The sequence below is a fragment of the Desmodus rotundus genome, chromosome 5 (assembly GCF_022682495.2).
Source record: "Desmodus rotundus isolate HL8 chromosome 5, HLdesRot8A.1, whole genome shotgun sequence".
Classification (NCBI taxonomy): Eukaryota; Metazoa; Chordata; class Mammalia; order Chiroptera; family Phyllostomidae; genus Desmodus; species Desmodus rotundus.
Genome location: NC_071391.1, coordinates 118,765,435 through 118,833,207, shown reverse-complemented (window position 1 = coordinate 118,833,207; position 67,773 = coordinate 118,765,435).

The following is a 67,773-nucleotide window of genomic DNA, read 5'->3' as shown; positions in this document are numbered from 1 at the left end:
TCGAGCTCTGTGGGACCCAGGTCGCATCGCACACGGTCCCTTCTCGCAAAGTTCAGCCCAGACTTTAGAGAGTAGAAGCGTCTCGGTGCAAGTTTACCGCCTCGGGGCAGGGTGGGGCCGTTTGAGCCGAGAAAGACTCTTAGCCCCCCAGGCAGGTCTCAGGCCCAAGACCCCCCCGCGAGACCCGGTCCCTGGGCGTGGGTCCGGCCTGCCCGGGCCCCCCCCCCCGCCCCCCGCCCCCCCCCCCCCCCGCCTGGCCCGGAACCGTGGCCGGCCCCTCTTCCCGGCCCCAGGTCCCTAGTTCTTCCCCGGCACTCTGCCTCCGGCGGGGTGGGAGACGGGCTGGCAAGTGTGGTCCACGGGAAAAGGATCGGACCTCTGGGTGGCGGGGAGAGCTTCCAGTTCCACGGGACACGACCCCAGGGACCCTGTGAAGCAGGCCTGATATGTCCGGGGTGGGGCCCGTTGCCCCGAGGGAGGCTTCTGGTGGGGCTGCCTGCCCTGAGCCTGCCGGGTCCCGCGTCTTGGCCCGAAACCGGCCAGCCGCGGCTCTGACAAAAGCCATCTCCTGGGGGCCTCCCCCCTGTCCTTCGCAGTTGGGCGGTCGGGACGGAGGGGTCTGCGCCTTTCCAGCCACTTAGCCCAGTGACCCGCAGCCCGGCCCCAGAGTTCCAAGCTCCACGGAGGCAGGGGGCCTCTTATCACGGGAGGCAGGTGTCTCGCGGGGCTCAAGGGACGGCGTGGGCACTCTCCAGGCGAGAGAGGGTGCCCGTGCCCCGAGAGAGCCCCGGGGAGAGCCCGAGGCCTGGCCGCAGAGGCTGCCATTGCCTCCCCGGGCTCCTACCATGGGGCCTGGCCCTGCTCGCCCGAGGCCCAGGTTCACCGCAGGTGAATGCCTTTTGCGGACGCCGAGGACAGGAGGCCGCCGATTCCCTCACAGAGGTGGGGCTTCGAGCTCTGGGGGACTGAGGTCGCAGCGGTCACACTCCATTTTTGGGTGGTTCCGCACAGACTGGAGGGTTGAAGCGGCTGGGTCCAAGTCTGCCGCCTTGTGGCAGGGTGGGGGCGTTGCAGGCGAAGCAAGGCTCTTAGCCTCCCAGGCGGGGCACAGGGCCAGACTCCCCACGGGAGAACCGGTCCGTGGACGAGGGTCCCGCCCGCCCGCCCGCCCGCCCGGACCCGCTCCACCTGGCGCGGAGCCGTGGCCGGCTCCTCTTCCCGGCCCCAGGTCCCTAGTTCTTCCCTGGCACTCTGCCTCGGCGGGGGTGGGAGAGCTGCTGGGAAGTGTGGTCCACGGGAAAACGCGCGGTCCTCTGGGTGGCAGTGAGGGCTTCCCTTAACTCTGACACCGGCCCAGGGACCCTGTGAACCTGGCCTGATATCTCAAGGGGTGGGGGGGCACGTTGCCCGGAGGGATGCTCTTGGGGTGGGGCCTGCTTGCGCCTGCGCGGCCCCGCCTCCTGGCCCGAAACCACCCAGCCGCGGCTCGGACAAAAGCCATCTCCTGGGGGCCTCCCCCCTGTTCTTCCATCCGTAAAGGGGGACCCCTTTACGGATGGAAGAACAGGGGGATCTTCGCAGTGGTGGGGACGGGACGGAGGGGTCTGCGGGTTTGCCGCCACGTAGGCCAGTTGCTCGCACCCCGGCCCCATGTGTCCCGGCTCCATGGAGGAGTTGGGCCGCTTATGGCGGGATGCAGGCGTCCTGCGGGGGTCAAGGGACGGCGTGGGCACTCCCCGGGCGAGAGAGGGCGCCTGGGACCCGAGAGAGCACCCGGGAAAATGCCCAGCCCTGGCCCCCATGGCTCCAGTGGCCTCCCCAGGCTCCTGCCGCGGGGCCTGGTCCCGCTCACCTGGGCCCAGGTTCTCCGCAGGTGAATGCCTTTTGCGGACACCAAGGACCACAGGCCGCGGATCCCTTCACGGGGAGGGGGGGGGTTCGAGCTCTGTGGGACCCAGGTCGCATCGCACACGGTCCCTTCTCGCAAAGTTCAGCCCAGACTTTAGAGAGTAGAAGCGTCTCGGTGCAAGTTTACCGCCTCGGGGCAGGGTGGGGCCGTTTGAGCCGAGAAAGACTCTTAGCCCCCCAGGCAGGTCTCAGGCCCAAGACCCCCCCGCGAGACCCGGTCCCTGGGCGTGGGTCCGGCCTGCCCGGGCCCCCCCCCCGCCCCCCGCCCCCCCCCCCCCGCCTGGCCCGGAACCGTGGCCGGCCCCTCTTCCCGGCCCCAGGTCCCTAGTTCTTCCCCGGCACTCTGCCTCCGGCGGGGTGGGAGACGGGCTGGCAAGTGTGGTCCACGGGAAAAGGATCGGACCTCTGGGTGGCGGGGAGAGCTTCCAGTTCCACGGGACACGACCCCAGGGACCCTGTGAAGCAGGCCTGATATGTCCGGGGTGGGGCCCGTTGCCCCGAGGGAGGCTTCTGGTGGGGCTGCCTGCCCTGAGCCTGCCGGGTCCCGCGTCTTGGCCCGAAACCGGCCAGCCGCGGCTCTGACAAAAGCCATCTCCTGGGGGCCTCCCCCCTGTCCTTCGCAGTTGGGCGGTCGGGACGGAGGGGTCTGCGCCTTTCCAGCCACTTAGCCCAGTGACCCGCAGCCCGGCCCCAGAGTTCCAAGCTCCACGGAGGCAGGGGGCCTCTTATCACGGGAGGCAGGTGTCTCGCGGGGCTCAAGGGACGGCGTGGGCACTCTCCAGGCGAGAGAGGGTGCCCGTGCCCCGAGAGAGCCCCGGGGAGAGCCCGAGGCCTGGCCGCAGAGGCTGCCATTGCCTCCCCGGGCTCCTACCATGGGGCCTGGCCCTGCTCGCCCGAGGCCCAGGTTCACCGCAGGTGAATGCCTTTTGCGGACGCCGAGGACAGGAGGCCGCCGATTCCCTCACAGAGGTGGGGCTTCGAGCTCTGGGGGACTGAGGTCGCAGCGGTCACACTCCATTTTTGGGTGGTTCCGCACAGACTGGAGGGTTGAAGCGGCTGGGTCCAAGTCTGCCGCCTTGTGGCAGGGTGGGGGCGTTGCAGGCGAAGCAAGGCTCTTAGCCTCCCAGGCGGGGCACAGGGCCAGACTCCCCACGGGAGAACCGGTCCGTGGACGAGGGTCCCGCCCGCCCGCCCGCCCGCCCGGACCCGCTCCACCTGGCGCGGAGCCGTGGCCGGCTCCTCTTCCTGGCCCCAGGTCCCTAGTTCTTCCCTGGCACTCTGCCTCGGCGGGGGTGGGAGAGCTGCTGGGAAGTGTGGTCCACGGGAAAACGCGCGGTCCTCTGGGTGGCAGTGAGGGCTTCCCTTAACTCTGACACCGGCCCAGGGACCCTGTGAACCTGGCCTGATATCTCAAGGGGTGGGGGGGCACGTTGCCCGGAGGGATGCTCTTGGGGTGGGGCCTGCTTGCGCCTGCGCGGCCCCGCCTCCTGGCCCGAAACCACCCAGCCGCGGCTCGGACAAAAGCCATCTCCTGGGGGCCTCCCCCCTGTTCTTCCATCCGTAAAGGGGGACCCCTTTACGGATGGAAGAACAGGGGGATCTTCGCAGTGGTGGGGACGGGACGGAGGGGTCTGCGGGTTTGCCGCCACGTAGGCCAGTTGCTCGCACCCCGGCCCCATGTGTCCCGGCTCCATGGAGGAGTTGGGCCGCTTATGGCGGGATGCAGGCGTCCTGCGGGGGTCAAGGGACGGCGTGGGCACTCCCCGGGCGAGAGAGGGCGCCTGGGACCCGAGAGAGCACCCGGGAAAATGCCCAGCCCTGGCCCCCATGGCTCCAGTGGCCTCCCCAGGCTCCTGCCGCGGGGCCTGGTCCCGCTCACCTGGGCCCAGGTTCTCCGCAGGTGAATGCCTTTTGCGGACACCAAGGACCACAGGCCGCGGATCCCTTCACGGGGAGGGGGGGGTTCGAGCTCTGTGGGACCCAGGTCGCATCGCACACGGTCCCTTCTCGCAAAGTTCAGCCCAGACTTTAGAGAGTAGAAGCGTCTCGGTGCAAGTTTACCGCCTCGGGGCAGGGTGGGGCCGTTTGAGCCGAGAAAGACTCTTAGCCCCCCAGGCAGGTCTCAGGCCCAAGACCCCCCCGCGAGACCCGGTCCCTGGGCGTGGGTCCGGCCTGCCCGGGCCCCCCCCCCGCCCCCCGCCCCCCCCCCCCCCCGCCTGGCCCGGAACCGTGGCCGGCCCCTCTTCCCGGCCCCAGGTCCCTAGTTCTTCCCCGGCACTCTGCCTCCGGCGGGGTGGGAGACGGGCTGGCAAGTGTGGTCCACGGGAAAAGGATCGGACCTCTGGGTGGCGGGGAGAGCTTCCAGTTCCACGGGACACGACCCCAGGGACCCTGTGAAGCAGGCCTGATATGTCCGGGGTGGGGCCCGTTGCCCCGAGGGAGGCTTCTGGTGGGGCTGCCTGCCCTGAGCCTGCCGGGTCCCGCGTCTTGGCCCGAAACCGGCCAGCCGCGGCTCTGACAAAAGCCATCTCCTGGGGGCCTCCCCCCTGTCCTTCGCAGTTGGGCGGTCGGGACGGAGGGGTCTGCGCCTTTCCAGCCACTTAGCCCAGTGACCCGCAGCCCGGCCCCAGAGTTCCAAGCTCCACGGAGGCAGGGGGCCTCTTATCACGGGAGGCAGGTGTCTCGCGGGGCTCAAGGGACGGCGTGGGCACTCTCCAGGCGAGAGAGGGTGCCCGTGCCCCGAGAGAGCCCCGGGGAGAGCCCGAGGCCTGGCCGCAGAGGCTGCCATTGCCTCCCCGGGCTCCTACCATGGGGCCTGGCCCTGCTCGCCCGAGGCCCAGGTTCACCGCAGGTGAATGCCTTTTGCGGACGCCGAGGACAGGAGGCCGCCGATTCCCTCACAGAGGTGGGGCTTCGAGCTCTGGGGGACTGAGGTCGCAGCGGTCACACTCCATTTTTGGGTGGTTCCGCACAGACTGGAGGGTTGAAGCGGCTGGGTCCAAGTCTGCCGCCTTGTGGCAGGGTGGGGGCGTTGCAGGCGAAGCAAGGCTCTTAGCCTCCCAGGCGGGGCACAGGGCCAGACTCCCCACGGGAGAACCGGTCCGTGGACGAGGGTCCCGCCCGCCCGCCCGCCCGCCCGGACCCGCTCCACCTGGCGCGGAGCCGTGGCCGGCTCCTCTTCCCGGCCCCAGGTCCCTAGTTCTTCCCTGGCACTCTGCCTCGGCGGGGGTGGGAGAGCTGCTGGGAAGTGTGGTCCACGGGAAAACGCGCGGTCCTCTGGGTGGCAGTGAGGGCTTCCCTTAACTCTGACACCGGCCCAGGGACCCTGTGAACCTGGCCTGATATCTCAAGGGGTGGGGGGGCACGTTGCCCGGAGGGATGCTCTTGGGGTGGGGCCTGCTTGCGCCTGCGCGGCCCCGCCTCCTGGCCCGAAACCACCCAGCCGCGGCTCGGACAAAAGCCATCTCCTGGGGGCCTCCCCCCTGTTCTTCCATCCGTAAAGGGGGACCCCTTTACGGATGGAAGAACAGGGGGATCTTCGCAGTGGTGGGGACGGGACGGAGGGGTCTGCGGGTTTGCCGCCACGTAGGCCAGTTGCTCGCACCCCGGCCCCATGTGTCCCGGCTCCATGGAGGAGTTGGGCCGCTTATGGCGGGATGCAGGCGTCCTGCGGGGGTCAAGGGACGGCGTGGGCACTCCCCGGGCGAGAGAGGGCGCCTGGGACCCGAGAGAGCACCCGGGAAAATGCCCAGCCCTGGCCCCCATGGCTCCAGTGGCCTCCCCAGGCTCCTGCCGCGGGGCCTGGTCCCGCTCACCTGGGCCCAGGTTCTCCGCAGGTGAATGCCTTTTGCGGACACCAAGGACCACAGGCCGCGGATCCCTTCACGGGGAGGGGGGGGGTTCGAGCTCTGTGGGACCCAGGTCGCATCGCACACGGTCCCTTCTCGCAAAGTTCAGCCCAGACTTTAGAGAGTAGAAGCGTCTCGGTGCAAGTTTACCGCCTCGGGGCAGGGTGGGGCCGTTTGAGCCGAGAAAGACTCTTAGCCCCCCAGGCAGGTCTCAGGCCCAAGACCCCCCCCGCGAGACCCGGTCCCTGGGCGTGGGTCCGGCCTGCCCGGGCCCCCCCCCCGCCCCCCGCCCCCCCTCCCCCGCCTGGCCCGGAACCGTGGCCGGCCCCTCTTCCCGGCCCCAGGTCCCTAGTTCTTCCCCGGCACTCTGCCTCCGGCGGGGTGGGAGACGGGCTGGCAAGTGTGGTCCACGGGAAAAGGATCGGACCTCTGGGTGGCGGGGAGAGCTTCCAGTTCCACGGGACACGACCCCAGGGACCCTGCGAAGCAGGCCTGATATGTCCGGGGTGGGGCCCGTTGCCCCGAGGGAGGCTTCTGGTGGGGCTGCCTGCCCTGAGCCTGCCGGGTCCCGCGTCTTGGCCCGAAACCGGCCAGCCGCGGCTCTGACAAAAGCCGTCTCCTGGGGGCCTCCCCCCTGTCCTTCGCAGTTGGGCGGTCGGGACGGAGGGGTCTGCGCCTTTCCAGCCACTTAGCCCAGTGACCCGCAGCCCGGCCCCAGAGTTCCAAGCTCCACGGAGGCAGGGGGCCTCTTATCACGGGAGGCAGGTGTCTCGCGGGGCTCAAGGGACGGCGTGGGCACTCTCCAGGCGAGAGAGGGTGCCCGTGCCCCGAGAGAGCCCCGGGGAGAGCCCGAGGCCTGGCCGCAGAGGCTGCCATTGCCTCCCCGGGCTCCTACCATGGGGCCTGGCCCTGCTCGCCCGAGGCCCAGGTTCACCGCAGGTGAATGCCTTTTGCGGACGCCGAGGACAGGAGGCCGCCGATTCCCTCACAGAGGTGGGGCTTCGAGCTCTGGGGGACTGAGGTCGCAGCGGTCACACTCCATTTTTGGGTGGTTCCGCACAGACTGGAGGGTTGAAGCGGCTGGGTCCAAGTCTGCCGCCTTGTGGCAGGGTGGGGGCGTTGCAGGCGAAGCAAGGCTCTTAGCCTCCCAGGCGGGGCACAGGGCCAGACTCCCCACGGGAGAACCGGTCCGTGGACGAGGGTCCCGCCCGCCCGCCCGCCCGCCCGGACCCGCTCCACCTGGCGCGGAGCCGTGGCCGGCTCCTCTTCCCGGCCCCAGGTCCCTAGTTCTTCCCTGGCACTCTGCCTCGGCGGGGGTGGGAGAGCTGCTGGGAAGTGTGGTCCACGGGAAAACGCGCGGTCCTCTGGGTGGCAGTGAGGGCTTCCCTTAACTCTGACACCGGCCCAGGGACCCTGTGAACCTGGCCTGATATCTCAAGGGGTGGGGGGGCACGTTGCCCGGAGGGATGCTCTTGGGGTGGGGCCTGCTTGCGCCTGCGCGGCCCCGCCTCCTGGCCCGAAACCACCCAGCCGCGGCTCGGACAAAAGCCATCTCCTGGGGGCCTCCCCCCTGTTCTTCCATCCGTAAAGGGGGACCCCTTTACGGATGGAAGAACAGGGGGATCTTCGCAGTGGTGGGGACGGGACGGAGGGGTCTGCGGGTTTGCCGCCACGTAGGCCAGTTGCTCGCACCCCGGCCCCATGTGTCCCGGCTCCATGGAGGAGTTGGGCCGCTTATGGCGGGATGCAGGCGTCCTGCGGGGGTCAAGGGACGGCGTGGGCACTCCCCGGGCGAGAGAGGGCGCCTGGGACCCGAGAGAGCACCCGGGAAAATGCCCAGCCCTGGCCCCCATGGCTCCAGTGGCCTCCCCAGGCTCCTGCCGCGGGGCCTGGTCCCGCTCACCTGGGCCCAGGTTCTCCGCAGGTGAATGCCTTTTGCGGACACCAAGGACCACAGGCCGCGGATCCCTTCACGGGGAGGGGGGGGGTTCGAGCTCTGTGGGACCCAGGTCGCATCGCACACGGTCCCTTCTCGCAAAGTTCAGCCCAGACTTTAGAGAGTAGAAGCGTCTCGGTGCAAGTTTACCGCCTCGGGGCAGGGTGGGGCCGTTTGAGCCGAGAAAGACTCTTAGCCCCCCAGGCAGGTCTCAGGCCCAAGACCCCCCCCGCGAGACCCGGTCCCTGGGCGTGGGTCCGGCCTGCCCGGGCCCCCCCCCCGCCCCCCGCCCCCCCTCCCCCGCCTGGCCCGGAACCGTGGCCGGCCCCTCTTCCCGGCCCCAGGTCCCTAGTTCTTCCCCGGCACTCTGCCTCCGGCGGGGTGGGAGACGGGCTGGCAAGTGTGGTCCACGGGAAAAGGATCGGACCTCTGGGTGGCGGGGAGAGCTTCCAGTTCCACGGGACACGACCCCAGGGACCCTGCGAAGCAGGCCTGATATGTCCGGGGTGGGGCCCGTTGCCCCGAGGGAGGCTTCTGGTGGGGCTGCCTGCCCTGAGCCTGCCGGGTCCCGCGTCTTGGCCCGAAACCGGCCAGCCGCGGCTCTGACAAAAGCCGTCTCCTGGGGGCCTCCCCCCTGTCCTTCGCAGTTGGGCGGTCGGGACGGAGGGGTCTGCGCCTTTCCAGCCACTTAGCCCAGTGACCCGCAGCCCGGCCCCAGAGTTCCAAGCTCCACGGAGGCAGGGGGCCTCTTATCACGGGAGGCAGGTGTCTCGCGGGGCTCAAGGGACGGCGTGGGCACTCTCCAGGCGAGAGAGGGTGCCCGTGCCCCGAGAGAGCCCCGGGGAGAGCCCGAGGCCTGGCCGCAGAGGCTGCCATTGCCTCCCCGGGCTCCTACCATGGGGCCTGGCCCTGCTCGCCCGAGGCCCAGGTTCACCGCAGGTGAATGCCTTTTGCGGACGCCGAGGACAGGAGGCCGCCGATTCCCTCACAGAGGTGGGGCTTCGAGCTCTGGGGGACTGAGGTCGCAGCGGTCACACTCCATTTTTGGGTGGTTCCGCACAGACTGGAGGGTTGAAGCGGCTGGGTCCAAGTCTGCCGCCTTGTGGCAGGGTGGGGGCGTTGCAGGCGAAGCAAGGCTCTTAGCCTCCCAGGCGGGGCACAGGGCCAGACTCCCCACGGGAGAACCGGTCCGTGGACGAGGGTCCCGCCCGCCCGCCCGCCCGCCCGGACCCGCTCCACCTGGCGCGGAGCCGTGGCCGGCTCCTCTTCCCGGCCCCAGGTCCCTAGTTCTTCCCTGGCACTCTGCCTCGGCGGGGGTGGGAGAGCTGCTGGTAAGTGTGGTCCACGGGAAAACGCGCGGTCCTCTGGGTGGCAGTGAGGGCTTCCCTTAACTCTGACACCGGCCCAGGGACCCTGTGAACCTGGCCTGATATCTCAAGGGGTGGGGGGGCACGTTGCCCGGAGGGATGCTCTTGGGGTGGGGCCTGCTTGCGCCTGCGCGGCCCCGCCTCCTGGCCCGAAACCACCCAGCCGCGGCTCGGACAAAAGCCATCTCCTGGGGGCCTCCCCCCTGTTCTTCCATCCGTAAAGGGGGACCCCTTTACGGATGGAAGAACAGGGGGATCTTCGCAGTGGTGGGGACGGGACGGAGGGGTCTGCGGGTTTGCCGCCACGTAGGCCAGTTGCTCGCACCCCGGCCCCATGTGTCCCGGCTCCATGGAGGAGTTGGGCCGCTTATGGCGGGATGCAGGCGTCCTGCGGGGGTCAAGGGACGGCGTGGGCACTCCCCGGGCGAGAGAGGGCGCCTGGGACCCGAGAGAGCACCCGGGAAAATGCCCAGCCCTGGCCCCCATGGCTCCAGTGGCCTCCCCAGGCTCCTGCCGCGGGGCCTGGTCCCGCTCACCTGGGCCCAGGTTCTCCGCAGGTGAATGCCTTTTGCGGACACCAAGGACCACAGGCCGCGGATCCCTTCACGGGGAGGGGGGGGTTCGAGCTCTGTGGGACCCAGGTCGCATCGCACACGGTCCCTTCTCGCAAAGTTCAGCCCAGACTTTAGAGAGTAGAAGCGTCTCGGTGCAAGTTTACCGCCTCGGGGCAGGGTGGGGCCGTTTGAGCCGAGAAAGACTCTTAGCCCCCCAGGCAGGTCTCAGGCCCAAGACCCCCCCGCGAGACCCGGTCCCTGGGCGTGGGTCCGGCCTGCCCGGGCCCCCCCCCCGCCCCCCGCCCCCCCCCCCCCCGCCTGGCCCGGAACCGTGGCCGGCCCCTCTTCCCGGCCCCAGGTCCCTAGTTCTTCCCCGGCACTCTGCCTCCGGCGGGGTGGGAGACGGGCTGGCAAGTGTGGTCCACGGGAAAAGGATCGGACCTCTGGGTGGCGGGGAGAGCTTCCAGTTCCACGGGACACGACCCCAGGGACCCTGTGAAGCAGGCCTGATATGTCCGGGGTGGGGCCCGTTGCCCCGAGGGAGGCTTCTGGTGGGGCTGCCTGCCCTGAGCCTGCCGGGTCCCGCGTCTTGGCCCGAAACCGGCCAGCCGCGGCTCTGACAAAAGCCATCTCCTGGGGGCCTCCCCCCTGTCCTTCGCAGTTGGGCGGTCGGGACGGAGGGGTCTGCGCCTTTCCAGCCACTTAGCCCAGTGACCCGCAGCCCGGCCCCAGAGTTCCAAGCTCCACGGAGGCAGGGGGCCTCTTATCACGGGAGGCAGGTGTCTCGCGGGGCTCAAGGGACGGCGTGGGCACTCTCCAGGCGAGAGAGGGTGCCCGTGCCCCGAGAGAGCCCCGGGGAGAGCCCGAGGCCTGGCCGCAGAGGCTGCCATTGCCTCCCCGGGCTCCTACCATGGGGCCTGGCCCTGCTCGCCCGAGGCCCAGGTTCACCGCAGGTGAATGCCTTTTGCGGACGCCGAGGACAGGAGGCCGCCGATTCCCTCACAGAGGTGGGGCTTCGAGCTCTGGGGGACTGAGGTCGCAGCGGTCACACTCCATTTTTGGGTGGTTCCGCACAGACTGGAGGGTTGAAGCGGCTGGGTCCAAGTCTGCCGCCTTGTGGCAGGGTGGGGGCGTTGCAGGCGAAGCAAGGCTCTTAGCCTCCCAGGCGGGGCACAGGGCCAGACTCCCCACGGGAGAACCGGTCCGTGGACGAGGGTCCCGCCCGCCCGCCCGCCCGCCCGGACCCGCTCCACCTGGCGCGGAGCCGTGGCCGGCTCCTCTTCCCGGCCCCAGGTCCCTAGTTCTTCCCTGGCACTCTGCCTCGGCGGGGGTGGGAGAGCTGCTGGGAAGTGTGGTCCACGGGAAAACGCGCGGTCCTCTGGGTGGCAGTGAGGGCTTCCCTTAACTCTGACACCGGCCCAGGGACCCTGTGAACCTGGCCTGATATCTCAAGGGGTGGGGGGGCACGTTGCCCGGAGGGATGCTCTTGGGGTGGGGCCTGCTTGCGCCTGCGCGGCCCCGCCTCCTGGCCCGAAACCACCCAGCCGCGGCTCGGACAAAAGCCATCTCCTGGGGGCCTCCCCCCTGTTCTTCCATCCGTAAAGGGGGACCCCTTTACGGATGGAAGAACAGGGGGATCTTCGCAGTGGTGGGGACGGGACGGAGGGGTCTGCGGGTTTGCCGCCACGTAGGCCAGTTGCTCGCACCCCGGCCCCATGTGTCCCGGCTCCATGGAGGAGTTGGGCCGCTTATGGCGGGATGCAGGCGTCCTGCGGGGGTCAAGGGACGGCGTGGGCACTCCCCGGGCGAGAGAGGGCGCCTGGGACCCGAGAGAGCACCCGGGAAAATGCCCAGCCCTGGCCCCCATGGCTCCAGTGGCCTCCCCAGGCTCCTGCCGCGGGGCCTGGTCCCGCTCACCTGGGCCCAGGTTCTCCGCAGGTGAATGCCTTTTGCGGACACCAAGGACCACAGGCCGCGGATCCCTTCACGGGGAGGGGGGGGGTTCGAGCTCTGTGGGACCCAGGTCGCATCGCACACGGTCCCTTCTCGCAAAGTTCAGCCCAGACTTTAGAGAGTAGAAGCGTCTCGGTGCAAGTTTACCGCCTCGGGGCAGGGTGGGGCCGTTTGAGCCGAGAAAGACTCTTAGCCCCCCAGGCAGGTCTCAGGCCCAAGACCCCCCCGCGAGACCCGGTCCCTGGGCGTGGGTCCGGCCTGCCCGGGCCCCCCCCCCCGCCCCCCGCCCCCCGCCCCCCCCCCCCCCGCCTGGCCCGGAACCGTGGCCGGCCCCTCTTCCCGGCCCCAGGTCCCTAGTTCTTCCCCGGCACTCTGCCTCCGGCGGGGTGGGAGACGGGCTGGCAAGTGTGGTCCACGGGAAAAGGATCGGACCTCTGGGTGGCGGGGAGAGCTTCCAGTTCCACGGGACACGACCCCAGGGACCCTGTGAAGCAGGCCTGATATGTCCGGGGTGGGGCCCGTTGCCCCGAGGGAGGCTTCTGGTGGGGCTGCCTGCCCTGAGCCTGCCGGGTCCCGCGTCTTGGCCCGAAACCGGCCAGCCGCGGCTCTGACAAAAGCCATCTCCTGGGGGCCTCCCCCCTGTCCTTCGCAGTTGGGCGGTCGGGACGGAGGGGTCTGCGCCTTTCCAGCCACTTAGCCCAGTGACCCGCAGCCCGGCCCCAGAGTTCCAAGCTCCACGGAGGCAGGGGGCCTCTTATCACGGGAGGCAGGTGTCTCGCGGGGCTCAAGGGACGGCGTGGGCACTCTCCAGGCGAGAGAGGGTGCCCGTGCCCCGAGAGAGCCCCGGGGAGAGCCCGAGGCCTGGCCGCAGAGGCTGCCATTGCCTCCCCGGGCTCCTACCATGGGGCCTGGCCCTGCTCGCCCGAGGCCCAGGTTCACCGCAGGTGAATGCCTTTTGCGGACGCCGAGGACAGGAGGCCGCCGATTCCCTCACAGAGGTGGGGCTTCGAGCTCTGGGGGACTGAGGTCGCAGCGGTCACACTCCATTTTTGGGTGGTTCCGCACAGACTGGAGGGTTGAAGCGGCTGGGTCCAAGTCTGCCGCCTTGTGGCAGGGTGGGGGCGTTGCAGGCGAAGCAAGGCTCTTAGCCTCCCAGGCGGGGCACAGGGCCAGACTCCCCACGGGAGAACCGGTCCGTGGACGAGGGTCCCGCCCGCCCGCCCGCTCGCCCGGACCCGCTCCACCTGGCGCGGAGCCGTGGCCGGCTCCTCTTCCCGGCCCCAGGTCCCTAGTTCTTCCCTGGCACTCTGCCTCGGCGGGGGTGGGAGAGCTGCTGGGAAGTGTGGTCCACGGGAAAACGCGCGGTCCTCTGGGTGGCAGTGAGGGCTTCCCTTAACTCTGACACCGGCCCAGGGACCCTGTGAACCTGGCCTGATATCTCAAGGGGTGGGGGGGCACGTTGCCCGGAGGGATGCTCTTGGGGTGGGGCCTGCTTGCGCCTGCGCGGCCCCGCCTCCTGGCCCGAAACCACCCAGCCGCGGCTCGGACAAAAGCCATCTCCTGGGGGCCTCCCCCCTGTTCTTCCATCCGTAAAGGGGGACCCCTTTACGGATGGAAGAACAGGGGGATCTTCGCAGTGGTGGGGACGGGACGGAGGGGTCTGCGGGTTTGCCGCCACGTAGGCCAGTTGCTCGCACCCCGGCCCCATGTGTCCCGGCTCCATGGAGGAGTTGGGCCGCTTATGGCGGGATGCAGGCGTCCTGCGGGGGTCAAGGGACGGCGTGGGCACTCCCCGGGCGAGAGAGGGCGCCTGGGACCCGAGAGAGCACCCGGGAAAATGCCCAGCCCTGGCCCCCATGGCTCCAGTGGCCTCCCCAGGCTCCTGCCGCGGGGCCTGGTCCCGCTCACCTGGGCCCAGGTTCTCCGCAGGTGAATGCCTTTTGCGGACACCAAGGACCACAGGCCGCGGATCCCTTCACGGGGAGGGGGGGGTTCGAGCTCTGTGGGACCCAGGTCGCATCGCACACGGTCCCTTCTCGCAAAGTTCAGCCCAGACTTTAGAGAGTAGAAGCGTCTCGGTGCAAGTTTACCGCCTCGGGGCAGGGTGGGGCCGTTTGAGCCGAGAAAGACTCTTAGCCCCCCAGGCAGGTCTCAGGCCCAAGACCCCCCCGCGAGACCCGGTCCCTGGGCGTGGGTCCGGCCTGCCCGGGCCCCCCCCCCGCCCCCCGCCCCCCCCCCCCCCGCCTGGCCCGGAACCGTGGCCGGCCCCTCTTCCCGGCCCCAGGTCCCTAGTTCTTCCCCGGCACTCTGCCTCCGGCGGGGTGGGAGACGGGCTGGCAAGTGTGGTCCACGGGAAAAGGATCGGACCTCTGGGTGGCGGGGAGAGCTTCCAGTTCCACGGGACACGACCCCAGGGACCCTGTGAAGCAGGCCTGATATGTCCGGGGTGGGGCCCGTTGCCCCGAGGGAGGCTTCTGGTGGGGCTGCCTGCCCTGAGCCTGCCGGGTCCCGCGTCTTGGCCCGAAACCGGCCAGCCGCGGCTCTGACAAAAGCCATCTCCTGGGGGCCTCCCCCCTGTCCTTCGCAGTTGGGCGGTCGGGACGGAGGGGTCTGCGCCTTTCCAGCCACTTAGCCCAGTGACCCGCAGCCCGGCCCCAGAGTTCCAAGCTCCACGGAGGCAGGGGGCCTCTTATCACGGGAGGCAGGTGTCTCGCGGGGCTCAAGGGACGGCGTGGGCACTCTCCAGGCGAGAGAGGGTGCCCGTGCCCCGAGAGAGCCCCGGGGAGAGCCCGAGGCCTGGCCGCAGAGGCTGCCATTGCCTCCCCGGGCTCCTACCATGGGGCCTGGCCCTGCTCGCCCGAGGCCCAGGTTCACCGCAGGTGAATGCCTTTTGCGGACGCCGAGGACAGGAGGCCGCCGATTCCCTCACAGAGGTGGGGCTTCGAGCTCTGGGGGACTGAGGTCGCAGCGGTCACACTCCATTTTTGGGTGGTTCCGCACAGACTGGAGGGTTGAAGCGGCTGGGTCCAAGTCTGCCGCCTTGTGGCAGGGTGGGGGCGTTGCAGGCGAAGCAAGGCTCTTAGCCTCCCAGGCGGGGCACAGGGCCAGACTCCCCACGGGAGAACCGGTCCGTGGACGAGGGTCCCGCCCGCCCGCCCGCCCGCCCGGACCCGCTCCACCTGGCGCGGAGCCGTGGCCGGCTCCTCTTCCCGGCCCCAGGTCCCTAGTTCTTCCCTGGCACTCTGCCTCGGCGGGGGTGGGAGAGCTGCTGGGAAGTGTGGTCCACGGGAAAACGCGCGGTCCTCTGGGTGGCAGTGAGGGCTTCCCTTAACTCTGACACCGGCCCAGGGACCCTGTGAACCTGGCCTGATATCTCAAGGGGTGGGGGGGCACGTTGCCCGGAGGGATGCTCTTGGGGTGGGGCCTGCTTGCGCCTGCGCGGCCCCGCCTCCTGGCCCGAAACCACCCAGCCGCGGCTCGGACAAAAGCCATCTCCTGGGGGCCTCCCCCCTGTTCTTCCATCCGTAAAGGGGGACCCCTTTACGGATGGAAGAACAGGGGGATCTTCGCAGTGGTGGGGACGGGACGGAGGGGTCTGCGGGTTTGCCGCCACGTAGGCCAGTTGCTCGCACCCCGGCCCCATGTGTCCCGGCTCCATGGAGGAGTTGGGCCGCTTATGGCGGGATGCAGGCGTCCTGCGGGGGTCAAGGGACGGCGTGGGCACTCCCCGGGCGAGAGAGGGCGCCTGGGACCCGAGAGAGCACCCGGGAAAATGCCCAGCCCTGGCCCCCATGGCTCCAGTGGCCTCCCCAGGCTCCTGCCGCGGGGCCTGGTCCCGCTCACCTGGGCCCAGGTTCTCCGCAGGTGAATGCCTTTTGCGGACACCAAGGACCACAGGACGCGGATCCCTTCACGGGGAGGGGGGGGGTTCGAGCTCTGTGGGACCCAGGTCGCATCGCACACGGTCCCTTCTCGCAAAGTTCAGCCCAGACTTTAGAGAGTAGAAGCGTCTCGGTGCAAGTTTACCGCCTCGGGGCAGGGTGGGGCCGTTTGAGCCGAGAAAGACTCTTAGCCCCCCAGGCAGGTCTCAGGCCCAAGACCCCCCCGCGAGACCCGGTCCCTGGGCGTGGGTCCGGCCTGCCCGGGCCCCCCCCCCGCCCCCCGCCCCCCCCCCCCCGCCTGGCCCGGAACCGTGGCCGGCCCCTCTTCCCGGCCCCAGGTCCCTAGTTCTTCCCCGGCACTCTGCCTCCGGCGGGGTGGGAGACGGGCTGGCAAGTGTGGTCCACGGGAAAAGGATCGGACCTCTGGGTGGCGGGGAGAGCTTCCAGTTCCACGGGACACGACCCCAGGGACCCTGTGAAGCAGGCCTGATATGTCCGGGGTGGGGCCCGTTGCCCCGAGGGAGGCTTCTGGTGGGGCTGCCTGCCCTGAGCCTGCCGGGTCCCGCGTCTTGGCCCGAAACCGGCCAGCCGCGGCTCTGACAAAAGCCATCTCCTGGGGGCCTCCCCCCTGTCCTTCGCAGTTGGGCGGTCGGGACGGAGGGGTCTGCGCCTTTCCAGCCACTTAGCCCAGTGACCCGCAGCCCGGCCCCAGAGTTCCAAGCTCCACGGAGGCAGGGGGCCTCTTATCACGGGAGGCAGGTGTCTCGCGGGGCTCAAGGGACGGCGTGGGCACTCTCCAGGCGAGAGAGGGTGCCCGTGCCCCGAGAGAGCCCCGGGGAGAGCCCGAGGCCTGGCCGCAGAGGCTGCCATTGCCTCCCCGGGCTCCTACCATGGGGCCTGGCCCTGCTCGCCCGAGGCCCAGGTTCACCGCAGGTGAATGCCTTTTGCGGACGCCGAGGACAGGAGGCCGCCGATTCCCTCACAGAGGTGGGGCTTCGAGCTCTGGGGGACTGAGGTCGCAGCGGTCACACTCCATTTTTGGGTGGTTCCGCACAGACTGGAGGGTTGAAGCGGCTGGGTCCAAGTCTGCCGCCTTGTGGCAGGGTGGGGGCGTTGCAGGCGAAGCAAGGCTCTTAGCCTCCCAGGCGGGGCACAGGGCCAGACTCCCCACGGGAGAACCGGTCCGTGGACGAGGGTCCCGCCCGCCCGCCCGCCCGGACCCGCTCCACCTGGCGCGGAGCCGTGGCCGGCTCCTCTTCCCGGCCCCAGGTCCCTAGTTCTTCCCTGGCACTCTGCCTCGGCGGGGGTGGGAGAGCTGCTGGGAAGTGTGGTCCACGGGAAAACGCGCGGTCCTCTGGGTGGCAGTGAGGGCTTCCCTTAACTCTGACACCGGCCCAGGGACCCTGTGAACCTGGCCTGATATCTCAAGGGGTGGGGGGGCACGTTGCCCGGAGGGATGCTCTTGGGGTGGGGCCTGCTTGCGCCTGCGCGGCCCCGCCTCCTGGCCCGAAACCACCCAGCCGCGGCTCGGACAAAAGCCATCTCCTGGGGGCCTCCCCCCTGTTCTTCCATCCGTAAAGGGGGACCCCTTTACGGATGGAAGAACAGGGGGATCTTCGCAGTGGTGGGGACGGGACGGAGGGGTCTGCGGGTTTGCCGCCACGTAGGCCAGTTGCTCGCACCCCGGCCCCATGTGTCCCGGCTCCATGGAGGAGTTGGGCCGCTTATGGCGGGATGCAGGCGTCCTGCGGGGGTCAAGGGACGGCGTGGGCACTCCCCGGGCGAGAGAGGGCGCCTGGGACCCGAGAGAGCACCCGGGAAAATGCCCAGCCCTGGCCCCCATGGCTCCAGTGGCCTCCCCAGGCTCCTGCCGCGGGGCCTGGTCCCGCTCACCTGGGCCCAGGTTCTCCGCAGGTGAATGCCTTTTGCGGACACCAAGGACCACAGGCCGCGGATCCCTTCACGGGGAGGGGGGGGTTCGAGCTCTGTGGGACCCAGGTCGCATCGCACACGGACCCTTCTCGCAAAGTTCAGCCCAGACTTTAGAGAGTAGAAGCGTCTCGGTGCAAGTTTACCGCCTCGGGGCAGGGTGGGGCCGTTTGAGCCGAGAAAGACTCTTAGCCCCCCAGGCAGGTCTCAGGCCCAAGACCCCCCCCGCGAGACCCGGTCCCTGGGCGTGGGTCCGGCCTGCCCGGGCCCCCCCCCCGCCCCCCGCCCCCCCTCCCCCGCCTGGCCCGGAACCGTGGCCGGCCCCTCTTCCCGGCCCCAGGTCCCTAGTTCTTCCCCGGCACTCTGCCTCCGGCGGGGTGGGAGACGGGCTGGCAAGTGTGGTCCACGGGAAAAGGATCGGACCTCTGGGTGGCGGGGAGAGCTTCCAGTTCCACGGGACACGACCCCAGGGACCCTGTGAAGCAGGCCTGATATGTCCGGGGTGGGGCCCGTTGCCCCGAGGGAGGCTTCTGGTGGGGCTGCCTGCCCTGAGCCTGCCGGGTCCCGCGTCTTGGCCCGAAACCGGCCAGCCGCGGCTCTGACAAAAGCCATCTCCTGGGGGCCTCCCCCCTGTCCTTCGCAGTTGGGCGGTCGGGACGGAGGGGTCTGCGCCTTTCCAGCCACTTAGCCCAGTGACCCGCAGCCCGGCCCCAGAGTTCCAAGCTCCACGGAGGCAGGGGGCCTCTTATCACGGGAGGCAGGTGTCTCGCGGGGCTCAAGGGACGGCGTGGGCACTCTCCAGGCGAGAGAGGGTGCCCGTGCCCCGAGAGAGCCCCGGGGAGAGCCCGAGGCCTGGCCGCAGAGGCTGCCATTGCCTCCCCGGGCTCCTACCATGGGGCCTGGCCCTGCTCGCCCGAGGCCCAGGTTCACCGCAGGTGAATGCCTTTTGCGGACGCCGAGGACAGGAGGCCGCCGATTCCCTCACAGAGGTGGGGCTTCGAGCTCTGGGGGACTGAGGTCGCAGCGGTCACACTCCATTTTTGGGTGGTTCCGCACAGACTGGAGGGTTGAAGCGGCTGGGTCCAAGTCTGCCGCCTTGTGGCAGGGTGGGGGCGTTGCAGGCGAAGCAAGGCTCTTAGCCTCCCAGGCGGGGCACAGGGCCAGACTCCCCACGGGAGAACCGGTCCGTGGACGAGGGTCCCGCCCGCCCGCCCGCCCGCCCGGACCCGCTCCACCTGGCGCGGAGCCGTGGCCGGCTCCTCTTCCCGGCCCCAGGTCCCTAGTTCTTCCCTGGCACTCTGCCTCGGCGGGGGTGGGAGAGCTGCTGGGAAGTGTGGTCCACGGGAAAACGCGCGGTCCTCTGGGTGGCAGTGAGGGCTTCCCTTAACTCTGACACCGGCCCAGGGACCCTGTGAACCTGGCCTGATATCTCAAGGGGTGGGGGGGCACGTTGCCCGGAGGGATGCTCTTGGGGTGGGGCCTGCTTGCGCCTGCGCGGCCCCGCCTCCTGGCCCGAAACCACCCAGCCGCGGCTCGGACAAAAGCCATCTCCTGGGGGCCTCCCCCCTGTTCTTCCATCCGTAAAGGGGGACCCCTTTACGGATGGAAGAACAGGGGGATCTTCGCAGTGGTGGGGACGGGACGGAGGGGTCTGCGGGTTTGCCGCCACGTAGGCCAGTTGCTCGCACCCCGGCCCCATGTGTCCCGGCTCCATGGAGGAGTTGGGCCGCTTATGGCGGGATGCAGGCGTCCTGCGGGGGTCAAGGGACGGCGTGGGCACTCCCCGGGCGAGAGAGGGCGCCTGGGACCCGAGAGAGCACCCGGGAAAATGCCCAGCCCTGGCCCCCATGGCTCCAGTGGCCTCCCCAGGCTCCTGCCGCGGGGCCTGGTCCCGCTCACCTGGGCCCAGGTTCTCCGCAGGTGAATGCCTTTTGCGGACACCAAGGACCACAGGCCGCGGATCCCTTCACGGGGAGGGGGGGGGTTCGAGCTCTGTGGGACCCAGGTCGCATCGCACACGGTCCCTTCTCGCAAAGTTCAGCCCAGACTTTAGAGAGTAGAAGCGTCTCGGTGCAAGTTTACCGCCTCGGGGCAGGGTGGGGCCGTTTGAGCCGAGAAAGACTCTTAGCCCCCCAGGCAGGTCTCAGGCCCAAGACCCCCCCGCGAGACCCGGTCCCTGGGCGTGGGTCCGGCCTGCCCGGGCCCCCCCCCCGCCCCCCCGCCCCCCCCCCCCCCCCCGCCTGGCCCGGAACCGTGGCCGGACCCTCTTCCCGGCCCCAGGTCCCTAGTTCTTCCCCGGCACTCTGCCTCCGGCGGGGTGGGAGACGGGCTGGCAAGTGTGGTCCACGGGAAAAGGATCGGACCTCTGGGTGGCGGGGAGAGCTTCCAGTTCCACGGGACACGACCCCAGGGACCCTGTGAAGCAGGCCTGATATGTCCGGGGTGGGGCCCGTTGCCCCGAGGGAGGCTTCTGGTGGGGCTGCCTGCCCTGAGCCTGCCGGGTCCCGCGTCTTGGCCCGAAACCGGCCAGCCGCGGCTCTGACAAAAGCCATCTCCTGGGGGCCTCCCCCCTGTCCTTCGCAGTTGGGCGGTCGGGACGGAGGGGTCTGCGCCTTTCCAGCCACTTAGCCCAGTGACCCGCAGCCCGGCCCCAGAGTTCCAAGCTCCACGGAGGCAGGGGGCCTCTTATCACGGGAGGCAGGTGTCTCGCGGGGCTCAAGGGACGGCGTGGGCACTCTCCAGGCGAGAGAGGGTGCCCGTGCCCCGAGAGAGCCCCGGGGAGAGCCCGAGGCCTGGCCGCAGAGGCTGCCATTGCCTCCCCGGGCTCCTACCATGGGGCCTGGCCCTGCTCGCCCGAGGCCCAGGTTCACCGCAGGTGAATGCCTTTTGCGGACGCCGAGGACAGGAGGCCGCCGATTCCCTCACAGAGGTGGGGCTTCGAGCTCTGGGGGACTGAGGTCGCAGCGGTCACACTCCATTTTTGGGTGGTTCCGCACAGACTGGAGGGTTGAAGCGGCTGGGTCCAAGTCTGCCGCCTTGTGGCAGGGTGGGGGCGTTGCAGGCGAAGCAAGGCTCTTAGCCTCCCAGGCGGGGCACAGGGCCAGACTCCCCACGGGAGAACCGGTCCGTGGACGAGGGTCCCGCCCGCCCGCCCGCCCGCCCGGACCCGCTCCACCTGGCGCGGAGCCGTGGCCGGCTCCTCTTCCCGGCCCCAGGTCCCTAGTTCTTCCCTGGCACTCTGCCTCGGCGGGGGTGGGAGAGCTGCTGGGAAGTGTGGTCCACGGGAAAACGCGCGGTCCTCTGGGTGGCAGTGAGGGCTTCCCTTAACTCTGACACCGGCCCAGGGACCCTGTGAACCTGGCCTGATATCTCAAGGGGTGGGGGGGCACGTTGCCCGGAGGGATGCTCTTGGGGTGGGGCCTGCTTGCGCCTGCGCGGCCCCGCCTCCTGGCCCGAAACCACCCAGCCGCGGCTCGGACAAAAGCCATCTCCTGGGGGCCTCCCCCCTGTTCTTCCATCCGTAAAGGGGGACCCCTTTACGGATGGAAGAACAGGGGGATCTTCGCAGTGGTGGGGACGGGACGGAGGGGTCTGCGGGTTTGCCGCCACGTAGGCCAGTTGCTCGCACCCCGGCCCCATGTGTCCCGGCTCCATGGAGGAGTTGGGCCGCTTATGGCGGGATGCAGGCGTCCTGCGGGGGTCAAGGGACGGCGTGGGCACTCCCCGGGCGAGAGAGGGCGCCTGGGACCCGAGAGAGCACCCGGGAAAATGCCCAGCCCTGGCCCCCATGGCTCCAGTGGCCTCCCCAGGCTCCTGCCGCGGGGCCTGGTCCCGCTCACCTGGGCCCAGGTTCTCCGCAGGTGAATGCCTTTTGCGGACACCAAGGACCACAGGCCGCGGATCCCTTCACGGGGAGGGGGGGGGTTCGAGCTCTGTGGGACCCAGGTCGCATCGCACACGGTCCCTTCTCGCAAAGTTCAGCCCAGACTTTAGAGAGTAGAAGCGTCTCGGTGCAAGTTTACCGCCTCGGGGCAGGGTGGGGCAGTTTGAACCGAGAAAGACTCTTAGCCCCCCAGGCAGGTCTCAGGCCCAAGACGCCCCCGCGAGACCCGGTCCCTGGGCGTGGGTCCGGCCTGCCCGGGCCCCCCCCCCCGCCCCCCGCCCCCCCCCCCCCCCCCCGCCTGGCCCGGAACCGTGGCCGGCCCCTCTTCCCGGCCCCAGGTCCCTAGTTCTTCCCCGGCACTCTGCCTCCGGCGGGGTGGGAGACGGGCTGGCAAGTGTGGTCCACGGGAAAAGGATCGGACCTCTGGGTGGCGGGGAGAGCTTCCAGTTCCACGGGACACGACCCCAGGGACCCTGTGAAGCAGGCCTGATATGTCCGGGGTGGGGCCCGTTGCCCCGAGGGAGGCTTCTGGTGGGGCTGCCTGCCCTGAGCCTGCCGGGTCCCGCGTCTTGGCCCGAAACCGGCCAGCCGCGGCTCTGACAAAAGCCATCTCCTGGGGGCCTCCCCCCTGTCCTTCGCAGTTGGGCGGTCGGGACGGAGGGGTCTGCGCCTTTCCAGCCACTTAGCCCAGTGACCCGCAGCCCGGCCCCAGAGTTCCAAGCTCCACGGAGGCAGGGGGCCTCTTATCACGGGAGGCAGGTGTCTCGCGGGGCTCAAGGGACGGCGTGGGCACTCTCCAGGCGAGAGAGGGTGCCCGTGCCCCGAGAGAGCCCCGGGGAGAGCCCGAGGCCTGGCCGCAGAGGCTGCCATTGCCTCCCCGGGCTCCTACCATGGGGCCTGGCCCTGCTCGCCCGAGGCCCAGGTTCACCGCAGGTGAATGCCTTTTGCGGACGCCGAGGACAGGAGGCCGCCGATTCCCTCACAGAGGTGGGGCTTCGAGCTCTGGGGGACTGAGGTCGCAGCGGTCACACTCCATTTTTGGGTGGTTCCGCACAGACTGGAGGGTTGAAGCGGCTGGGTCCAAGTCTGCCGCCTTGTGGCAGGGTGGGGGCGTTGCAGGCGAAGCAAGGCTCTTAGCCTCCCAGGCGGGGCACAGGGCCAGACTCCCCACGGGAGAACCGGTCCGTGGACGAGGGTCCCGCCCGCCCCGCCCGCCCGCCCGGACCCGCTCCACCTGGCGCGGAGCCGTGGCCGGCTCCTCTTCCCGGCCCCAGGTCCCTAGTTCTTCCCTGGCACTCTGCCTCGGCGGGGGTGGGAGAGCTGCTGGGAAGTGTGGTCCACGGGAAAACGCGCGGTCCTCTGGGTGGCAGTGAGGGCTTCCCTTAACTCTGACACCGGCCCAGGGACCCTGTGAACCTGGCCTGATATCTCAAGGGGTGGGGGGGCACGTTGCCCGGAGGGATGCTCTTGGGGTGGGGCCTGCTTGCGCCTGCGCGGCCCCGCCTCCTGGCCCGAAACCACCCAGCCGCGGCTCGGACAAAAGCCATCTCCTGGGGGCCTCCCCCCTGTTCTTCCATCCGTAAAGGGGGACCCCTTTACGGATGGAAGAACAGGGGGATCTTCGCAGTGGTGGGGACGGGACGGAGGGGTCTGCGGGTTTGCCGCCACGTAGGCCAGTTGCTCGCACCCCGGCCCCATGTGTCCCGGCTCCATGGAGGAGTTGGGCCGCTTATGGCGGGATGCAGGCGTCCTGCGGGGGTCAAGGGACGGCGTGGGCACTCCCCGGGCGAGAGAGGGCGCCTGGGACCCGAGAGAGCACCCGGGAAAATGCCCAGCCCTGGCCCCCATGGCTCCAGTGGCCTCCCCAGGCTCCTGCCGCGGGGCCTGGTCCCGCTCACCTGGGCCCAGGTTCTCCGCAGGTGAATGCCTTTTGCGGACACCAAGGACCACAGGCCGCGGATCCCTTCACGGGGAGGGGGGGGTTCGAGCTCTGTGGGACCCAGGTCGCATCGCACACGGTCCCTTCTCGCAAAGTTCAGCCCAGACTTTAGAGAGTAGAAGCGTCTCGGTGCAAGTTTACCGCCTCGGGGCAGGGTGGGGCAGTTTGAGCCGAGAAAGACTCTTAGCCCCCCAGGCAGGTCTCAGGCCCAAGACCCCCCCGCGAGACCCGGTCCCTGGGCGTGGGTCCGGGCTGCCCGGGCCCCCCCCCCGCCCCCCGCCCCCCCCCCCCCCCCCCCGCCTGGCCCGGAACCGTGGCCGGCCCCTCTTCCCGGCCCCAGGTCCCTAGTTCTTCCCCGGCACTCTGCCTCCGGCGGGGTGGGAGACGGGCTGGCAAGTGTGGTCCACGGGAAAAGGATCGGACCTCTGGGTGGCGGGGAGAGCTTCCAGTTCCACGGGACACGACCCCAGGGACCCTGTGAAGCAGGCCTGATATGTCCGGGGTGGGGCCCGTTGCCCCGAGGGAGGCTTCTGGTGGGGCTGCCTGCCCTGAGCCTGCCGGGTCCCGCGTCTTGGCCCGAAACCGGCCAGCCGCGGCTCTGACAAAAGCCATCTCCTGGGGGCCTCCCCCCTGTCCTTCGCAGTTGGGCGGTCGGGACGGAGGGGTCTGCGCCTTTCCAGCCACTTAGCCCAGTGACCCGCAGCCCGGCCCCAGAGTTCCAAGCTCCACGGAGGCAGGGGGCCTCTTATCACGGGAGGCAGGTGTCTCGCGGGGCTCAAGGGACGGCGTGGGCACTCTCCAGGCGAGAGAGGGTGCCCGTGCCCCGAGAGAGCCCCGGGGAGAGCCCGAGGCCTGGCCGCAGAGGCTGCCATTGCCTCCCCGGGCTCCTACCATGGGGCCTGGCCCTGCTCGCCCGAGGCCCAGGTTCACCGCAGGTGAATGCCTTTTGCGGACGCCGAGGACAGGAGGCCGCCGATTCCCTCACAGAGGTGGGGCTTCGAGCTCTGGGGGACTGAGGTCGCAGCGGTCACACTCCATTTTTGGGTGGTTCCGCACAGACTGGAGGGTTGAAGCGGCTGGGTCCAAGTCTGCCGCCTTGTGGCAGGGTGGGGGCGTTGCAGGCGAAGCAAGGCTCTTAGCCTCCCAGGCGGGGCACAGGGCCAGACTCCCCACGGGAGAACCGGTCCGTGGACGAGGGTCCCGCCCGCCCGCCCGCACCGCCCGGACCCGCTCCACCTGGCGCGGAGCCGTGGCCGGCTCCTCTTCCCGGCCCCAGGTCCCTAGTTCTTCCCTGGCACTCTGCCTCGGCGGGGGTGGGAGAGCTGCTGGGAAGTGTGGTCCACGGGAAAACGCGCGGTCCTCTGGGTGGCAGTGAGGGCTTCCCTTAACTCTGACACCGGCCCAGGGACCCTGTGAACCTGGCCTGATATCTCAAGGGGTGGGGGGGCACGTTGCCCGGAGGGATGCTCTTGGGGTGGGGCCTGCTTGCGCCTGCGCGGCCCCGCCTCCTGGCCCGAAACCACCCAGCCGCGGCTCGGACAAAAGCCATCTCCTGGGGGCCTCCCCCCTGTTCTTCCATCCGTAAAGGGGGACCCCTTTACGGATGGAAGAACAGGGGGATCTTCGCAGTGGTGGGGACGGGACGGAGGGGTCTGCGGGTTTGCCGCCACGTAGGCCAGTTGCTCGCACCCCGGCCCCATGTGTCCCGGCTCCATGGAGGAGTTGGGCCGCTTATGGCGGGATGCAGGCGTCCTGCGGGGGTCAAGGGACGGCGTGGGCACTCCCCGGGCGAGAGAGGGCGCCTGGGACCCGAGAGAGCACCCGGGAAAATGCCCAGCCCTGGCCCCCATGGCTCCAGTGGCCTCCCCAGGCTCCTGCCGCGGGGCCTGGTCCCGCTCACCTGGGCCCAGGTTCTCCGCAGGTGAATGCCTTTTGCGGACACCAAGGACCACAGGCCGCGGATCCCTTCACGGGGAGGGGGGGGGTTCGAGCTCTGTGGGACCCAGGTCGCATCGCACACGGTCCCTTCTCGCAAAGTTCAGCCCAGACTTTAGAGAGTAGAAGCGTCTCGGTGCAAGTTTACCGCCTCGGGGCAGGGTGGGGCCGTTTGAGCCGAGAAAGACTCTTAGCCCCCCAGGCAGGTCTCAGGCCCAAGACCCCCCCGCGAGACCCGGTCCCTGGGCGTGGGTCCGGCCTGCCCGGGCCCCCCCCCCGCCCCCCGCCCCCCCCCCCCCCCCGCCTGGCCCGGAACCGTGGCCGGCCCCCTTCCCGGCCCCAGGTCCCTAGTTCTTCCCCGGCACTCTGCCTCCGGCGGGGTGGGAGACGGGCTGGCAAGTGTGGTCCACGGGAAAAGGATCGGACCTCTGGGTGGCGGGGAGAGCTTCCAGTTCCACGGGACACGACCCCAGGGACCCTGTGAAGCAGGCCTGATATGTCCGGGGTGGGGCCCGTTGCCCCGAGGGAGGCTTCTGGTGGGGCTGCCTGCCCTGAGCCTGCCGGGTCCCGCGTCTTGGCCCGAAACCGGCCAGCCGCGGCTCTGACAAAAGCCATCTCCTGGGGGCCTCCCCCCTGTCCTTCGCAGTTGGGCGGTCGGGACGGAGGGGTCTGCGCCTTTCCAGCCACTTAGCCCAGTGACCCGCAGCCCGGCCCCAGAGTTCCAAGCTCCACGGAGGCAGGGGGCCTCTTATCACGGGAGGCAGGTGTCTCGCGGGGCTCAAGGGACGGCGTGGGCACTCTCCAGGCGAGAGAGGGTGCCCGTGCCCCGAGAGAGCCCCGGGGAGAGCCCGAGGCCTGGCCGCAGAGGCTGCCATTGCCTCCCCGGGCTCCTACCATGGGGCCTGGCCCTGCTCGCCCGAGGCCCAGGTTCACCGCAGGTGAATGCCTTTTGCGGACGCCGAGGACAGGAGGCCGCCGATTCCCTCACAGAGGTGGGGCTTCGAGCTCTGGGGGACTGAGGTCGCAGCGGTCACACTCCATTTTTGGGTGGTTCCGCACAGACTGGAGGGTTGAAGCGGCTGGGTCCAAGTCTGCCGCCTTGTGGCAGGGTGGGGGCGTTGCAGGCGAAGCAAGGCTCTTAGCCTCCCAGGCGGGGACAGGGCCAGACTCCCCACGGGAGAACCGGTCCGTGGACGAGGGTCCCGCCCGCCCGCCCGCCCGCCCGGACCCGCTCCACCTGGCGCGGAGCCGTGGCCGGCTCCTCTTCCCGGCCCCAGGTCCCTAGTTCTTCCCTGGCACTCTGCCTCGGCGGGGGTGGGAGAGCTGCTGGGAAGTGTGGTCCACGGGAAAACGCGCGGTCCTCTGGGTGGCAGTGAGGGCTTCCCTTAACTCTGACACCGGCCCAGGGACCCTGTGAACCTGGCCTGATATCTCAAGGGGTGGGGGGGCACGTTGCCCGGAGGGATGCTCTTGGGGTGGGGCCTGCTTGCGCCTGCGCGGCCCCGCCTCCTGGCCCGAAACCACCCAGCCGCGGCTCGGACAAAAGCCATCTCCTGGGGGCCTCCCCCCTGTTCTTCCATCCGTAAAGGGGGACCCCTTTACGGATGGAAGAACAGGGGGATCTTCGCAGTGGTGGGGACGGGACGGAGGGGTCTGCGGGTTTGCCGCCACGTAGGCCAGTTGCTCGCACCCCGGCCCCATGTGTCCCGGCTCCATGGAGGAGTTGGGCCGCTTATGGCGGGATGCAGGCGTCCTGCGGGGGTCAAGGGACGGCGTGGGCACTCCCCGGGCGAGAGAGGGCGCCTGGGACCCGAGAGAGCACCCGGGAAAATGCCCAGCCCTGGCCCCCATGGCTCCAGTGGCCTCCCCAGGCTCCTGCCGCGGGGCCTGGTCCCGCTCACCTGGGCCCAGGTTCTCCGCAGGTGAATGCCTTTTGCGGACACCAAGGACCACAGGCCGCGGATCCCTTCACGGGGAGGGGGGGGTTCGAGCTCTGTGGGACCCAGGTCGCATCGCACACGGTCCCTTCTCGCAAAGTTCAGCCCAGACTTTAGAGAGTAGAAGCGTCTCGGTGCAAGTTTACCGCCTCGGGGCAGGGTGGGGCCGTTTGAGCCGAGAAAGACTCTTAGCCCCCCAGGCAGGTCTCAGGCCCAAGACCCCCCCGCGAGACCCGGTCCCTGGGCGTGGGTCCGGCCTGCCCGGGCCCCCCCCCCGCCCCCCGCCCCCCCCCCCCCCCCGCCTGGCCCGGAACCGTGGCCGGCCCCTCTTCCCGGCCCCAGGTCCCTAGTTCTTCCCCGGCACTCTGCCTCCGGCGGGGTGGGAGACGGGCTGGCAAGTGTGGTCCACGGGAAAAGGATCGGACCTCTGGGTGGCGGGGAGAGCTTCCAGTTCCACGGGACACGACCCCAGGGACCCTGTGAAGCAGGCCTGATATGTCCGGGGTGGGGCCCGTTGCCCCGAGGGAGGCTTCTGGTGGGGCTGCCTGCCCTGAGCCTGCCGGGTCCCGCGTCTTGGCCCGAAACCGGCCAGCCGCGGCTCTGACAAAAGCCATCTCCTGGGGGCCTCCCCCCTGTCCTTCGCAGTTGGGCGGTCGGGACGGAGGGGTCTGCGCCTTTCCAGCCACTTAGCCCAGTGACCCGCAGCCCGGCCCCAGAGTTCCAAGCTCCACGGAGGCAGGGGGCCTCTTATCACGGGAGGCAGGTGTCTCGCGGGGCTCAAGGGACGGCGTGGGCACTCTCCAGGCGAGAGAGGGTGCCCGTGCCCCGAGAGAGCCCCGGGGAGAGCCCGAGGCCTGGCCGCAGAGGCTGCCATTGCCTCCCCGGGCTCCTACCATGGGGCCTGGCCCTGCTCGCCCGAGGCCCAGGTTCACCGCAGGTGAATGCCTTTTGCGGACGCCGAGGACAGGAGGCCGCCGATTCCCTCACAGAGGTGGGGCTTCGAGCTCTGGGGGACTGAGGTCGCAGCGGTCACACTCCATTTTTGGGTGGTTCCGCACAGACTGGAGGGTTGAAGCGGCTGGGTCCAAGTCTGCCGCCTTGTGGCAGGGTGGGGGCGTTGCAGGCGAAGCAAGGCTCTTAGCCTCCCAGGCGGGGCACAGGGCCAGACTCCCCACGGGAGAACCGGTCCGTGGACGAGGGTCCCGCCCGCCCGCCCGCCCGCCCGGACCCGCTCCACCTGGCGCGGAGCCGTGGCCGGCTCCTCTTCCCGGCCCCAGGTCCCTAGTTCTTCCCTGGCACTCTGCCTCGGCGGGGGTGGGAGAGCTGCTGGGAAGTGTGGTCCACGGGAAAACGCGCGGTCCTCTGGGTGGCAGTGAGGGCTTCCCTTAACTCTGACACCGGCCCAGGGACCCTGTGAACCTGGCCTGATATCTCAAGGGGTGGGGGGGCACGTTGCCCGGAGGGATGCTCTTGGGGTGGGGCCTGCTTGCGCCTGCGCGGCCCCGCCTCCTGGCCCGAAACCACCCAGCCGCGGCTCGGACAAAAGCCATCTCCTGGGGGCCTCCCCCCTGTTCTTCCATCCGTAAAGGGGGACCCCTTTACGGATGGAAGAACAGGGGGATCTTCGCAGTGGTGGGGACGGGACGGAGGGGTCTGCGGGTTTGCCGCCACGTAGGCCAGTTGCTCGCACCCCGGCCCCATGTGTCCCGGCTCCATGGAGGAGTTGGGCCGCTTATGGCGGGATGCAGGCGTCCTGCGGGGGTCAAGGGACGGCGTGGGCACTCCCCGGGCGAGAGAGGGCGCCTGGGACCCGAGAGAGCACCCGGGAAAATGCCCAGCCCTGGCCCCCATGGCTCCAGTGGCCTCCCCAGGCTCCTGCCGCGGGGCCTGGTCCCGCTCACCTGGGCCCAGGTTCTCCGCAGGTGAATGCCTTTTGCGGACACCAAGGACCACAGGCCGCGGATCCCTTCACGGGGAGGGGGGGGTTCGAGCTCTGTGGGACCCAGGTCGCATCGCACACGGTCCCTTCTCGCAAAGTTCAGCCCAGACTTTAGAGAGTAGAAGCGTCTCGGTGCAAGTTTACCGCCTCGGGGCAGGGTGGGGCCGTTTGAGCCGAGAAAGACTCTTAGCCCCCCAGGCAGGTCTCAGGCCCAAGACCCCCCCGCGAGACCCGGTCCCTGGGCGTGGGTCCGGCCTGCCCGGGCCCCCCCCCCCGCCCCCCGCCCCCCCCCCCCCCCGCCTGGCCCGGAACCGTGGCCGGCCCCTCTTCCCGGCCCCAGGTCCCTAGTTCTTCCCCGGCACTCTGCCTCCGGCGGGGTGGGAGACGGGCTGGCAAGTGTGGTCCACGGGAAAAGGATCGGACCTCTGGGTGGCGGGGAGAGCTTCCAGTTCCACGGGACACGACCCCAGGGACCCTGTGAAGCAGGCCTGATATGTCCGGGGTGGGGCCCGTTGCCCCGAGGGAGGCTTCTGGTGGGGCTGCCTGCCCTGAGCCTGCCGGGTCCCGCGTCTTGGCCCGAAACCGGCCAGCCGCGGCTCTGACAAAAGCCATCTCCTGGGGGCCTCCCCCCTGTCCTTCGCAGTTGGGCGGTCGGGACGGAGGGGTCTGCGCCTTTCCAGCCACTTAGCCCAGTGACCCGCAGCCCGGCCCCAGAGTTCCAAGCTCCACGGAGGCAGGGGGCCTCTTATCACGGGAGGCAGGTGTCTCGCGGGGCTCAAGGGACGGCGTGGGCACTCTCCAGGCGAGAGAGGGTGCCCGTGCCCCGAGAGAGCCCCGGGGAGAGCCCGAGGCCTGGCCGCAGAGGCTGCCATTGCCTCCCCGGGCTCCTACCATGGGGCCTGGCCCTGCTCGCCCGAGGCCCAGGTTCACCGCAGGTGAATGCCTTTTGCGGACGCCGAGGACAGGAGGCCGCCGATTCCCTCACAGAGGTGGGGCTTCGAGCTCTGGGGGACTGAGGTCGCAGCGGTCACACTCCATTTTTGGGTGGTTCCGCACAGACTGGAGGGTTGAAGCGGCTGGGTCCAAGTCTGCCGCCTTGTGGCAGGGTGGGGGCGTTGCAGGCGAAGCAAGGCTCTTAGCCTCCCAGGCGGGGCACAGGGCCAGACTCCCCACGGGAGAACCGGTCCGTGGACGAGGGTCCCGCCCGCCCGCCCGCCCGCCCGGACCCGCTCCACCTGGCGCGGAGCCGTGGCCGGCTCCTCTTCCCGGCCCCAGGTCCCTAGTTCTTCCCTGGCACTCTGCCTCGGCGGGGGTGGGAGAGCTGCTGGGAAGTGTGGTCCACGGGAAAACGCGCGGTCCTCTGGGTGGCAGTGAGGGCTTCCCTTAACTCTGACACCGGCCCAGGGACCCTGTGAACCTGGCCTGATATCTCAAGGGGTGGGGGGGCACGTTGCCCGGAGGGATGCTCTTGGGGTGGGGCCTGCTTGCGCCTGCGCGGCCCCGCCTCCTGGCCCGAAACCACCCAGCCGCGGCTCGGACAAAAGCCATCTCCTGGGGGCCTCCCCCCTGTTCTTCCATCCGTAAAGGGGGACCCCTTTACGGATGGAAGAACAGGGGGATCTTCGCAGTGGTGGGGACGGGACGGAGGGGTCTGCGGGTTTGCCGCCACGTAGGCCAGTTGCTCGCACCCCGGCCCCATGTGTCCCGGCTCCATGGAGGAGTTGGGCCGCTTATGGCGGGATGCAGGCGTCCTGCGGGGGTCAAGGGACGGCGTGGGCACTCCCCGGGCGAGAGAGGGCGCCTGGGACCCGAGAGAGCACCCGGGAAAATGCCCAGCCCTGGCCCCCATGGCTCCAGTGGCCTCCCCAGGCTCCTGCCGCGGGGCCTGGTCCCGCTCACCTGGGCCCAGGTTCTCCGCAGGTGAATGCCTTTTGCGGACACCAAGGACCACAGGCCGCGGATCCCTTCACGGGGAGGGGGGGGTTCGAGCTCTGTGGGACCCAGGTCGCATCGCACACGGTCCCTTCTCGCAAAGTTCAGCCCAGACTTTAGAGAGTAGAAGCGTCTCGGTGCAAGTTTACCGCCTCGGGGCAGGGTGGGGCCGTTTGAGCCGAGAAAGACTCTTAGCCCCCCAGGCAGGTCTCAGGCCCAAGACCCCCCCGCGAGACCCGGTCCCTGGGCGTGGGTCCGGCCTGCCCGGGCCCCCCCCCCGCCCCCCGCCCCCCCCCCCCCCCCGCCTGGCCCGGAACCGTGGCCGGCCCCTCTTCCCGGCCCCAGGTCCCTAGTTCTTCCCCGGCACTCTGCCTCCGGCGGGGTGGGAGACGGGCTGGCAAGTGTGGTCCACGGGAAAAGGATCGGACCTCTGGGTGGCGGGGAGAGCTTCCAGTTCCACGGGACACGACCCCAGGGACCCTGTGAAGCAGGCCTGATATGTCCGGGGTGGGGCCCGTTGCCCCGAGGGAGGCTTCTGGTGGGGCTGCCTGCCCTGAGCCTGCCGGGTCCCGCGTCTTGGCCCGAAACCGGCCAGCCGCGGCTCTGACAAAAGCCATCTCCTGGGGGCCTCCCCCCTGTCCTTCGCAGTTGGGCGGTCGGGACGGAGGGGTCTGCGCCTTTCCAGCCACTTAGCCCAGTGACCCGCAGCCCGGCCCCAGAGTTCCAAGCTCCACGGAGGCAGGGGGCCTCTTATCACGGGAGGCAGGTGTCTCGCGGGGCTCAAGGGACGGCGTGGGCACTCTCCAGGCGAGAGAGGGTGCCCGTGCCCCGAGAGAGCCCCGGGGAGAGCCCGAGGCCTGGCCGCAGAGGCTGCCATTGCCTCCCCGGGCTCCTACCATGGGGCCTGGCCCTGCTCGCCCGAGGCCCAGGTTCACCGCAGGTGAATGCCTTTTGCGGACGCCGAGGACAGGAGGCCGCCGATTCCCTCACAGAGGTGGGGCTTCGAGCTCTGGGGGACTGAGGTCGCAGCGGTCACACTCCATTTTTGGGTGGTTCCGCACAGACTGGAGGGTTGAAGCGGCTGGGTCCAAGTCTGCCGCCTTGTGGCAGGGTGGGGGCGTTGCAGGCGAAGCAAGGCTCTTAGCCTCCCAGGCGGGGCACAGGGCCAGACTCCCCACGGGAGAACCGGTCCGTGGACGAGGGTCCCGCCCGCCCGCCCGCCCGCCCGGACCCGCTCCACCTGGCGCGGAGCCGTGGCCGGCTCCTCTTCCCGGCCCCAGGTCCCTAGTTCTTCCCTGGCACTCTGCCTCGGCGGGGGTGGGAGAGCTGCTGGGAAGTGTGGTCCACGGGAAAACGCGCGGTCCTCTGGGTGGCAGTGAGGGCTTCCCTTAACTCTGACACCGGCCCAGGGACCCTGTGAACCTGGCCTGATATCTCAAGGGGTGGGGGGGCACGTTGCCCGGAGGGATGCTCTTGGGGTGGGGCCTGCTTGCGCCTGCGCGGCCCCGCCTCCTGGCCCGAAACCACCCAGCCGCGGCTCGGACAAAAGCCATCTCCTGGGGGCCTCCCCCCTGTTCTTCCATCCGTAAAGGGGGACCCCTTTACGGATGGAAGAACAGGGGGATCTTCGCAGTGGTGGGGACGGGACGGAGGGGTCTGCGGGTTTGCCGCCACGTAGGCCAGTTGCTCGCACCCCGGCCCCATGTGTCCCGGCTCCATGGAGGAGTTGGGCCGCTTATGGCGGGATGCAGGCGTCCTGCGGGGGTCAAGGGACGGCGTGGGCACTCCCCGGGCGAGAGAGGGCGCCTGGGACCCGAGAGAGCACCCGGGAAAATGCCCAGCCCTGGCCCCCATGGCTCCAGTGGCCTCCCCAGGCTCCTGCCGCGGGGCCTGGTCCCGCTCACATGGGCCCAGGTTCTCCGCAGGTGAATGCCTTTTGCGGACACCAAGGACCACAGGCCGCGGATCCCTTCACGGGGAGGGGGGGGTTCGAGCTCTGTGGGACCCAGGTCGCATCGCACACGGTCCCTTCTCGCAAAGTTCAGCCCAGACTTTAGAGAGTAGAAGCGTCTCGGTGCAAGTTTACCGCCTCGGGGCAGGGTGGGGCCGTTTGAGCCGAGAAAGACTCTTAGCCCCCCAGGCAGGTCTCAGGCCCAAGACCCCCCCGCGAGACCCGGTCCCTGGGCGTGGGTCCGGCCTGCCCGGGCCCCCCCCCCGCCCCCCGCCCCCCCCCCCCCCCGCCTGGCCCGGAACCGTGGCCGGCCCCTCTTCCCGGCCCCAGGTCCCTAGTTCTTCCCCGGCACTCTGCCTCCGGCGGGGTGGGAGACGGGCTGGCAAGTGTGGTCCACGGGAAAAGGATCGGACCTCTGGGTGGCGGGGAGAGCTTCCAGTTCCACGGGACACGACCCCAGGGACCCTGTGAAGCAGGCCTGATATGTCCGGGGTGGGGCCCGTTGCCCCGAGGGAGGCTTCTGGTGGGGCTGCCTGCCCTGAGCCTGCCGGGTCCCGCGTCTTGGCCCGAAACCGGCCAGCCGCGGCTCTGACAAAAGCCATCTCCTGGGGGCCTCCCCCCTGTCCTTCGCAGTTGGGCGGTCGGGACGGAGGGGTCTGCGCCTTTCCAGCCACTTAGCCCAGTGACCCGCAGCCCGGCCCCAGAGTTCCAAGCTCCACGGAGGCAGGGGGCCTCTTATCACGGGAGGCAGGTGTCTCGCGGGGCTCAAGGGACGGCGTGGGCACTCTCCAGGCGAGAGAGGGTGCCCGTGCCCCGAGAGAGCCCCGGGGAGAGCCCGAGGCCTGGCCGCAGAGGCTGCCATTGCCTCCCCGGGCTCCTACCATGGGGCCTGGCCCTGCTCGCCCGAGGCCCAGGTTCACCGCAGGTGAATGCCTTTTGCGGACGCCGAGGACAGGAGGCCGCCGATTCCCTCACAGAGGTGGGGCTTCGAGCTCTGGGGGACTGAGGTCGCAGCGGTCACACTCCATTTTTGGGTGGTTCCGCACAGACTGGAGGGTTGAAGCGGCTGGGTCCAAGTCTGCCGCCTTGTGGCAGGGTGGGGGCGTTGCAGGCGAAGCAAGGCTCTTAGCCTCCCAGGCGGGGCACAGGGCCAGACTCCCCACGGGAGAACCGGTCCGTGGACGAGGGTCCCGCCCGCCCGCCCGCCCGCCCGGACCCGCTCCACCTGGCGCGGAGCCGTGGCCGGCTCCTCTTCCCGGCCCCAGGTCCCTAGTTCTTCCCTGGCACTCTGCCTCGGCGGGGGTGGGAGAGCTGCTGGGAAGTGTGGTCCACGGGAAAACGCGCGGTCCTCTGGGTGGCAGTGAGGGCTTCCCTTAACTCTGACACCGGCCCAGGGACCCTGTGAACCTGGCCTGATATCTCAAGGGGTGGGGGGGCACGTTGCCCGGAGGGATGCTCTTGGGGTGGGGCCTGCTTGCGTCTGCGCGGCCCCGCCTCCTGGCCCGAAACCACCCAGCCGCGGCTCGGACAAAAGCCATCTCCTGGGGGCCTCCCCCCTGTTCTTCCATCCGTAAAGGGGGACCCCTTTACGGATGGAAGAACAGGGGGATCTTCGCAGTGGTGGGGACGGGACGGAGGGGTCTGCGGGTTTGCCGCCACGTAGGCCAGTTGCTCGCACCCCGGCCCCATGTGTCCCGGCTCCATGGAGGAGTTGGGCCGCTTATGGCGGGATGCAGGCGTCCTGCGGGGGTCAAGGGACGGCGTGGGCACTCCCCGGGCGAGAGAGGGCGCCTGGGACCCGAGAGAGCACCCGGGAAAATGCCCAGCCCTGGCCCCCATGGCTCCAGTGGCCTCCCCAGGCTCCTGCCGCGGGGCCTGGTCCCGCTCACCTGGGCCCAGGTTCTCCGCAGGTGAATGCCTTTTGCGGACACCAAGGACCACAGGCCGCGGATCCCTTCACGGGGAGGGGGGGGTTCGAGCTCTGTGGGACCCAGGTCGCATCGCACACGGTCCCTTCTCGCAAAGTTCAGCCCAGACTTTAGAGAGTAGAAGCGTCTCGGTGCAAGTTTACCGCCTCGGGGCAGGGTGGGGCCGTTTGAGCCGAGAAAGACTCTTAGCCCCCCAGGCAGGTCTCAGGCCCAAGACCCCCCCGCGAGACCCGGTCCCTGGGCGTGGGTCCGGCCTGCCCGGGCCCCCCCCCCCGCCCCCCGCCCCCCCCCCCCCGCCTGGCCCGGAACCGTGGCCGGCCCCTCTTCCCGGCCCCAGGTCCCTAGTTCTTCCCCGGCACTCTGCCTCCGGCGGGGTGGGAGACGGGCTGGCAAGTGTGGTCCACGGGAAAAGGATCGGACCTCTGGGTGGCGGGGAGAGCTTCCAGTTCCACGGGACACGACCCCAGGGACCCTGTGAAGCAGGCCTGATATGTCCGGGGTGGGGCCCGTTGCCCCGAGGGAGGCTTCTGGTGGGGCTGCCTGCCCTGAGCCTGCCGGGTCCCGCGTCTTGGCCCGAAACCGGCCAGCCGCGGCTCTGACAAAAGCCATCTCCTGGGGGCCTCCCCCCTGTCCTTCGCAGTTGGGCGGTCGGGACGGAGGGGTCTGCGCCTTTCCAGCCACTTAGCCCAGTGACCCGCAGCCCGGCCCCAGAGTTCCAAGCTCCACGGAGGCAGGGGGCCTCTTATCACGGGAGGCAGGTGTCTCGCGGGGCTCAAGGGACGGCGTGGGCACTCTCCAGGCGAGAGAGGGTGCCCGTGCCCCGAGAGAGCCCCGGGGAGAGCCCGAGGCCTGGCCGCAGAGGCTGCCATTGCCTCCCCGGGCTCCTACCATGGGGCCTGGCCCTGCTCGCCCGAGGCCCAGGTTCACCGCAGGTGAATGCCTTTTGCGGACGCCGAGGACAGGAGGCCGCCGATTCCCTCACAGAGGTGGGGCTTCGAGCTCTGGGGGACTGAGGTCGCAGCGGTCACACTCCATTTTTGGGTGGTTCCGCACAGACTGGAGGGTTGAAGCGGCTGGGTCCAAGTCTGCCGCCTTGTGGCAGGGTGGGGGCGTTGCAGGCGAAGCAAGGCTCTTAGCCTCCCAGGCGGGGCACAGGGCCAGACTCCCCACGGGAGAACCGGTCCGTGGACGAGGGTCCCGCCCGCCCGCCCGCCCGCCCGGACCCGCTCCACCTGGCGCGGAGCCGTGGCCGGCTCCTCTTCCCGGCCCCAGGTCCCTAGTTCTTCCCTGGCACTCTGCCTCGGCGGGGGTGGGAGAGCTGCTGGGAAGTGTGGTCCACGGGAAAACGCGCGGTCCTCTGGGTGGCAGTGAGGGCTTCCCTTAACTCTGACACCGGCCCAGGGACCCTGTGAACCTGGCCTGATATCTCAAGGGGTGGGGGGGCACGTTGCCCGGAGGGATGCTCTTGGGGTGGGGCCTGCTTGCGCCTGCGCGGCCCCGCCTCCTGGCCCGAAACCACCCAGCCGCGGCTCGGACAAAAGCCATCTCCTGGGGGCCTCCCCCCTGTTCTTCCATCCGTAAAGGGGGACCCCTTTACGGATGGAAGAACAGGGGGATCTTCGCAGTGGTGGGGACGGGACGGAGGGGTCTGCGGGTTTGCCGCCACGTAGGCCAGTTGCTCGCACCCCGGCCCCATGTGTCCCGGCTCCATGGAGGAGTTGGGCCGCTTATGGCGGGATGCAGGCGTCCTGCGGGGGTCAAGGGACGGCGTGGGCACTCCCCGGGCGAGAGAGGGCGCCTGGGACCCGAGAGAGCACCCGGGAAAATGCCCAGCCCTGGCCCCCATGGCTCCAGTGGCCTCCCCAGGCTCCTGCCGCGGGGCCTGGTCCCGCTCACCTGGGCCCAGGTTCTCCGCAGGTGAATGCCTTTTGCGGACACCAAGGACCACAGGCCGCGGATCCCTTCACGGGGAGGGGGGGGTTCGAGCTCTGTGGGACCCAGGTCGCATCGCACACGGTCCCTTCTCGCAAAGTTCAGCCCAGACTTTAGAGAGTAGAAGCGTCTCGGTGCAAGTTTACCGCCTCGGGGCAGGGTGGGGCCGTTTGAGCCGAGAAAGACTCTTAGCCCCCCAGGCAGGTCTCAGGCCCAAGACCCCCCCGCGAGACCCGGTCCCTGGGCGTGGGTCCGGCCTGCCCGGGCCCCCCCCCCGCCCCCCGCCCCCCCCCCCCCCCGCCTGGCCCGGAACCGTGGCCGGCCCCTCTTCCCGGCCCCAGGTCCCTAGTTCTTCCCCGGCACTCTGCCTCCGGCGGGGTGGGAGACGGGCTGGCAAGTGTGGTCCACGGGAAAAGGATCGGACCTCTGGGTGGCGGGGAGAGCTTCCAGTTCCACGGGACACGACCCCAGGGACCCTGTGAAGCAGGCCTGATATGTCCGGGGTGGGGCCCGTTGCCCCGAGGGAGGCTTCTGGTGGGGCTGCCTGCCCTGAGCCTGCCGGGTCCCGCGTCTTGGCCCGAAACCGGCCAGCCGCGGCTCTGACAAAAGCCATCTCCTGGGGGCCTCCCCCCTGTCCTTCGCAGTTGGGCGGTCGGGACGGAGGGGTCTGCGCCTTTCCAGCCACTTAGCCCAGTGACCCGCAGCCCGGCCCCAGAGTTCCAAGCTCCACGGAGGCAGGGGGCCTCTTATCACGGGAGGCAGGTGTCTCGCGGGGCTCAAGGGACGGCGTGGGCACTCTCCAGGCGAGAGAGGGTGCCCGTGCCCCGAGAGAGCCCCGGGGAGAGCCCGAGGCCTGGCCGCAGAGGCTGCCATTGCCTCCCCGGGCTCCTACCATGGGGCCTGGCCCTGCTCGCCCGAGGCCCAGGTTCACCGCAGGTGAATGCCTTTTGCGGACGCCGAGGACAGGAGGCCGCCGATTCCCTCACAGAGGTGGGGCTTCGAGCTCTGGGGGACTGAGGTCGCAGCGGTCACACTCCATTTTTGGGTGGTTCCGCACAGACTGGAGGGTTGAAGCGGCTGGGTCCAAGTCTGCCGCCTTGTGGCAGGGTGGGGGCGTTGCAGGCGAAGCAAGGCTCTTAGCCTCCCAGGCGGGGCACAGGGCCAGACTCCCCACGGGAGAACCGGTCCGTGGACGAGGGTCCCGCCCGCCCGCCCGCCCGCCCGGACCCGCTCCACCTGGCGCGGAGCCGTGGCCGGCTCCTCTTCCCGGCCCCAGGTCCCTAGTTCTTCCCTGGCACTCTGCCTCGGCGGGGTGGGAGAGCTGCTGGGAAGTGTGGTCCACGGGAAAACGCGCGGTCCTCTGGGTGGCAGTGAGGGCTTCCCTTAACTCTGACACCGGCCCAGGGACCCTGTGAACCTGGCCTGATATCTCAAGGGGTGGGGGGGCACGTTGCCCGGAGGGATGCTCTTGGGGGTGGGGCCTGCTTGCGCCTGCGCGGCCCCGCCTCCTGGCCCGAAACCACCCAGCCGCGGCTCGGACAAAAGCCATCTCCTGGGGGCCTCCCCCCTGTTCTTCCATCCGTAAAGGGGGACCCCTTTACGGATGGAAGAACAGGGGGATCTTCGCAGTGGTGGGGACGGGACGGAGGGGTCTGCGGGTTTGCCGCCACGTAGGCCAGTTGCTCGCCACCCCGGCCCCATGTGTCCCGGCTCCATGGAGGAGTTGGGCCGCTTATGGCGGGATGCAGGCGTCCTGCGGGGGTCAAGGGACGGCGTGGGCACTCCCCGGGCGAGAGAGGGCGCCTGGGACCCGAGAGAGCACCCGGGAAAATGCCCAGCCCTGGCCCCCATGGCTCCAGTGGCCTCCCCAGGCTCCTGCCGCGGGGCCTGGTCCCGCTCACCTGGGCCCAGGTTCTCCGCAGGTGAATGCCTTTTGCGGACACCAAGGACCACAGGCCGCGGATCCCTTCACGGGGAGGGGGGGGTTCGAGCTCTGTGGGACCCAGGTCGCATCGCACACGGTCCCTTCTCGCAAAGTTCAGCCCAGACTTTAGAGAGTAGAAGCGTCTCGGTGCAAGTTTACCGCCTCGGGGCAGGGTGGGGCCGTTTGAGCCGAGAAAGACTCTTAGCCCCCCAGGCAGGTCTCAGCCCAAGACCCCCCCGCGAGACCCGGTCCCTGGGCGTGGGTCCGGCCTGCCCGGGCCCCCCCCCCGCCCCCCGCCCCCCCCCCCCCCCGCCTGGCCCGGAACCGTGGCCGGCCCCTCTTCCCGGCCCAGGTCCCTAGTTCTTCCCCGGCACTCTGCCCTCCGGCGGGGTGGGAGACGGGCTGGCAAGTGTGGTCCACGGGAAAAGGATCGGACCTCTGGGTGGCGGGGAGAGCTTCCAGTTCCACGGGACACGACCCCAGGGACCCTGTGAAGCAGGCCTGATATGTCCGGGGTGGGGCCCGTTGCCCCGAGGGAGGCTTCTGGTGGGGCTGCCTGCCCTGAGCCTGCCGGGTCCCGCGTCTTGGCCCGAAACCGGCCAGCCGCGGCTCTGACAAAAGCCATCTCCTGGGGGCCTCCCCCCTGTCCCTTCGCAGTGGGCGGTCGGGACGGAGGGGTCTGCGCCTTTCCAGCCACTTAGCCCAGTGACCCGCAGCCCGGCCCCAGAGTTCCAAGCTCCACGGAGGCAGGGGGCCTCTTATCACGGGAGGCAGGTGTCTCGCGGGGCTCAAGGGACGGCGTGGGCACTCTCCAGGCGAGAGAGGGTGCCCGTGCCCCGAGAGAGCCCCGGGGAGAGCCCGAGGCCTGGCCGCAGAGGCTGCATTGCCTCCCCGGGCTCCTACCATGGGGCCTGGCCCTGCTCGCCCGAGGCCCAGGTTCACCGCAGGTGAATGCCTTTTGCGGACGCCGAGGACAGGAGGCCGCCGATTCCCTCACAGAGGTGGGGCTTCGAGCTCTGGGGGACTGAGGTCGCAGCGGTCACACTCCATTTTTGGGTGGTTCCGCACAGACTGGAGGGTTGAAGCGGCTGGGTCCAAGTCTGCCGCCTTGTGGCAGGGTGGGGGCGTTGCAGGCGAAGCAAGGCTCTTAGCCTCCCAGGCGGGGCACAGGGCCAGACTCCCCACGGGAGAACCGGTCCGTGGACGAGGGTCCCGCCCGCCCGCCCGCCCGCCCGGACCCCGCTCCACCTGGCGCGGAGCCGTGGCCGGCTCCTCTTCCCGGCCCCAGGTCCCTAGTTCTTCCCTGGCACTCTGCCTCGGCGGGGGTGGGAGAGCTGCTGGGAAGTGTGGTCCACGGGAAAACGCGCGGTCCTCTGGGTGGCAGTGAGGGCTTCCCTAACTCTGACACCGGCCCAGGGACCCTGTGAACCTGGCCTGATATCTCAAGGGGGTGGGGGGGCACGTTGCCCGGAGGGATGCTCTTGGGGTGGGGCCTGCTTGCGTCTGCGCGGCCCCGCCTCCTGGCCCGAAACCACCCAGCCGCGGCTCGGACAAAAGCCATCTCCTGGGGGGCCTCCCCCCTGTTCTTCCATCCGTAAAGGGGGACCCCTTTACGGATGGAAGAACAGGGGGATCTTCGCAGTGGTGGGGACGGGACGGAGGGGTCTGCGGGTTTGCCGCCACGTAGGCCAGTTGCTCGCACCCCGGCCCCATGTGTCCCGGCTCCATGGAGGAGTTGGGCCGCTATGGCGGGATGCAGGCGTCCTGCGGGGGTCAAGGACGGCGTGGGCACTCCCCGGGCGAGAGAGGGGGCGCCTGGGACCCGAGAGAGCACCCGGGAAAATGCCCAGCCCTGGCCCCCATGGCTCCAGTGGCCTCCCCAGGCTCCTGCCGCGGGGCCTGGTCCCGCTCACCTGGGCCCAGGTTCTCCGCAGGTGAATGCCTTTTGCGGACACCAAGGACCACAGGCCGCGGATCCCTTCACGGGGAGGGGGGGGTTCGAGCTCTGTGGGACCCAGGTCGCATCGCACACGGTCCCTTCTCGCAAAGTTCAGCCCAGACTTTAGAGAGTAGAAGCGTCTCGGTGCAAGTTTACCGCCTCGGGGCAGGGTGGGGCCGTTTGAGCCGAGAAAGACTCTTAGCCCCCAGGCAGGTCTCAGGCCCAAGACCCCCCCCGCGAGACCCGGTCCCTGGGCGTGGGTCCGGCCTGCCCGGGCCCCCCCCCCGCCCCCCGCCCCCCCCCCCCCCCGCCTGGCCCGGAACCGTGGCCGGCCCCTCTTCCCGGCCCCAGGTCCCTAGTTCTTCCCCGGCACTCTGCCTCCGGCGGGGTGGGAGACGGGCTGGCAAGTGTGGTCCACGGGAAAAGGATCGGACCTCTGGGTGGCGGGGAGAGCTTCCAGTTCCACGGGACACGACCCCAGGACCCTGTGAAGCAGGCCTGATATGTCCGGGGTGGGGCCCGTTGCCCCGAGGGAGGCTTCTGGTGGGGCTGCCTGCCCTGAGCCTGCCGGGTCCCGCGTCTTGGCCCGAAACCGGCCAGCCGCGGCTCTGACAAAAGCCATCTCCTGGGGGCCTCCCCCCTGTCCTTCCGCAGTTGGGCGGTCGGGACGGAGGGGTCTGCGCCTTTCCAGCCACTTAGCCCAGTGACCCGCAGCCCGGCCCCAGAGTTCCAAGCTCCACGGAGGCAGGGGGCCTCTTATCACGGGAGGCAGGTGTCTCGCGGGGCTCAAGGGACGGCGTGGGCACTCTCCAGGCGAGAGAGGGTGCCCGTGCCCCGAGAGAGCCCCGGGGAGAGCCCGAGGCCTGGCCGCAGAGGCTGCCATTGCCTCCCCGGGCTCCTACCATGGGGCCTGGCCCTGCTCGCCCGAGGCCCAGGTTCACCGCAGGTGAATGCCTTTTGCGGACGCCGAGGACAGGAGGCCGCCGATTCCCTCACAGAGGTGGGGCTTCGAGCTCTGGGGGACTGAGGTCGCAGCGGTCACACTCCATTTTTGGGTGGTTCCGCACAGACTGGAGGGTTGAAGCGGCTGGGTCCAAGTCTGCCGCCTTGTGGCAGGGTGGGGGCGTTGCAGGCGAAGCAAGGCTCTTAGCCTCCCAGGCGGGGCACAGGGCCAGACTCCCCACGGGAGAACCGGTCCGTGGACGAGGGTCCCGCCCGCCCGCCCGCCCGCCCGGACCCGCTCCACCTGGCGCGGAGCCGTGGCCGGCTCCTCTTCCCGGCCCCAGGTCCCTAGTTCTTCCCTGGCACTCTGCCTCGGCGGGGGTGGGAGAGCTGCTGGGAAGTGTGGTCCACGGGAAAACGCGCGGTCCTCTGGGTGGCAGTGAGGGCTTCCCTTAACTCTGACACCGGCCCAGGGACCCTGTGAACCTGGCCTGATATCTCAAGGGGTGGGGGGGCACGTTGCCCGGAGGGATGCTCTTGGGGTGGGGCCTGCTTGCGTCTGCGCGGCCCCGCCTCCTGGCCCGAAACCACCCAGCCGCGGCTCGGACAAAAGCCATCTCCTGGGGGCCTCCCCCCTGTTCTTCCATCCGTAAAGGGGGACCCCTTTACGGATGGAAGAACAGGGGGATCTTCGCAGTGGTGGGGACGGGACGGAGGGGTCTGCGGGTTTGCCGCCACGTAGGCCAGTTGCTCGCACCCCGGCCCCATGTGTCCCGGCTCCATGGAGGAGTTGGGCCGCTTATGGCGGGATGCAGGCGTCCTGCGGGGGTCAAGGGACGGCGTGGGCACTCCCCGGGCGAGAGAGGGCGCCTGGGACCCGAGAGAGCACCCGGGAAAATGCCCAGCCCTGGCCCCCATGGCTCCAGTGGCCTCCCCAGGCTCCTGCCGCGGGGCCTGGTCCCGCTCACCTGGGCCCAGGTTCTCTGCAGGTGAATGCCTTTTGCGGACACCAAGGACCACAGGCCGCGGATCCCTTCACGGGGAGGGGGGGGTTCGAGCTCTGTGGGACCCAGGTCGCATCGCACACGGTCCCTTCTCGCAAAGTTCAGCCCAGACTTTAGAGAGTAGAAGCGTCTCGGTGCAAGTTTACCGCCTCGGGGCAGGGTGGGGCCGTTTGAGCCGAGAAAGACTCTTAGCCCCCCAGGCAGGTCTCAGGCCCAAGACCCCCCCGCGAGACCCGGTCCCTGGGCGTGGGTCCGGCCTGCCCGGGCCCCCCCCCCGCCCCCCGCCCCCCCCCCCCCCGCCTGGCCCGGAACCGTGGCCGGCCCCTCTTCCCGGCCCCAGGTCCCTAGTTCTTCCCCGGCACTCTGCCTCCGGCGGGGTGGGAGACGGGCTGGCAAGTGTGGTCCACGGGAAAAGGATCGGACCTCTGGGTGGCGGGGAGAGCTTCCAGTTCCACGGGACACGACCCCAGGGACCCTGTGAAGCAGGCCTGATATGTCCGGGGTGGGGCCCGTTGCCCCGAGGGAGGCTTCTGGTGGGGCTGCCTGCCCTGAGCCTGCCGGGTCCCGCGTCTTGGCCCGAAACCGGCCAGCCGCGGCTCTGACAAAAGCCATCTCCTGGGGGCCTCCCCCCTGTCCTTCGCAGTTGGGCGGTCGGGACGGAGGGGTCTGCGCCTTTCCAGCCACTTAGCCCAGTGACCCGCAGCCCGGCCCCAGAGTTCCAAGCTCCACGGAGGCAGGGGGCCTCTTATCACGGGAGGCAGGTGTCTCGCGGGGCTCAAGGGACGGCGTGGGCACTCTCCAGGCGAGAGAGGGTGCCCGTGCCCCGAGAGAGCCCCGGGGAGAGCCCGAGGCCTGGCCGCAGAGGCTGCCATTGCCTCCCCGGGCTCCTACCATGGGGCCTGGCCCTGCTCGCCCGAGGCCCAGGTTCACCGCAGGTGAATGCCTTTTGCGGACGCCGAGGACAGGAGGCCGCCGATTCCCTCACAGAGGTGGGGCTTCGAGCTCTGGGGGACTGAGGTCGCAGCGGTCACACTCCATTTTTGGGTGGTTCCGCACAGACTGGAGGGTTGAAGCGGCTGGGTCCAAGTCTGCCGCCTTGTGGCAGGGTGGGGGCGTTGCAGGCGAAGCAAGGCTCTTAGCCTCCCAGGCGGGGCACAGGGCCAGACTCCCCACGGGAGAACCGGTCCGTGGACGAGGGTCCCGCCCGCCCGCCCGCCCGCCCGGACCCGCTCCACCTGGCGCGGAGCCGTGGCCGGCTCCTCTTCCCGGCCCCAGGTCCCTAGTTCTTCCCTGGCACTCTGCCTCGGCGGGGGTGGGAGAGCTGCTGGGAAGTGTGGTCCACGGGAAAACGCGCGGTCCTCTGGGTGGCAGTGAGGGCTTCCCTTAACTCTGACACCGGCCCAGGGACCCTGTGAACCTGGCCTGATATCTCAAGGGGTGGGGGGGCACGTTGCCCGGAGGGATGCTCTTGGGGTGGGGCCTGCTTGCGCCTGCGCGGCCCCGCCTCCTGGCCCGAAACCACCCAGCCGCGGCTCGGACAAAAGCCATCTCCTGGGGGCCTCCCCCCTGTTCTTCCATCCGTAAAGGGGGACCCCTTTACGGATGGAAGAACAGGGGGATCTTCGCAGTGGTGGGGACGGGACGGAGGGGTCTGCGGGTTTGCCGCCACGTAGGCCAGTTGCTCGCACCCCGGCCCCATGTGTCCCGGCTCCATGGAGGAGTTGGGCCGCTTATGGCGGGATGCAGGCGTCCTGCGGGGGTCAAGGGACGGCGTGGGCACTCCCCGGGCGAGAGAGGGCGCCTGGGACCCGAGAGAGCACCCGGGAAAATGCCCAGCCCTGGCCCCCATGGCTCCAGTGGCCTCCCCAGGCTCCTGCCGCGGGGCCTGGTCCCGCTCACCTGGGCCCAGGTTCTCCGCAGGTGAATGCCTTTTGCGGACACCAAGGACCACAGGCCGCGGATCCCTTCACGGGGAGGGGGGGGTTCGAGCTCTGTGGGACCCAGGTCGCATCGCACACGGTCCCTTCTCGCAAAGTTCAGCCCAGACTTTAGAGAGTAGAAGCGTCTCGGTGCAAGTTTACCGCCTCGGGGCAGGGTGGGGCCGTTTGAGCCGAGAAAGACTCTTAGCCCCCCAGGCAGGTCTCAGGCCCAAGACCCCCCCGCGAGACCCGGTCCCTGGGCGTGGGTCCGGCCTGCCCGGGCCCCCCCCCCGCCCCCCGCCCCCCCCCCCCCCCCGCCTGGCCCGGAACCGTGGCCGGCCCCTCTTCCCGGCCCCAGGTCCCTAGTTCTTCCCCGGCACTCTGCCTCCGGCGGGGTGGGAGACGGGCTGGCAAGTGTGGTCCACGGGAAAAGGATCGGACCTCTGGGTGGCGGGGAGAGCTTCCAGTTCCACGGGACACGACCCCAGGGACCCTGTGAAGCAGGCCTGATATGTCCGGGGTGGGGCCCGTTGCCCCGAGGGAGGCTTCTGGTGGGGCTGCCTGCCCTGAGCCTGCCGGGTCCCGCGTCTTGGCCCGAAACCGGCCAGCCGCGGCTCTGACAAAAGCCATCTCCTGGGGGCCTCCCCCCTGTCCTTCGCAGTTGGGCGGTCGGGACGGAGGGGTCTGCGCCTTTCCAGCCACTTAGCCCAGTGACCCGCAGCCCGGCCCCAGAGTTCCAAGCTCCACGGAGGCAGGGGGCCTCTTATCACGGGAGGCAGGTGTCTCGCGGGGCTCAAGGGACGGCGTGGGCACTCTCCAGGCGAGAGAGGGTGCCCGTGCCCCGAGAGAGCCCCGGGGAGAGCCCGAGGCCTGGCCGCAGAGGCTGCCATTGCCTCCCCGGGCTCCTACCATGGGGCCTGGCCCTGCTCGCCCGAGGCCCAGGTTCACCGCAGGTGAATGCCTTTTGCGGACGCCGAGGACAGGAGGCCGCCGATTCCCTCACAGAGGTGGGGCTTCGAGCTCTGGGGGACTGAGGTCGCAGCGGTCACACTCCATTTTTGGGTGGTTCCGCACAGACTGGAGGGTTGAAGCGGCTGGGTCCAAGTCTGCCGCCTTGTGGCAGGGTGGGGGCGTTGCAGGCGAAGCAAGGCTCTTAGCCTCCCAGGCGGGGCACAGGGCCAGACTCCCCACGGGAGAACCGGTCCGTGGACGAGGGTCCCGCCCGCCCGCCCGCCCGCCCGGACCCGCTCCACCTGGCGCGGAGCCGTGGCCGGCTCCTCTTCCCGGCCCCAGGTCCCTAGTTCTTCCCTGGCACTCTGCCTCGGCGGGGGTGGGAGAGCTGCTGGGAAGTGTGGTCCACGGGAAAACGCGCGGTCCTCTGGGTGGCAGTGAGGGCTTCCCTTAACTCTGACACCGGCCCAGGGACCCTGTGAACCTGGCCTGATATCTCAAGGGGTGGGGGGGCACGTTGCCCGGAGGGATGCTCTTGGGGTGGGGCCTGCTTGCGCCTGCGCGGCCCCGCCTCCTGGCCCGAAACCACCCAGCCGCGGCTCGGACAAAAGCCATCTCCTGGGGGCCTCCCCCCTGTTCTTCCATCCGTAAAGGGGGACCCCTTTACGGATGGAAGAACAGGGGGATCTTCGCAGTGGTGGGGACGGGACGGAGGGGTCTGCGGGTTTGCCGCCACGTAGGCCAGTTGCTCGCACCCCGGCCCCATGTGTCCCGGCTCCATGGAGGAGTTGGGCCGCTTATGGCGGGATGCAGGCGTCCTGCGGGGGTCAAGGGACGGCGTGGGCACTCCCCGGGCGAGAGAGGGCGCCTGGGACCCGAGAGAGCACCCGGGAAAATGCCCAGCCCTGGCCCCCATGGCTCCAGTGGCCTCCCCAGGCTCCTGCCGCGGGGCCTGGTCCCGCTCACCTGGGCCCAGGTTCTCCGCAGGTGAATGCCTTTTGCGGACACCAAGGACCACAGGCCGCGGATCCCTTCACGGGGAGGGGGGGGTTCGAGCTCTGTGGGACCCAGGTCGCATCGCACACGGTCCCTTCTCGCAAAGTTCAGCCCAGACTTTAGAGAGTAGAAGCGTCTCGGTGCAAGTTTACCGCCTCGGGGCAGGGTGGGGCCGTTTGAGCCGAGAAAGACTCTTAGCCCCCCAGGCAGGTCTCAGGCCCAAGACCCCCCCGCGAGACCCGGTCCCTGGGCGTGGGTCCGGCCTGCCCGGGCCCCCCCCCCGCCCCCCGCCCCCCCCCCCCCCCGCCTGGCCCGGAACCGTGGCCGGCCCCTCTTCCCGGCCCCAGGTCCCTAGTTCTTCCCCGGCACTCTGCCTCCGGCGGGGTGGGAGACGGGCTGGCAAGTGTGGTCCACGGGAAAAGGATCGGACCTCTGGGTGGCGGGGAGAGCTTCCAGTTCCACGGGACACGACCCCAGGGACCCTGTGAAGCAGGCCTGATATGTCCGGGGTGGGGCCCGTTGCCCCGAGGGAGGCTTCTGGTGGGGCTGCCTGCCCTGAGCCTGCCGGGTCCCGCGTCTTGGCCCGAAACCGGCCAGCCGCGGCTCTGACAAAAGCCATCTCCTGGGGGCCTCCCCCCTGTCCTTCGCAGTTGGGCGGTCGGGACGGAGGGGTCTGCGCCTTTCCAGCCACTTAGCCCAGTGACCCGCAGCCCGGCCCCAGAGTTCCAAGCTCCACGGAGGCAGGGGGCCTCTTATCACGGGAGGCAGGTGTCTCGCGGGGCTCAAGGGACGGCGTGGGCACTCTCCAGGCGAGAGAGGGTGCCCGTGCCCCGAGAGAGCCCCGGGGAGAGCCCGAGGCCTGGCCGCAGAGGCTGCCATTGCCTCCCCGGGCTCCTACCATGGGGCCTGGCCCTGCTCGCCCGAGGCCCAGGTTCACCGCAGGTGAATGCCTTTTGCGGACGCCGAGGACAGGAGGCCGCCGATTCCCTCACAGAGGTGGGGCTTCGAGCTCTGGGGGACTGAGGTCGCAGCGGTCACACTCCATTTTTGGGTGGTTCCGCACAGACTGGAGGGTTGAAGCGGCTGGGTCCAAGTCTGCCGCCTTGTGGCAGGGTGGGGGCGTTGCAGGCGAAGCAAGGCTCTTAGCCTCCCAGGCGGGGCACAGGGCCAGACTCCCCACGGGAGAACCGGTCCGTGGACGAGGGTCCCGCCCGCCCGCCCGCCCGCCCGGACCCGCTCCACCTGGCGCGGAGCCGTGGCCGGCTCCTCTTCCCGGCCCCAGGTCCCTAGTTCTTCCCTGGCACTCTGCCTCGGCGGGGGTGGGAGAGCTGCTGGGAAGTGTGGTCCACGGGAAAACGCGCGGTCCTCTGGGTGGCAGTGAGGGCTTCCCTTAACTCTGACACCGGCCCAGGGACCCTGTGAACCTGGCCTGATATCTCAAGGGGTGGGGGGGCACGTTGCCCGGAGGGATGCTCTTGGGGTGGGGCCTGCTTGCGCCTGCGCGGCCCCGCCTCCTGGCCCGAAACCACCCAGCCGCGGCTCGGACAAAAGCCATCTCCTGGGGGCCTCCCCCCTGTTCTTCCATCCGTAAAGGGGGACCCCTTTACGGATGGAAGAACAGGGGGATCTTCGCAGTGGTGGGGACGGGACGGAGGGGTCTGCGGGTTTGCCGCCACGTAGGCCAGTTGCTCGCACCCCGGCCCCATGTGTCCCGGCTCCATGGAGGAGTTGGGCCGCTTATGGCGGGATGCAGGCGTCCTGCGGGGGTCAAGGGACGGCGTGGGCACTCCCCGGGCGAGAGAGGGCGCCTGGGACCCGAGAGAGCACCCGGGAAAATGCCCAGCCCTGGCCCCCATGGCTCCAGTGGCCTCCCCAGGCTCCTGCCGCGGGGCCTGGTCCCGCTCACCTGGGCCCAGGTTCTCCGCAGGTGAATGCCTTTTGCGGACACCAAGGACCACAGGCCGCGGATCCCTTCACGGGGAGGGGGGGGTTCGAGCTCTGTGGGACCCAGGTCGCATCGCACACGGTCCCTTCTCGCAAAGTTCAGCCCAGACTTTAGAGAGTAGAAGCGTCTCGGTGCAAGTTTACCGCCTCGGGGCAGGGTGGGGCCGTTTGAGCCGAGAAAGACTCTTAGCCCCCCAGGCAGGTCTCAGGCCCAAGACCCCCCCGCGAGACCCGGTCCCTGGGCGTGGGTCCGGCCTGCCCGGGCCCCCCCCCCCGCCCCCCGCCCCCCCCCCCCCCCCCGCCTGGCCCGGAACCGTGGCCGGCCCCTCTTCCCGGCCCCAGGTCCCTAGTTCTTCCCCGGCACTCTGCCTCCGGCGGGGTGGGAGACGGGCTGGCAAGTGTGGTCCACGGGAAAAGGATCGGACCTCTGGGTGGCGGGGAGAGCTTCCAGTTCCACGGGACACGACCCCAGGGACCCTGTGAAGCAGGCCTGATATGTCCGGGGTGGGGCCCGTTGCCCCGAGGGAGGCTTCTGGTGGGGCTGCCTGCCCTGAGCCTGCCGGGTCCCGCGTCTTGGCCCGAAACCGGCCAGCCGCGGCTCTGACAAAAGCCATCTCCTGGGGGCCTCCCCCCTGTCCTTCGCAGTTGGGCGGTCGGGACGGAGGGGTCTGCGCCTTTCCAGCCACTTAGCCCAGTGACCCGCAGCCCGGCCCCAGAGTTCCAAGCTCCACGGAGGCAGGGGGCCTCTTATCACGGGAGGCAGGTGTCTCGCGGGGCTCAAGGGACGGCGTGGGCACTCTCCAGGCGAGAGAGGGTGCCCGTGCCCCGAGAGAGCCCCGGGGAGAGCCCGAGGCCTGGCCGCAGAGGCTGCCATTGCCTCCCCGGGCTCCTACCATGGGGCCTGGCCCTGCTCGCCCGAGGCCCAGGTTCACCGCAGGTGAATGCCTTTTGCGGACGCCGAGGACAGGAGGCCGCCGATTCCCTCACAGAGGTGGGGCTTCGAGCTCTGGGGGACTGAGGTCGCAGCGGTCACACTCCATTTTTGGGTGGTTCCGCACAGACTGGAGGGTTGAAGCGGCTGGGTCCAAGTCTGCCGCCTTGTGGCAGGGTGGGGGCGTTGCAGGCGAAGCAAGGCTCTTAGCCTCCCAGGCGGGGCACAGGGCCAGACTCCCCACGGGAGAACCGGTCCGTGGACGAGGGTCCCGCCCGCCCGCCCGCCCGCCCGGACCCGCTCCACCTGGCGCGGAGCCGTGGCCGGCTCCTCTTCCCGGCCCCAGGTCCCTAGTTCTTCCCTGGCACTCTGCCTCGGCGGGGGTGGGAGAGCTGCTGGGAAGTGTGGTCCACGGGAAAACGCGCGGTCCTCTGGGTGGCAGTGAGGGCTTCCCTTAACTCTGACACCGGCCCAGGGACCCTGTGAACCTGGCCTGATATCTCAAGGGGTGGGGGGGCACGTTGCCCGGAGGGATGCTCTTGGGGTGGGGCCTGCTTGCGCCTGCGCGGCCCCGCCTCCTGGCCCGAAACCACCCAGCCGCGGCTCGGACAAAAGCCATCTCCTGGGGGCCTCCCCCCTGTTCTTCCATCCGTAAAGGGGGACCCCTTTACGGATGGAAGAACAGGGGGATCTTCGCAGTGGTGGGGACGGGACGGAGGGGTCTGCGGGTTTGCCGCCACGTAGGCCAGTTGCTCGCACCCCGGCCCCATGTGTCCCGGCTCCATGGAGGAGTTGGGCCGCTTATGGCGGGATGCAGGCGTCCTGCGGGGGTCAAGGGACGGCGTGGGCACTCCCCGGGCGAGAGAGGGCGCCTGGGACCCGAGAGAGCACCCGGGAAAATGCCCAGCCCTGGCCCCCATGGCTCCAGTGGCCTCCCCAGGCTCCTGCCGCGGGGCCTGGTCCCGCTCACCTGGGCCCAGGTTCTCCGCAGGTGAATGCCTTTTGCGGACACCAAGGACCACAGGCCGCGGATCCCTTCACGGGGAGGGGGGGGTTCGAGCTCTGTGGGACCCAGGTCGCATCGCACACGGTCCCTTCTCGCAAAGTTCAGCCCAGACTTTAGAGAGTAGAAGCGTCTCGGTGCAAGTTTACCGCCTCGGGGCAGGGTGGGGCCGTTTGAGCCGAGAAAGACTCTTAGCCCCCCAGGCAGGTCTCAGGCCCAAGACCCCCCCGCGAGACCCGGTCCCTGGGCGTGGGTCCGGCCTGCCCGGGCCCCCCCCCCGCCCCCCGCCCCCCCCCCCCCCCCGCCTGGCCCGGAACCGTGGCCGGCCCCTCTTCCCGGCCCCAGGTCCCTAGTTCTTCCCCGGCACTCTGCCTCCGGCGGGGTGGGAGACGGACTGGCAAGTGTGGTCCACGGGAAAAGGATCGGACCTCTGGGTGGCGGGGAGAGCTTCCAGTTCCACGGGACACGACCCCAGGGACCCTGTGAAGCAGGCCTGATATGTCCGGGGTGGGGCCCGTTGCCCCGAGGGAGGCTTCTGGTGGGGCTGCCTGCCCTGAGCCTGCCGGGTCCCGCGTCTTGGCCCGAAACCGGCCAGCCGCGGCTCTGACAAAAGCCATCTCCTGGGGGCCTCCCCCCTGTCCTTCGCAGTTGGGCGGTCGGGACGGAGGGGTCTGCGCCTTTCCAGCCACTTAGCCCAGTGACCCGCAGCCCGGCCCCAGAGTTCCAAGCTCCACGGAGGCAGGGGGCCTCTTATCACGGGAGGCAGGTGTCTCGCGGGGCTCAAGGGACGGCGTGGGCACTCTCCAGGCGAGAGAGGGTGCCCGTGCCCCGAGAGAGCCCCGGGGAGAGCCCGAGGCCTGGCCGCAGAGGCTGCCATTGCCTCCCCGGGCTCCTACCATGGGGCCTGGCCCTGCTCGCCCGAGGCCCAGGTTCACCGCAGGTGAATGCCTTTTGCGGACGCCGAGGACAGGAGGCCGCCGATTCCCTCACAGAGGTGGGGCTTCGAGCTCTGGGGGACTGAGGTCGCAGCGGTCACACTCCATTTTTGGGTGGTTCCGCACAGACTGGAGGGTTGAAGCGGCTGGGTCCAAGTCTGCCGCCTTGTGGCAGGGTGGGGGCGTTGCAGGCGAAGCAAGGCTCTTAGCCTCCCAGGCGGGGCACAGGGCCAGACTCCCCACGGGAGAACCGGTCCGTGGACGAGGGTCCCGCCCGCCCGCCCGCCCGCCCGGACCCGCTCCACCTGGCGCGGAGCCGTGGCCGGCTCCTCTTCCCGGCCCCAGGTCCCTAGTTCTTCCCTGGCACTCTGCCTCGGCGGGGGTGGGAGAGCTGCTGGGAAGTGTGGTCCACGGGAAAACGCGCGGTCCTCTGGGTGGCAGTGAGGGCTTCCCTTAACTCTGACACCGGCCCAGGGACCCTGTGAACCTGGCCTGATATCTCAAGGGGTGGGGGGGCACGTTGCCCGGAGGGATGCTCTTGGGGTGGGGCCTGCTTGCGCCTGCGCGGCCCCGCCTCCTGGCCCGAAACCACCCAGCCGCGGCTCGGACAAAAGCCATCTCCTGGGGGCCTCCCCCCTGTTCTTCCATCCGTAAAGGGGGACCCCTTTACGGATGGAAGAACAGGGGGATCTTCGCAGTGGTGGGGACGGGACGGAGGGGTCTGCGGGTTTGCCGCCACGTAGGCCAGTTGCTCGCACCCCGGCCCCATGTGTCCCGGCTCCATGGAGGAGTTGGGCCGCTTATGGCGGGATGCAGGCGTCCTGCGGGGGTCAAGGGACGGCGTGGGCACTCCCCGGGCGAGAGAGGGCGCCTGGGACCCGAGAGAGCACCCGGGAAAATGCCCAGCCCTGGCCCCCATGGCTCCAGTGGCCTCCCCAGGCTCCTGCCGCGGGGCCTGGTCCCGCTCACCTGGGCCCAGGTTCTCCGCAGGTGAATGCCTTTTGCGGACACCAAGGACCACAGGCCGCGGATCCCTTCACGGGGAGGGGGGGGTTCGAGCTCTGTGGGACCCAGGTCGCATCGCACACGGTCCCTTCTCGCAAAGTTCAGCCCAGACTTTAGAGAGTAGAAGCGTCTCGGTGCAAGTTTACCGCCTCGGGGCAGGGTGGGGCCGTTTGAGCCGAGAAAGACTCTTAGCCCCCCAGGCAGGTCTCAGGCCCAAGACCCCCCCGCGAGACCCGGTCCCTGGGCGTGGGTCCGGCCTGCCCGGGCCCCCCCCCCGCCCCCCGCCCCCCCCCCCCCCCGCCTGGCCCGGAACCGTGGCCGGCCCCTCTTCCCGGCCCCAGGTCCCTAGTTCTTCCCCGGCACTCTGCCTCCGGCGGGGTGGGAGACGGACTGGCAAGTGTGGTCCACGGGAAAAGGATCGGACCTCTGGGTGGCGGGGAGAGCTTCCAGTTCCACGGGACACGACCCCAGGGACCCTGTGAAGCAGGCCTGATATGTCCGGGGTGGGGCCCGTTGCCCCGAGGGAGGCTTCTGGTGGGGCTGCCTGCCCTGAGCCTGCCGGGTCCCGCGTCTTGGCCCGAAACCGGCCAGCCGCGGCTCTGACAAAAGCCATCTCCTGGGGGCCTCCCCCCTGTCCTTCGCAGTTGGGCGGTCGGGACGGAGGGGTCTGCGCCTTTCCAGCCACTTAGCCCAGTGACCCGCAGCCCGGCCCCAGAGTTCCAAGCTCCACGGAGGCAGGGGGCCTCTTATCACGGGAGGCAGGTGTCTCGCGGGGCTCAAGGGACGGCGTGGGCACTCTCCAGGCGAGAGAGGGTGCCCGTGCCCCGAGAGAGCCCCGGGGAGAGCCCGAGGCCTGGCCGCAGAGGCTGCCATTGCCTCCCCGGGCTCCTACCATGGGGCCTGGCCCTGCTCGCCCGAGGCCCAGGTTCACCGCAGGTGAATGCCTTTTGCGGACGCCGAGGACAGGAGGCCGCCGATTCCCTCACAGAGGTGGGGCTTCGAGCTCTGGGGGACTGAGGTCGCAGCGGTCACACTCCATTTTTGGGTGGTTCCGCACAGACTGGAGGGTTGAAGCGGCTGGGTCCAAGTCTGCCGCCTTGTGGCAGGGTGGGGGCGTTGCAGGCGAAGCAAGGCTCTTAGCCTCCCAGGCGGGGCACAGGGCCAGACTCCCCACGGGAGAACCGGTCCGTGGACGAGGGTCCCGCCCGCCCGCCCGCCCGCCCGGACCCGCTCCACCTGGCGCGGAGCCGTGGCCGGCTCCTCTTCCCGGCCCCAGGTCCCTAGTTCTTCCCTGGCACTCTGCCTCGGCGGGGGTGGGAGAGCTGCTGGGAAGTGTGGTCCACGGGAAAACGCGCGGTCCTCTGGGTGGCAGTGAGGGCTTCCCTTAACTCTGACACCGGCCCAGGGACCCTGTGAACCTGGCCTGATATCTCAAGGGGTGGGGGGGCACGTTGCCCGGAGGGATGCTCTTGGGGTGGGGCCTGCTTGCGCCTGCGCGGCCCCGCCTCCTGGCCCGAAACCACCCAGCCGCGGCTCGGACAAAAGCCATCTCCTGGGGGCCTCCCCCCTGTTCTTCCATCCGTAAAGGGGGACCCCTTTACGGATGGAAGAACAGGGGGATCTTCGCAGTGGTGGGGACGGGACGGAGGGGTCTGCGGGTTTGCCGCCACGTAGGCCAGTTGCTCGCACCCCGGCCCCATGTGTCCCGGCTCCATGGAGGAGTTGGGCCGCTTATGGCGGGATGCAGGCGTCCTGCGGGGGTCAAGGGACGGCGTGGGCACTCCCCGGGCGAGAGAGGGCGCCTGGGACCCGAGAGAGCACCCGGGAAAATGCCCAGCCCTGGCCCCCATGGCTCCAGTGGCCTCCCCAGGCTCCTGCCGCGGGGCCTGGTCCCGCTCACCTGGGCCCAGGTTCTCCGCAGGTGAATGCCTTTTGCGGACACCAAGGACCACAGGCCGCGGATCCCTTCACGGGGAGGGGGGGGTTCGAGCTCTGTGGGACCCAGGTCGCATCGCACACGGTCCCTTCTCGCAAAGTTCAGCCCAGACTTTAGAGAGTAGAAGCGTCTCGGTGCAAGTTTACCGCCTCGGGGCAGGGTGGGGCCGTTTGAGCCGAGAAAGACTCTTAGCCCCCCAGGCAGGTCTCAGGCCCAAGACCCCCCCGCGAGACCCGGTCCCTGGGCGTGGGTCCGGCCTGCCCGGGCCCCCCCCCCGCCCCCCCCCCCCGCCTGGCCCGGAACCGTGGCCGGCCCCTCTTCCCGGCCCCAGGTCCCTAGTTCTTCCCCGGCACTCTGCCTCCGGCGGGGTGGGAGACGGGCTGGCAAGTGTGGTCCACGGGAAAAGGATCGGACCTCTGGGTGGCGGGGAGAGCTTCCAGTTCCACGGGACACGACCCCAGGGACCCTGTGAAGCAGGCCTGATATGTCCGGGGTGGGGCCCGTTGCCCCGAGGGAGGCTTCTGGTGGGGCTGCCTGCCCTGAGCCTGCCGGGTCCCGCGTCTTGGCCCGAAACCGGCCAGCCGCGGCTCTGACAAAAGCCATCTCCTGGGGGCCTCCCCCCTGTCCTTCGCAGTTGGGCGGTCGGGACGGAGGGGTCTGCGCCTTTCCAGCCACTTAGCCCAGTGACCCGCAGCCCGGCCCCAGAGTTCCAAGCTCCACGGAGGCAGGGGGCCTCTTATCACGGGAGGCAGGTGTCTCGCGGGGCTCAAGGGACGGCGTGGGCACTCTCCAGGCGAGAGAGGGTGCCCGTGCCCCGAGAGAGCCCCGGGGAGAGCCCGAGGCCTGGCCGCAGAGGCTGCCATTGCCTCCCCGGGCTCCTACCATGGGGCCTGGCCCTGCTCGCCCGAGGCCCAGGTTCACCGCAGGTGAATGCCTTTTGCGGACGCCGAGGACAGGAGGCCGCCGATTCCCTCACAGAGGTGGGGCTTCGAGCTCTGGGGGACTGAGGTCGCAGCGGTCACACTCCATTTTTGGGTGGTTCCGCACAGACTGGAGGGTTGAAGCGGCTGGGTCCAAGTCTGCCGCCTTGTGGCAGGGTGGGGGCGTTGCAGGCGAAGCAAGGCTCTTAGCCTCCCAGGCGGGGCACAGGGCCAGACTCCCCACGGGAGAACCGGTCCGTGGACGAGGGTCCCGCCCGCCCGCCCGCCCGCCCGGACCCGCTCCACCTGGCGCGGAGCCGTGGCCGGCTCCTCTTCCCGGCCCCAGGTCCCTAGTTCTTCCCTGGCACTCTGCCTCGGCGGGGGTGGGAGAGCTGCTGGGAAGTGTGGTCCACGGGAAAACGCGCGGTCCTCTGGGTGGCAGTGAGGGCTTCCCTTAACTCTGACACCGGCCCAGGGACCCTGTGAACCTGGCCTGATATCTCAAGGGGTGGGGGGGCACGTTGCCCGGAGGGATGCTCTTGGGGTGGGGCCTGCTTGCGCCTGCGCGGCCCCGCCTCCTGGCCCGAAACCACCCAGCCGCGGCTCGGACAAAAGCCATCTCCTGGGGGCCTCCCCCCTGTTCTTCCATCCGTAAAGGGGGACCCCTTTACGGATGGAAGAACAGGGGGATCTTCGCAGTGGTGGGGACGGGACGGAGGGGTCTGCGGGTTTGCCGCCACGTAGGCCAGTTGCTCGCACCCCGGCCCCATGTGTCCCGGCTCCATGGAGGAGTTGGGCCGCTTATGGCGGGATGCAGGCGTCCTGCGGGGGTCAAGGGACGGCGTGGGCACTCCCCGGGCGAGAGAGGGCGCCTGGGACCCGAGAGAGCACCCGGGAAAATGCCCAGCCCTGGCCCCCATGGCTCCAGTGACCTCCCCAGGCTCCTGCCGCGGGGCCTGGTCCCGCTCACCTGGGCCCAGGTTCTCCGCAGGTGAATGCCTTTTGCGGACACCAAGGACCACAGGCCGCGGATCCCTTCACGGGGAGGGGGGGGTTCGAGCTCTGTGGGACCCAGGTCGCATCGCACACGGTCCCTTCTCGCAAAGTTCAGCCCAGACTTTAGAGAGTAGAAGCGTCTCGGTGCAAGTTTACCGCCTCGGGGCAGGGTGGGGCCGTTTGAGCCGAGAAAGACTCTTAGCCCCCCAGGCAGGTCTCAGGCCCAAGACCCCCCCGCGAGACCCGGTCCCTGGGCGTGGGTCCGGCCTGCCCGGGCCCCCCCCCCCGCCCCCCGCCCCCCCCCCCCCCCCCCCCCGCCTGGCCCGGAACCGTGGCCGGCCCCTCTTCCCGGCCCCAGGTCCCTAGTTCTTCCCCGGCACTCTGCCTCCGGCGGGGTGGGAGACGGGCTGGCAAGTGTGGTCCACGGGAAAAGGATCGGACCTCTGGGTGGCGGGGAGAGCTTCCAGTTCCACGGGACACGACCCCAGGGACCCTGTGAAGCAGGCCTGATATGTCCGGGGTGGGGCCCGTTGCCCCGAGGGAGGCTTCTGGTGGGGCTGCCTGCCCTGAGCCTGCCGGGTCCCGCGTCTTGGCCCGAAACCGGCCAGCCGCGGCTCTGACAAAAGCCATCTCCTGGGGGCCTCCCCCCTGTCCTTCGCAGTTGGGCGGTCGGGACGGAGGGGTCTGCGCCTTTCCAGCCACTTAGCCCAGTGACCCGCAGCCCGGCCCCAGAGTTCCAAGCTCCACGGAGGCAGGGGGCCTCTTATCACGGGAGGCAGGTGTCTCGCGGGGCTCAAGGGACGGCGTGGGCACTCTCCAGGCGAGAGAGGGTGCCCGTGCCCCGAGAGAGCCCCGGGGAGAGCCCGAGGCCTGGCCGCAGAGGCTGCCATTGCCTCCCCGGGCTCCTACCATGGGGCCTGGCCCTGCTCGCCCGAGGCCCAGGTTCACCGCAGGTGAATGCCTTTTGCGGACGCCGAGGACAGGAGGCCGCCGATTCCCTCACAGAGGTGGGGCTTCGAGCTCTGGGGGACTGAGGTCGCAGCGGTCACACTCCATTTTTGGGTGGTTCCGCACAGACTGGAGGGTTGAAGCGGCTGGGTCCAAGTCTGCCGCCTTGTGGCAGGGTGGGGGCGTTGCAGGCGAAGCAAGGCTCTTAGCCTCCCAGGCGGGGCACAGGGCCAGACTCCCCACGGGAGAACCGGTCCGTGGACGAGGGTCCCGCCCGCCCGCCCGCCCGCCCGGACCCGCTCCACCTGGCGCGGAGCCGTGGCCGGCTCCTCTTCCCGGCCCCAGGTCCCTAGTTCTTCCCTGGCACTCTGCCTCGGCGGGGGTGGGAGAGCTGCTGGGAAGTGTGGTCCACGGGAAAACGCGCGGTCCTCTGGGTGGCAGTGAGGGCTTCCCTTAACTCTGACACCGGCCCAGGGACCCTGTGAACCTGGCCTGATATCTCAAGGGGTGGGGGGGCACGTTGCCCGGAGGGATGCTCTTGGGGTGGGGCCTGCTTGCGCCTGCGCGGCCCCGCCTCCTGGCCCGAAACCACCCAGCCGCGGCTCGGACAAAAGCCATCTCCTGGGGGCCTCCCCCCTGTTCTTCCATCCGTAAAGGGGGACCCCTTTACGGATGGAAGAACAGGGGGATCTTCGCAGTGGTGGGGACGGGACGGAGGGGTCTGCGGGTTTGCCGCCACGTAGGCCAGTTGCTCGCACCCCGGCCCCATGTGTCCCGGCTCCATGGAGGAGTTGGGCCGCTTATGGCGGGATGCAGGCGTCCTGCGGGGGTCAAGGGACGGCGTGGGCACTCCCCGGGCGAGAGAGGGCGCCTGGGACCCGAGAGAGCACCCGGGAAAATGCCCAGCCCTGGCCCCCATGGCTCCAGTGGCCTCCCCAGGCTCCTGCCGCGGGGCCTGGTCCCGCTCACCTGGGCCCAGGTTCTCCGCAGGTGAATGCCTTTTGCGGACACCAAGGACCACAGGCCGCGGATCCCTTCACGGGGAGGGGGGGGTTCGAGCTCTGTGGGACCCAGGTCGCATCGCACACGGTCCCTTCTCGCAAAGTTCAGCCCAGACTTTAGAGAGTAGAAGCGTCTCGGTGCAAGTTTACCGCCTCGGGGCAGGGTGGGGCCGTTTGAGCCGAGAAAGACTCTTAGCCCCCCAGGCAGGTCTCAGGCCCAAGACCCCCCCGCGAGACCCGGTCCCTGGGCGTGGGTCCGGCCTGCCCGGGCCCCCCCCCCCGCCCCCCGCCCCCCCCCCCCCCCGCCTGGCCCGGAACCGTGGCCGGCCCCTCTTCCCGGCCCCAGGTCCCTAGTTCTTCCCCGGCACTCTGCCTCCGGCGGGGTGGGAGACGGGCTGGCAAGTGTGGTCCACGGGAAAAGGATCGGACCTCTGGGTGGCGGGGAGAGCTTCCAGTTCCACGGGACACGACCCCAGGGACCCTGTGAAGCAGGCCTGATATGTCCGGGGTGGGGCCCGTTGCCCCGAGGGAGGCTTCTGGTGGGGCTGCCTGCCCTGAGCCTGCCGGGTCCCGCGTCTTGGCCCGAAACCGGCCAGCCGCGGCTCTGACAAAAGCCATCTCCTGGGGGCCTCCCCCCTGTCCTTCACAGTTGGGCGGTCGGGACGGAGGGGTCTGCGCCTTTCCAGCCACTTAGCCCAGTGACCCGCAACCCGGCCCCAGAGTTCCAAGCTCCACGGAGGCAGGGGGCCTCTTATCACGGGAGGCAGGTGTCTCGCGGGGCTCAAGGGACGGCGTGGGCACTCTCCAGGCGAGAGAGGGTGCCCGTGCCCCGAGAGAGCCCCGGGGAGAGCCCGAGGCCTGGCCGCAGAGGCTGCCATTGCCTCCCCGGGCTCCTACCATGGGGCCTGGCCCTGCTCGCCCGAGGCCCAGGTTCACCGCAGGTGAATGCCTTTTGCGGACGCCGAGGACAGGAGGCCGCCGATTCCCTCACAGAGGTGGGGCTTCGAGCTCTGGGGGACTGAGGTCGCAGCGGTCACACTCCATTTTTGGGTGGTTCCGCACAGACTGGAGGGTTGAAGCGGCTGGGTCCAAGTCTGCCGCCTTGTGGCAGGGTGGGGGCGTTGCAGGCGAAGCAAGGCTCTTAGCCTCCCAGGCGGGGCACAGGGCCAGACTCCCCACGGGAGAACCGGTCCGTGGACGAGGGTCCCGCCCGCCCGCCCGCCCGCCCGGACCCGCTCCACCTGGCGCGGAGCCGTGGCCGGCTCCTCTTCCCGGCCCCAGGTCCCTAGTTCTTCCCTGGCACTCTGCCTCGGCGGGGGTGGGAGAGCTGCTGGGAAGTGTGGTCCACGGGAAAACGCGCGGTCCTCTGGGTGGCAGTGAGGGCTTCCCTTAACTCTGACACCGGCCCAGGGACCCTGTGAACCTGGCCTGATATCTCAAGGGGTGGGGGGGCACGTTGCCCGGAGGGATGCTCTTGGGGTGGGGCCTGCTTGCGCCTGCGCGGCCCCGCCTCCTGGCCCGAAACCACCCAGCCGCGGCTCGGACAAAAGCCATCTCCTGGGGGCCTCCCCCCTGTTCTTCCATCCGTAAAGGGGGACCCCTTTACGGATGGAAGAACAGGGGGATCTTCGCAGTGGTGGGGACGGGACGGAGGGGTCTGCGGGTTTGCCGCCACGTAGGCCAGTTGCTCGCACCCCGGCCCCATGTGTCCCGGCTCCATGGAGGAGTTGGGCCGCTTATGGCGGGATGCAGGCGTCCTGCGGGGGTCAAGGGACGGCGTGGGCACTCCCCGGGCGAGAGAGGGCGCCTGGGACCCGAGAGAGCACCCGGGAAAATGCCCAGCCCTGGCCCCCATGGCTCCAGTGGCCTCCCCAGGCTCCTGCCGCGGGGCCTGGTCCCGCTCACCTGGGCCCAGGTTCTCCGCAGGTGAATGCCTTTTGCGGACACCAAGGACCACAGGCCGCGGATCCCTTCACGGGGAGGGGGGGGTTCGAGCTCTGTGGGACCCAGGTCGCATCGCACACGGTCCCTTCTCGCAAAGTTCAGCCCAGACTTTAGAGAGTAGAAGCGTCTCGGTGCAAGTTTACCGCCTCGGGGCAGGGTGGGGCCGTTTGAGCCGAGAAAGACTCTTAGCCCCCCAGGCAGGTCTCAGGCCCAAGACCCCCCCGCGAGACCCGGTCCCTGGGCGTGGGTCCGGCCTGCCCGGGCCCCCCCCCCGCCCCCCCCCCCCGCCTGGCCCGGAACCGTGGCCGGCCCCTCTTCCCGGCCCCAGGTCCCTAGTTCTTCCCCGGCACTCTGCCTCCGGCGGGGTGGGAGACGGGCTGGCAAGTGTGGTCCACGGGAAAAGGATCGGACCTCTGGGTGGCGGGGAGAGCTTCCAGTTCCACGGGACACGACCCCAGGGACCCTGTGAAGCAGGCCTGATATGTCCGGGGTGGGGCCCGTTGCCCCGAGGGAGGCTTCTGGTGGGGCTGCCTGCCCTGAGCCTGCCGGGTCCCGCGTCTTGGCCCGAAACCGGCCAGCCGCGGCTCTGACAAAAGCCATCTCCTGGGGGCCTCCCCCCTGTCCTTCGCAGTTGGGCGGTCGGGACGGAGGGGTCTGCGCCTTTCCAGCCACTTAGCCCAGTGACCCGCAGCCCGGCCCCAGAGTTCCAAGCTCCACGGAGGCAGGGGGCCTCTTATCACGGGAGGCAGGTGTCTCGCGGGGCTCAAGGGACGGCGTGGGCACTCTCCAGGCGAGAGAGGGTGCCCGTGCCCCGAGAGAGCCCCGGGGAGAGCCCGAGGCCTGGCCGCAGAGGCTGCCATTGCCTCCCCGGGCTCCTACCATGGGGCCTGGCCCTGCTCGCCCGAGGCCCAGGTTCACCGCAGGTGAATGCCTTTTGCGGACGCCGAGGACAGGAGGCCGCCGATTCCCTCACAGAGGTGGGGCTTCGAGCTCTGGGGGACTGAGGTCGCAGCGGTCACACTCCATTTTTGGGTGGTTCCGCACAGACTGGAGGGTTGAAGCGGCTGGGTCCAAGTCTGCCGCCTTGTGGCAGGGTGGGGGCGTTGCAGGCGAAGCAAGGCTCTTAGCCTCCCAGGCGGGGCACAGGGCCAGACTCCCCACGGGAGAACCGGTCCGTGGACGAGGGTCCCGCCCGCCCGCCCGCCCGGACCCGCTCCACCTGGCGCGGAGCCGTGGCCGGCTCCTCTTCCCGGGCCCAGGTCCCTAGTTCTTCCCTGTCACTCTGCCTCGGCGGGGGTGGGAGAGCTGCTGGGAAGTGTGGTCCACGGGAAAACGCGCGGTCCTCTGGGTTGCAGTGAGGGCTTCCCTTAACTCTGACACCGGCCCAGGGACCCTGTGAACCTGGCCTGATATCTCAAGGGGTGGGGGGGCACGTTGCCCGGAGGGATGCTCTTGGGGTGGGGCCTGCTTGCGCCTGCGCGGCCCCGCCTCCTGGCCCGAAACCACCCAGCCGCGGCTCGGACAAAAGCCATCTCCTGGGGGCCTCCCCCCTGTTCTTCCATCCGTAAAGGGGGACCCCTTTACGGATGGAAGAACAGGGGGATCTTCGCAGTGGTGGGGACGGGACGGAGGGGTCTGCGGGTTTGCCGCCACGTAGGCCAGTTGCTCGCACCCCGGCCCCATGTGTCCCGGCTCCATGGAGGAGTTGGGCCGCTTATGGCGGGATGCAGGCGTCCTGCGGGGGTCAAGGGACGGCGTGGGCACTCCCCGGGCGAGAGAGGGCGCCTGGGACCCGAGAGAGCACCCGGGAAAATGCCCAGCCCTGGCCCCCATGGCTCCAGTGGCCTCCCCAGGCTCCTGCCGCGGGGCCTGGTCCCGCTCACCTGGGCCCAGGTTCTCCGCAGGTGAATGCCTTTTGCGGACACCAAGGACCACAGGCCGCGGATCCCTTCACGGGGAGGGTGGGGTTCGAGCTCTGTGGGACCCAGGTCGCATCGCACACGGTCCCTTCTCGCAAAGTTCAGCCCAGACTTTAGAGAGTAGAAGCGTCTCGGTGCAAGTTTACCGCCTCGGGGCAGGGTGGGGCCGTTTGAGCCGAGAAAGACTCTTAGCCCCCCAGGCAGGTCTCAGGCCCAAGACCCCCCCGCGAGACCCGGTCCCTGGGCGTGGGTCCGGCCTGCCCGGGCCCCCCCCCCGCCCCACGCCCCCCCCCCCGCCTGGCCCGGAACCGTGGCCGGCCCCTCTTCCCGGCCCCAGGTCCCTAGTTCTTCCCCGGCACTCTGCCTCCGGCGGGGTGGGAGACGGGCTGGCAAGTGTGGTCCACGGGAAAAGGATCGGACCTCTGGGTGGCGGGGAGAGCTTCCAGTTCCACGGGACACGACCCCAGGGACCCTGTGAAGCAGGCCTGATATGTCCGGGGTGGGGCCCGTTGCCCCGAGGGAGGCTTCTGGTGGGGCTGCCTGCCCTGAGCCTGCCGGGTCCCGCGTCTTGGCCCGAAACCGGCCAGCCGCGGCTCTGACAAAAGCCATCTCCTGGGGGCCTCCCCCCTGTCCTTCGCAGTTGGGCGGTCGGGACGGAGGGGTCTGCGCCTTTCCAGCCACTTAGCCCAGTGACCCGCAGCCCGGCCCCAGAGTTCCAAGCTCCACGGAGGCAGGGGGCCTCTTATCACGGGAGGCAGGTGTCTCGCGGGGCTCAAGGGACGGCGTGGGCACTCTCCAGGCGAGAGAGGGTGCCCGTGCCCCGAGAGAGCCCCGGGGAGAGCCCGAGGCCTGGCCGCAGAGACTGCCATTGCCTCCCCGGGCTCCTACCATGGGGCCTGGCCCTGCTCGCCCGAGGCCCAGGTTCACCGCAGGTGAATGCCTTTTGCGGACGCCGAGGACAGGAGGCCGCCGATTCCCTCACAGAGGTGGGGCTTCGAGCTCTGGGGGACTGAGGTCGCAGCGGTCACACTCCATTTTTGGGTGGTTCCGCACAGACTGGAGGGTTGAAGCGGCTGGGTCCAAGTCTGCCGCCTTGTGGCAGGGTGGGGGCGTTGCAGGCGAAGCAAGGCTCTTAGCCTCCCAGGCGGGGCACAGGGCCAGACTCCCCACGGGAGAACCGGTCCGTGGACGAGGGTCCCGCCCGCCCGCCCGCCCGGACCCGCTCCACCTGGCGCGGAGCCGTGGCCGGCTCCTCTTCCCGGCCCCAGGTCCCTAGTTCTTCCCTGGCACTCTGCCTCGGCGGGGGTGGGAGAGCTGCTGGGAAGTGTGGTCCACGGGAAAACGCGCGGTCCTCTGGGTGGCAGTGAGGGCTTCCCTTAACTCTGACACCGGCCCAGGGACCCTGTGAACCTGGCCTGATATCTCAAGGGGTGGGGGGGCACGTTGCCCGGAGGGATGCTCTTGGGGTGGGGCCTGCTTGCGCCTGCGCGGCCCCGCCTCCTGGCCCGAAACCACCCAGCCGCGGCTCGGACAAAAGCCATCTCCTGGGGGCCTCCCCCCTGTTCTTCCATCCGTAAAGGGGGACCCCTTTACGGATGGAAGAACAGGGGGATCTTCGCAGTGGTGGGGACGGGACGGAGGGGTCTGCGGGTTTGCCGCCACGTAGGCCAGTTGCTCGCACCCCGGCCCCATGTGTCCCGGCTCCATGGAGGAGTTGGGCCGCTTATGGCGGGATGCAGGCGTCCTGCGGGGGTCAAGGGACGGCGTGGGCACTCCCCGGGCGAGAGAGGGCGCCTGGGACCCGAGAGAGCACCCGGGAAAATGCCCAGCCCTGGCCCCCATGGCTCCAGTGGCCTCCCCAGGCTCCTGCCGCGGGGCCTGGTCCCGCTCACCTGGGCCCAGGTTCTCCGCAGGTGAATGCCTTTTGCGGACACCAAGGACCACAGGCCGCGGATCCCTTCACGGGGAGGGGGGGGTTCGAGCTCTGTGGGACCCAGGTCGCATCGCACACGGTCCCTTCTCGCAAAGTTCAGCCCAGACTTTAGAGAGTAGAAGCGTCTCGGTGCAAGTTTACCGCCTCGGGGCAGGGTGGGGCCGTTTGAGCCGAGAAAGACTCTTAGCCCCCCAGGCAGGTCTCAGGCCCAAGACCCCCCCCGCGAGACCCGGTCCCTGGGCGTGGGTCCGGCCTGCCCGGGCCCCCCCCCCCCGCCCCCCCCCCCGCCTGGCCCGGAACCGTGGCCGGCCCCTCTTCCCGGCCCCAGGTCCCTAGTTCTTCCCCGGCACTCTGCCTCCGGCGGGGTGGGAGACGGGCTGGCAAGTGTGGTCCACGGGAAAAGGATCGGACCTCTGGGTGGCGGGGAGAGCTTCCAGTTCCACGGGACACGACCCCAGGGACCCTGTGAAGCAGGCCTGATATGTCCGGGGTGGGGCCCGTTGCCCCGAGGGAGGCTTCTGGTGGGGCTGCCTGCCCTGAGCCTGCCGGGTCCCGCGTCTTGGCCCGAAACCGGCCAGCCGCGGCTCTGACAAAAGCCATCTCCTGGGGGCCTCCCCCCTGTCCTTCGCAGTTGGGCGGTCGGGACGGAGGGGTCTGCGCCTTTCCAGCCACTTAGCCCAGTGACCCGCAGCCCGGCCCCAGAGTTCCAAGCTCCACGGAGGCAGGGGGCCTCTTATCACGGGAGGCAGGTGTCTCGCGGGGCTCAAGGGACGGCGTGGGCACTCTCCAGGCGAGAGAGGGTGCCCGTGCCCCGAGAGAGCCCCGGGGAGAGCCCGAGGCCTGGCCGCAGAGGCTGCCATTGCCTCCCCGGGCTCCTACCATGGGGCCTGGCCCTGCTCGCCCGAGGCCCAGGTTCACCGCAGGTGAATGCCTTTTGCGGACGCCGAGGACAGGAGGCCGCCGATTCCCTCACAGAGGTGGGGCTTCGAGCTCTGGGGGACTGAGGTCGCAGCGGTCACACTCCATTTTTGGGTGGTTCCGCACAGACTGGAGGGTTGAAGCGGCTGGGTCCAAGTCTGCCGCCTTGTGGCAGGGTGGGGGCGTTGCAGGCGAAGCAAGGCTCTTAGCCTCCCAGGCGGGGCACAGGGCCAGACTCCCCACGGGAGAACCGGTCCGTGGACGAGGGTCCCGCCCGCCCGCCCGCCCGGACCCGCTCCACCTGGCGCGGAGCCGTGGCCGGCTCCTCTTCCCGGGCCCAGGTCCCTAGTTCTTCCCTGTCACTCTGCCTCGGCGGGGGTGGGAGAGCTGCTGGGAAGTGTGGTCCACGGGAAAACGCGCGGTCCTCTGGGTTGCAGTGAGGGCTTCCCTTAACTCTGACACCGGCCCAGGGACCCTGTGAACCTGGCCTGATATCTCAAGGGGTGGGGGGGCACGTTGCCCGGAGGGATGCTCTTGGGGTGGGGCCTGCTTGCGCCTGCGCGGCCCCGCCTCCTGGCCCGAAACCACCCAGCCGCGGCTCGGACAAAAGCCATCTCCTGGGGGCCTCCCCCCTGTTCTTCCATCCGTAAAGGGGGACCCCTTTACGGATGGAAGAACAGGGGGATCTTCGCAGTGGTGGGGACGGGACGGAGGGGTCTGCGGGTTTGCCGCCACGTAGGCCAGTTGCTCGCACCCCGGCCCCATGTGTCCCGGCTCCATGGAGGAGTTGGGCCGCTTATGGCGGGATGCAGGCGTCCTGCGGGGGTCAAGGGACGGCGTGGGCACTCCCCGGGCGAGAGAGGGCGCCTGGGACCCGAGAGAGCACCCGGGAAAATGCCCAGCCCTGGCCCCCATGGCTCCAGTGGCCTCCCCAGGCTCCTGCCGCGGGGCCTGGTCCCGCTCACCTGGGCCCAGGTTCTCCGCAGGTGAATGCCTTTTGCGGACACCAAGGACCACAGGCCGCGGATCCCTTCACGGGGAGGGGGGGGTTCGAGCTCTGTGGGACCCAGGTCGCATCGCACACGGTCCCTTCTCGCAAAGTTCAGCCCAGACTTTAGAGAGTAGAAGCGTCTCGGTGCAAGTTTACCGCCTCGGGGCAGGGTGGGGCCGTTTGAGCCGAGAAAGACTCTTAGCCCCCCAGGCAGGTCTCAGGCCCAAGACCCCCCCGCGAGACCCGGTCCCTGGGCGTGGGTCCGGCCTGCCCGGGCCCCCCCCCCCGCCCCACGCCCCCCCCCCCCGCCTGGCCCGGAACCGTGGCCGGCCCCTCTTCCCGGCCCCAGGTCCCTAGTTCTTCCCCGGCACTCTGCCTCCGGCGGGGTGGGAGACGGGCTGGCAAGTGTGGTCCACGGGAAAAGGATCGGACCTCTGGGTGGCGGGGAGAGCTTCCAGTTCCACGGGACACGACCCCAGGGACCCTGTGAAGCAGGCCTGATATGTCCGGGGTGGGGCCCGTTGCCCCGAGGGAGGCTTCTGGTGGGGCTGCCTGCCCTGAGCCTGCCGGGTCCCGCGTCTTGGCCCGAAACCGGCCAGCCGCGGCTCTGACAAAAGCCATCTCCTGGGGGCCTCCCCCCTGTCCTTCGCAGTTGGGCGGTCGGGACGGAGGGGTCTGCGCCTTTCCAGCCACTTAGCCCAGTGACCCGCAGCCCGGCCCCAGAGTTCCAAGCTCCACGGAGGCAGGGGGCCTCTTATCACGGGAGGCAGGTGTCTCGCGGGGCTCAAGGGACGGCGTGGGCACTCTCCAGGCGAGAGAGGGTGCCCGTGCCCCGAGAGAGCCCCGGGGAGAGCCCGAGGCCTGGCCGCAGAGACTGCCATTGCCTCCCCGGGCTCCTACCATGGGGCCTGGCCCTGCTCGCCCGAGGCCCAGGTTCACCGCAGGTGAATGCCTTTTGCGGACGCCGAGGACAGGAGGCCGCCGATTCCCTCACAGAGGTGGGGCTTCGAGCTCTGGGGGACTGAGGTCGCAGCGGTCACACTCCATTTTTGGGTGGTTCCGCACAGACTGGAGGGTTGAAGCGGCTGGGTCCAAGTCTGCCGCCTTGTGGCAGGGTGGGGGCGTTGCAGGCGAAGCAAGGCTCTTAGCCTCCCAGGCGGGGCACAGGGCCAGACTCCCCACGGGAGAACCGGTCCGTGGACGAGGGTCCCGCCCGCCCGCCCGCCCGGACCCGCTCCACCTGGCGCGGAGCCGTGGCCGGCTCCTCTTCCCGGCCCCAGGTCCCTAGTTCTTCCCTGGCACTCTGCCTCGGCGGGGGTGGGAGAGCTGCTGGGAAGTGTGGTCCACGGGAAAACGCGCGGTCCTCTGGGTGGCAGTGAGGGCTTCCCTTAACTCTGACACCGGCCCAGGGACCCTGTGAACCTGGCCTGATATCTCAAGGGGTGGGGGGGCACGTTGCCCGGAGGGTTGCTCTTGGGGTGGGGCCTGCTTGCGCCTGCGCGGCCCCGCCTCCTGGCCCGAAACCACCCAGCCGCGGCTCGGACAAAAGCCATCTCCTGGAGGCCTCCCCCCTGTTCTTCCATCCGTAAAGGGGGACCCCTTTACGGATGGAAGAACAGGGGGATCTTCGCAGTGGTGGGGACGGGACGGAGGGGTCTGCGGGTTTGCCGCCACGTAGGCCAGTTGCTCGCACCCCGGCCCCATGTGTCCCGGCTCCATGGAGGAGTTGGGCCGCTTATGGCGGGATGCAGGCGTCCTGCGGGGGTCAAGGGACGGCGTGGGCACTCCCCGGGCGAGAGAGGGCGCCTGGGACCCGAGAGAGCACCCGGGAAAATGCCCAGCCCTGGCCCCCATGGCTCCAGTGGCCTCCCCAGGCTCCTGCCGCGGGGCCTGGTCCCGCTCACCTGGGCCCAGGTTCTCCGCAGGTGAATGCCTTTTGCGGACACCAAGGACCACAGGCCGCGGATCCCTTCACGGGGAGGGGGGGGTTCGAGCTCTGTGGGACCCAGGTCGCATCGCACA